Below are 72,089 nucleotides of genomic sequence, written 5' to 3'. Positions count from 1 at the left end.
TCAGGATATTTCCATCTTATCCTGGATCTACCGAGCCTCTTCACTGCTCCTATGGACTCGGGGTTACCATTGAGATGGCTGTGCAGGACGCCGCCTACTCTATGATGACCATTATGCGAGTCAGATCTGGTCTATTTCGGGACTCTGACTTCCGGTATATGCCAGGATCACTTCCGGGAGCACAAGGATATCTCCAAGCTATTTATGCTGACTCCACTCAGGAGGATTCACGGACTCGCACCACTGCTGAGATGCTCGAGGATAAGGACCGTGAAAATCGGGCCTTAAGGTTAGAGCTCTTCAATACCCGTGCTGACCACTGGGCCACTTTGACTCGGTTCGCACCGGCGGTGCAAGCTGGATATTCAGATATGCGCGATCTCTATCCTGTGAGATCGGCTCTGCCAGACGTGATGGTTTGGCGTGATGTAGGAGGCATCACCCCACCTCGCGGTCCCCGCAGGCCACCGTTTGTTGGTCCAAGGCCTCATCCTAGCCCCTATGGTCCACAAGCTCCGCGAGATCGTCTGTTTCCGGATGAACATGTTGAGCTTCCAGGCTATGGAGGTGACTTTTATGAGGACTACTATGGATCGGTCTGAGTTAGGGGGTAGCATCACTAGTTCGCACTAGCTGTGTCATCTATCGTCCCGCGTGACTCGTGGGTTATGACCTAGTTTGTACTCCTTCCGGAGGTGTAGAAAAATAATGTATAGGAGCTTGGAATGCCTCCGATGAGATGTAATCCTTTTCTCACCGTAATAGTACTTTGTTTGGTCTTGTACTAAACCTTGTATGGTGTGTATGACGATGGAATAAAGAAGCAGTTTCTGTATCTACCATGTCATACGGATGATCATCTTGCATTCCGAGTTATTTCTTACATTATGTATCCCATGTCGGAATTTCATCATTCTGACTAAATCATTGTCTTGTTTACCTAGGATGGTCAACATGCGCGCCAACCCTGCTTCCCAAGAGCAGGCCGAAGGCAGTGAAGCCAGGAATGAAAATCTGCCTCATCCTCCTTCACTAGCCGAGGTGATGATGGAAGCTGAGAGAAACAAGCGGGAGACAAACCGTTTGTTGGAGCGTATTGAACAGAATACAGCACACCATCAGAGGGCTAACGTGGTGTCACTCAGTGATTTTATCAAATTGCATCCACCCACGTTCCACCACTCCGTCGAGCCTCTCGACGCTGATGACTGGCTTCGCAGTATCTCTCACAAGCTGCGTTCCGCGCTGGTAGCGGAGGCTGACAAGGTCACCTTTGCCGCATATCATCTTGAAGGCCCCGCCAGTCTATGGTGGGAGAATTATGGAGCTATGCGCCCAGCAGGCCATGTCACAACTTGGGCTGAGTTCAGCGAGGCTTTCCGTGAACATCACATTCCGGAGGGTCTCATGGACCGTAAACGTGAAGAATTTTGCAATTTCACCCAAGGCCGACTTTCTGTGGACGTCTATAGCAGAGAGTTTGGTAATCTTGCACGATATGCAACCGAGGAAGTTTCTACTGACGCCAAGAAGCAAGCAAGGTTCCGTAAGGGCCTTAGTCCTGAGCTTCGCCGCGACCTCCATCTGCATGAGTGCACATCTTTTTCGAAACTTGTCAACAAAGCCATCAGTGCTGAAACTGGTCAGACTGACTATGACGCAACACGCAAGCATGGACGTGACATGGGTTCCTCATCCGGTGCTGGTCCTCAGAAGCGCCGCGTGTGGGTACCCAACACTGCCTTGCCACCCAGATTCACACCGAGGCCATCTTTCCAGGCACCTCGCCCCGTTCAACAGTCTGCCCCAGCCAAGCCCTATGGGGGTCCAACCAATAATGCTCCTCCACGTACTAGTTCCGTGACTTGTTTCAAGTGTGGGGAATCTGGTCACTATATGCGTGAGTGTCCCCAGACCAACCCCAATCAATCTGCTAAAGCTGTTGGCCGTGGCAAGCCGACAGGGAAAGTGTTTCATGCTAAACCGGTCACCGCTTCACGTGGCCATGTCAACTGTATCTCTGCCGAAGAAGCTCAAGAGGATCCCAACGTCGTTCTCGGTACGCTTCTTGTTAATTGCCACCCGGCATCTGTTCTTTTCGATACAGGAGCCTCTCATTCTTTTATATCTGAAAATTATGCTCGTTTGCATAACGTTGCATTCTGTGACTTGCCATCCACTATGGAAATCTCTACCCCTGGGTCTAGATGGCAGACCTCTAGGGTAAGTTATGGAAATGAAATCCAAGTCGACAGACTTGTTTTCCTCGCGTCCTTGATAGCCCTTAAATCTTCAGATATTAATATCATTTTGGGTATGGACTGGATGTCAGCTCATCAAGCCAAAATTGATTGCTTCTCTAGGACTGTTCAACTCACCCATCCTTCGGGGAAGATAGTCAATGTCTTGACCCGAATAGCCAAGCGACAAATATATTCTCTTAACGCCAGCCCTTTGCCAGACCTTGAGGACGTTCCGATAGTCCGTGACTTCCCGGATGTCTTTCCAGAGGAATTGCCAGGTGTTCCACCTGACAGGGATGTTGAGTTCGTAATAGACCTCATCCCTGGAACCGTTCCGATTGCTAGAAGACCCTATAAGATGGCACCACTAGAATTAGCCGAGCTTAAGAAACAACTCGATGAGTCCTTGAAAAAGGGTTTCATCCGACCTAGTTCATCTCCGTGGGCCTGCCCCGTCCTATTCGTCAAGAAGAAGGATGGTACGGACCGGATGGTTGTAGATTACCGACCTGTCAATTTGGTCACAATCAAGAACAAATACCCTCTTCCTAGGATCAACGACCTGTATGATCAGCTCGCTGGATCCTCAGTCTTCTCCAAGATGGATTTGAGGTTGGGCTACCATCAAATCAAAATCAGGAATGGGGACATTCCTAAAACGGCCTTTGTTACTCGTTATGGCCAATATGAGTACACCGTCATGTCCTTCGGTTTAACCAACGCTCCAGCCACCTTTTCTCGGTTAATGAACTCAATCTTCATGGAGTATTTGGATAAATTCGTCGTAGTTTATCTCGATGATATACTCATCTACTCCAAGAACGAGGAAGAACATGCCGAACATCTAAGGCTAGTGTTGCAGAAACTTCGAGAGCATCGCCTTTATGCCAAATTTTCAAAATGTGAATTCTGGTTGTCAGAAGTGACCTATCTGGGTCATGTAATATCGGGTAAAGGTATTGCTGTTAACCCTGAGCGAGTTCAAGCCATCCTTGATTGGACTCCACCCGAATCGGTCAAGCAAGTTCGGAGTTTTCTAGGCTTAGCGAGCTATTGTCGTCGCTTTGTCGAGAACTTCTCCAAAGTTGCTAAACCTCTAACCGAACTCCTCAAGAAAGATAAGAAGTTCGAATGGACTCCACAATGTGAGCACAGCTTTCAGGAACTGAAAAGACGCCTGACCTCTGCTCCCGTGCTAGTACCGCCAGACTTCTCCAAGGACTTTGTTATCTACTGCGACGCCTCGCGACAAGGACTAGGTTGCATTCTCATGCAAGATCGACACGTAATTGCTTACGCTTCACGGCAATTGCACCCACATGAGGAGAATTATCCTACTCATGATCTAGAGCTTGCAGCTGTAGTCTATGCACTTAAGACCTGGCGACATTACCTCCTCGGTAATCGTTGCGAAATATTCACTGATCACCAAAGCCTGAAGTACATCTTCACCCAACCAGATCTGAATCTCAGGCAAAGACGTTGGGTTGAATTGATCACAGACTTCGACTTAGGAATAACCTACACCCCAGGGAAAGCCAACGTCATGGCTGATGCGCTAAGTCGTAAATCTTATTGTAACAATCTGATGTTACAACAAAGTCAACCGCTTCTCCATGAGGAATTTCGGAAGCTTAACCTTCACATTGTTCCTCAAGGTTTTCTCTCCACCTTGGTGGCAAAACCTACCCTTACGGATCAAATTATCAAAGCACAGAAGGTAGATCCGGGAATCTCCCGCATCAAGAGGAACATTCAGAAAGGAATTGCGGATTGTTTCTCCATTAATGATCAAGGAGTCGTATACTTCGGGGATCGACTAGTAGTTCCCAAAGTGCGCAACCTAAGGCGATTAATCCTTAAGGAAGCCCATGAATCTCCTCTCACTATTCATCCCGGTAGTACTAAGATGTATCAGGACCTACGCCAGAGGTTCTGGTGGACTAGGATGAGGAGAGAAATTAATCAGTATATTGCTAATTGCGACGTCTGTCGTCGTGTAAAAGCAGAGCATCAACGGCCTGCTGGCACCCTTCAACCCTTAGCTATTCCTGAATGGAAATGGGATAAAATTAGTATGGATTTTATTACCGGTTTTCCCAGGACCAAGAGAGGGAATAATGCTATTTTCGTCGTGGTCGATCGTCTTTCCAAAGTAGCTCATTTCTTACCTGTTCGTGAGAGTATAACCGCTAGTCAGCTGGCAGACTTATACATCTCCCGAATAGTGTCCCTCCATGGTGTTCCTTTGGAAATCAATTCGGATCGAGGAAGTCTCTTCACCTCTCGATTTTGGGAAAGTTTCCAAAATGCTATGGGAACTCGTCTCTCCTTTAGCACCGCTTTCCACCCTCAATCAAGTGGTCAAGTGGAACGCGTCAACCAAATTCTAGAAGACATGCTTCGAGCCTCTGTTATCTCTTTCGGAATGGACTGGGAGAAGTGCCTTCCATTTGCCGAATTCGCTTACAACAACAGCTATCAATCTAGCTTGGGTAAAGCCCCTTTTGAAGTTCTCTATGGACGACGATGTCGAACACCCCTTAACTGGTCAGAGACCGGGGAAAGACAATTCTTTGGCCCGGATATGATTCAGGAAGCAGAAGAACAAGTTCGTATCGTTCGTGAAAAGTTGAAAACAGCCCAATCCCGTCAAAAGAGTCAATATGACCGAAAACATAAGGTTATGACTTTCGAGGTTGACGAGAAGGCTTATCTTCGGGTCACCCCTCTGAAGGGAACCCATCGTTTCGGTATCAAAGGCAAATTGGCTCCTCGTTACATTGGACCTTTTCGCATTCTTGCCAAACGAGGAGAAGTTGCCTACCAGTTGGAACTACCTCCGCATCTCTCCAGAGTTCACGATGTCTTCCACGTTTCTCAACTCAGGCGTTGCTTCTCGGATCCTATCCGTGAAGTGGACCACGAAACGCTTGATCTCCAAGATGATCTTACATATCGAGAGTACCCCACTCGTATCCTCGATCAAGCCGAACATACCACGCGACGTCATAACATCAAGTTTCTCAAAGTTCAATGGTCGCACCATTCTGAAGATGAAGCAACTTGGGAAAGGGAGGATCGTCTTCGACTCGAGTATCCCGCCTTCTTCCCGGAGGAACCCAAATCTCGGGACGAGATTCTTTTGAGTGGGGGTGAGTTGTCACACCCTAGCTAGTCATGCATTAGAGTGTTGCATCATGTTTACTCTTTCATCAGAAACTTGAAATGGGGATGACAGAACCCCCAGTCCCCTCTGAAACCAACTAGGGCTACTAAAATAATTTTTCAATGAACCTGAAATGCCCTTCTAAAATGCCCATCATTTTTGTCTTGGTTCAGAACCTCTGCCAAAAATGGTGCACATTTTCCTAGGCCATCCTAGGGTTTTTGAATTAAATCATAAATATTTGAATTTGGGCATTTAAAATAATATAAAATATTTAAATGCTCAAATATCTCCAAACTAAAATGTTTCATGTTGGAAATAATCCAACTATGGGCCAGGAATAGTTTGGTGATTTTTGAAGTTGCCTAGGTATTTTATTTAATTCAACAAAGTTACAGATATATTAAATAAAAACAGAAAACAGAAAAGAAAGGGGAAGACTTCCCTGTGCGGCCCAGCAAGCTGGCCGGCCCAGCCAGCAACCGACCCAGCCCAGCACTGTAGCTCCCCGTCGTCTTCCTCCCCTCGCCCCGAAGCTGCTGTGTGCTCGCGCGCGCGCGGCCGCGCGGCCACCTCCTGCTTGCCGACGCCCTCCTGGCCGCGTGGACGACGCCCGCAGCCCGTCCCGATCCCCCCTGCTCTCTCTCACTCTCCCCGGCTCTCTCCTTCCTCTCCCTCGCTCTCTCTCTCACACGGCCGAACACCACCGTCGCCACCGTTCGCCGTAGCAGTCGTCTCCGACCACCCCTCGCTCCCCCGACTAGCTCAGAAGCTCCGCCACAACTCCCTCTTCCTCCCCACCGTTCCACGGGTCCCCGGAAGCCCTGCATCGCCGCCACGTCGCCGTTCCCCTCTTCGGACTCCGACCACCGTCGCCGTCAAATTCGTCGTCTCCGGCGCGTCCCCGAGCCCGCTTCGACGCCCACTGCAACCGCGGTGAGCCCCCAGAGCGTTTCCCCCTTCTTCCCTGGTCTCTCCCGACCTCTAGGCCCTAGCTCCACCTCGACCGAGAGCTCCACGCCGCCGGCGATGTCGCCGTCGTGGCCACGGTCGCCGTAGTGCCCAACCGAGCACACCATCGTGCTCTACACATCACCAGGAGCACGTAGAACGCACCAACGCCTCCCCAAACCCCCTGCAACACTGATCCCGACCACACCCGAACTCCGGCCGCCGCAGCCGAGCTCGCCGCCGTCAACTCCGGCCACCCTGAGCCCAACCACCACCACCAATAGACGCGGCTCAACCTCAGCAACACGTAGATGCCTTCCGCCGTCCATTTGGTCGCCGGAATGGCAAAAAGCACTCTCGCCTCCGTCTCGGATCTCGCCGGCGTCATGTCGCCGGTGGGGTTTGACTTGACCGACCTGGGGTTTGACCCCCCCAGGGTCACTGACGCGTGGGCCCTGTCGGCCAGATGGTTAGGTTAGCGCTAACTACTGTTAGTCAACCCCCCCTGACACTGACAGTGGGCCCCAGCGCCACTAATTAGTAATTAGAATTAATTTAAATCTGTTTAACCCCCCCTGTCACTGACGTGTGGCCCCCACACGTCAGGTTTAACTTCAGCCAGCCGCAGTTGACCACTGACGTCATGCTGACGTCATGCTGGCGCAATAATTATATTTCTGGATTTAAATTAAATCAGGAAATTCCAGAATATTAATTAAACTTCCAAAATTCATAACTTTTATTCTGTAACTCCAAATTGGACAAATTATATATGAAAAATGATCAGAAAAATCCAATCTATCCATCTGTACTATTTTCATGCATGATCAAACAAGTTAAATTGATGATTCAAGCAGAACAAGGAAAAGCACTTTAAAAGGCCATATTTGAATTTGAAATTTGAATCTTTGATTCAAATTTGTTCAAACCCTTCTGGCTTTAGTTGCATTAGCCCAATACACTCATATTGCCATGTTTCATGCATGCATCATATTGTTGCACATTGTTTGGTGATGCTTGCGTATCGATGCCCTTTGCGACAGGTTCTGTCCCCGAGGAGTACCGTGATTACCCTAACGAAGAACCGTATCCGTGCATCGAACCATCAGGCAAGCAACCAACCATTTGATCATATCGATACAATCCCATGTTCTCGCTCCTGCTCTCTTTTACTGCATTAAGACAACGCGATTCAAACTGCTGTGTGCTACGGTAGTTGAACCCATTTCCTCTGCATGACCTGTCATTGCCACAGTAACTAGATGAAACCCACTAGCATGTGTAGGAGTTGATTGAGCCACATGTATGTGTTGTTCCTACCTTGCTATGCCTGCTATGCTTAGAGTCGTGTCAGGTCTGGTTCATCTGGGTGATGGGCTAGAGTGAAATGATTATGTCGGTAATGAGAGTGGTGTGGTGAACACGATTTGGTAAAGGTATCGATGAGAGGCCATGTAGGAGTACATGGTGGGTTGTTTCATTGAAGCCGACCTTAAGCACTGAGATATGTATGTGTGATTTAAGAATCAGCTACTACCATGCATTGGGCCCGAAACCAATGGACCCTCTCGACTTCTTATTCACCCTAGTTCTCCGTCCAGGAGTTGCAAGTAGTTTCTGGTGTTTGTAGCCTACTGGAGGCCGTGGACAGCGCTGACCGTAGGGGTGGGCTGTGATGCGGTAGGTACGTGGCCGGGTGTACCGAATACCCGTTAGGTATCTCGGGAACCCTGTTCACATCGTTCGGGGCCGTATGGGAAACCTCGGCCGGACTCCCTGCGGATGGAACCTGAATAGGCGATAAACCTGGACTGGAGGCTTAGGTGATTAGGTAGGTCGTGGCCGACACCCACGTTGGGCTTCCGCTTGAAGGTTGCCGAGTACATGTCGTGTAAACGACGGTAAGTGGTGAGAGCGTGTATGAAGAAGTACACCCTTGCAGGGTTAACATGATCTATTCGAATAGCCGCGTCCGCGGTAAAGGACTACTTGGTTGCCTATACAGTTCATAGACAAGTAAATGGAAACTGATAAAAGCCTCAAGATAAGTGTGAGTGCCGAGGATGGCTCTTCCGTAGGAAGACGGAGGTGGATCCCCGGTAGTGTATTGAAGTGGTGAATAGTGGACTCGTGTGCGCAAAACCATTTCAAGTTGGAGTATCGTAGGATAGCCTAGCCAAGAGTCAAAGCTGGCTTGCTGCAATAGCTCCACCAACCCTTCTTGATACTATGCATGTATGTAGGATCTGATGTAAGTCTTGCTGAGTACCTTTGTACTCATGTTGCTATAATCTACATTTTTACAGAAGACGCTGCAACCCCTTCTGATGGGTTCTATGTAGACGTTGACATCAATGAGTAGGCTAAAGACCCAGGTGGTAACCCTGAGCTTGTGAAGGACCACGTAGTATAGCTAGGCTTTCCAAGCCTCTTTTATTTTACTAGTTGTCTGTACCCAGACAAGTTATTTCCGCTGCTGGTTTGTATGACTGTATGACTTGTATGTGGGGTCGTGAGACCCGTACCTTTGTGTATGTTATGTATGGCTCCCTGAGCCTTAAATAAAGTACTTGTGTCATAGAGTCATGTTGTGATGCTTCGTTGTATTTGCACATATCGAGCATATTGTGTGTATGATTGAAATGCTTGGTATGTGTGGGATCTGACCATCTAGTTGTTTATCTTTAGTAGCCTCTCTTACCGGGAAATGTCTCCTAGTGTTACCGCTGAGCCATGGTAGCTTGCTACTGCTCTGGAACACTTAGGCTGGCCGGCATGTGTCCTTCTTCGTTCCTGTGTCTGTCCCTTCGGGGAAATGTCACGCTTTGAGTACCGGAGTCCTGTTAGCCCGCTACAGCCCGGTTTACCGGAGTCCTGCTAGCCCAGTGCTACAGCCCGGACCCACTTGCTGATGACCGACACGTTCGAAGCTGGGTCATGGATGCCTGTCCCTGTAAGTCTGTGCCACTTTGGGTTTACAACTAGTCATGTCAGCCTGGGCTCTTTATCATATGGATGCTAGCGACACTATCATATACGTGAGCCAAAAGGCGCAAACGGTCCCGGGCAAAGGTAAGGCGACACCCGTGGGAATACCGTGCGTGAGGCCGCAAAGTGATATGAAGTGTTACCGGCTAGATCGATGTGACATCGAGTCGGGGTCCTGACAGCGTTGAATTAAATCAGGAAATTCCAGAATATTAATTAAACTTCAAAAATTCATAACTTTTATTCTGTAACTCCAAATTGGACAAATTATATATGAAAAATGATCAGAAAAATCCAATCTATCCATCTGTACCATTTCCATGCATGATCAAACAAGTTAAGTTGATGTTTTAATCAGAACAAGAAAAGGCACTTTAAAAGGCCATATTTGAATTTGAAATTTGAATCCTTGATTCAAATTTGTTCAAACCCTTCTGGTTTTAGTTGCATTAGCCCAACACACTCATATTGCCATGTTTCATGCATGCATCATATTGTTGCATATTGTTTGGTGATGTTTGTGTATCGATGTCCTTTGCGACAGGATCTGTCCCCGAGGAGTACCGTGATTACCCTAACGAAGAACCGTATCCGTGCAACGAACCATCAGGCAAGCAACCAACCATCTGATCATATCGATACAATCCCATGTTCTCGCTCCTGCTCTCTTTTACTGCATTAAGACAACGCGATTCAAACTGCTGTGTGTTACGGTAGTTGAACCCATTTCCTCTGCATGACCTGTCATTGCCACAGTAACTAGATGAAACCCACTAGCATGTGTAGGAGTTGATTGAGCCATATGTATGTGTTGTTCCTACCTTCCTAAGCCTGCTATGCTTAGAGTCGTGTCAGGTCTGGTTCATCTGGGTGATGGGCTAGAGTGAAATGATTATGTCGGTAATGAGAGTGGTGTGGTGAACACGATTTGGTAAAGGTATCGATGAGAGGCCATGTAGGAGTACATGGTGGGTTGTTTCATTGAAGCCGACCTTAAGCACTGAGATCTGTATGTGTGATTTAAGAATCAGCTACTACCATGCATTGGGCCCGAAACCAATGGACCCTCTCGACTTCTTATTCACCCTAGTTCTCCGTCCAGGAGTTGCAAGTAGTTTCTGGTGTTTGTAGCCTACTGGAGGCCGTGGACAGCGCTGACCGTAGGGGTGGGCTGTGATGCGGTAGGTACGTGGCCGGGTGTACCGAATACCCGTTAGGTATCTCGGGAACCCTGTTCACATCGTTCGGGGCCGTATGGGAAACCTCGGCCGCACTCCCTGCGGATGGAACCTGAATAGGCGATAAACCTGGACTGGAGGCTTAGGTGATTAGGTAGGTCGTGGCCGACACCCACGTTGGGCTTCCGCTTGAAGGTTGCCGAGTACATGTCGTGTAAACGACGGTAAGTGGTGAGAGCGTGTATGAAGAAGTACCCCCTGCAGGGTTAACATGATCTATTCGAATAGCCGCGTCCGCGGTAAAGGACTACTTGGTTGCCTATACAGTTCATAGACAAGTAAATGGAAACTGTTAAAAGCCTCAAGATAAGCGTGAGTGCCGAGGATGGCCCTTCCGTAGGAAGACGGAGGTGGATCCTCGGTAGTGTATTGAAGTGGTGAGTAGTGGACTCGTGTGCGCAAAACATTTCAAGTTGGAGTATCGTAGGATAGTCTAGCCAAGAGTCAAAGCTAGCTTGCTGCAATAACTCCACCAACCCTTCTTGATACTATGCATGTATGTAGGATCTGATGTAAGTCTTGCTGAGTACTTTTGTACTCATGTTGCTATAATCTACACTTTTACAGAAGACGCTGCAACCCCTTCTGATGGGTTCTATGTAGACGTTGACATCAACGAGTAGGCTAAGGACCCAGGTGGTGACCCTGAGCTTGTGATGGACCACGTAGTATAGTTAGGCTTCCAAGCCTCTTTTATTTTACTAGTTGTCTGTACCCAGACAAAGTACTTCCGATGTTGGCTTGTATGACTGTATGACTTGTATGTTGGGTCGTGAGACCCGTACCTTTGTGTATGATATGTATGGTTCCCTGAGCCTTAAATAAAGTACTTGTGTCATAGAGTCATGTTGTGATGCTTCATTGTATTTGCACATATCGAGCATATTGTGTGTATGGTTGAAATGCTTGGTATGTGTGGGATCTGACTATCTAGTTGTTTATCTTTAGTAGCCTCTCTTACCGGGAAATGTCTCCTAGTGTTACCGCTGAGCCATGGTAGCTTGCTACTGCTCTGGAACACTTAGGCTGGCCGGCATGTGTCCTTCTTCGTTCCTGTGTCTGTCCCTTCGGGGAAATGTCACGCTTTGAGTACCGGAGTCCTGTTAGCCCGCTACAGCCCGGTTTACCGGAGTCCTGCTAGCCCAGTGCTACAGCCCGGACCCACTTGCTGATGACCGACACGTTCGAAGCTGGGTCATGGATGCCTGTCCCTGTAAGTCTGTGCCACTTTGGGTTTACGACTAGTCATGTCAGCCCGGGCTCTTTATCATATGGATGCTAGCGACACTATCATATACGTGAGCCAAAAGGCGCAAACGGTCCCGGGAAAAGGTAAGACGACACCCGTGGGGATACCGTGCGTGAGGCCACAAAGTGATATGAGGTGTTACCAGCTAGATCGATGTGACATCGAGTCGGGGTCCTGACACATCACTCGGGAGGTAGTCTTCAGATCACCAAACAATTACCGTACCGAAGAGTTAGTCTTCGACATCATCCTCTTTCACAGTGACTATCAGGCACTGCTCGGACGAATCGCATTCGCTCGATTCAACGCGGTGCAGCATTATGCCTACCATAAACTCAAGATGTCGATTCCGCGCAGTGTCATCACAGTTAATGGCAGGGCCGAACTTCCCCTCACTGCCCCAGAGTCTACCGTCACTTTAACACCAGAAGCAACGAATGGCACCTTTCAATCGAACCTCAAGTCGACGACCAAGCTCCCGGACACCACCAAGGAGTCCGAACTACTGCGCGGTAGGATAGCCCGGCTCGCCCGGAGCTCAATTAAAACACTCCGGCAAAAGTTAAGACAGGACACATTGTGCGGCTCAACCCTCTGTGGCACACAAACATTTTTTGCATTTTCTTTGCAGGTTCACCTTTGCGTAGGCCAGGACGGATGGGGTGGAAACAGTTCGAACGCATAAGGGAATCTCTAGATATTCCCCTAGATGACCATCCGACTACACTCCGGATCCGCATACAACTTCCTCCCGCCTGGTCTCGGCAGGTTCCGCGATCATATTTATTTTTATCGCATTACCTATACTCATACGCATCGACGTATTATTCAAATAAAACATGTGGATTTATATGATGCTTATCTGCTATTATTTCTTATCGAAACTCTTTTGTCAAAAGGCAGCTGCACATCGCGATACGCCTTAATATGCCAGGGGCTTCATTATACCCATAATACGGCAATAAAAGTCCGAACACCTTCACGGCAGTTCGGCACCCCGAACTTATAGCATTATATGCATCAGCTCTGAATCATGTCTTGGGTCAATAGTTGGGTTTGCCCGGCTCCCATGTTTTGGTACCTTACATTCCGCTATATCGGCTAAGGTAGCACAGGGAGAACTACTGTGATTGTATCCCAGTTCTTTCGGACGAGCACCACAGTAGAGAAAGCCGAAAATTGTCTGTCATGATACAGCGAGAGCTGGTCAGCTATTCGAGAAGTTGTAAAATCTTTAAGGATTTCTTCCGCATAATGCCATAACCAATGTAGCGTGCGATGGATCGGCTTTTCTTCCGATCAGGTGCTTATAGAGCCCCTCGTGCGGTCTTGCGAACACCAGGGGCTGCGCCTACCTTCCTTTTGTTAAACTCCTATGGCTAAGTGAGAGTGATAAAGCCCTATAGTCCGATTGCCTGGTTAATTGTGCTGAACACCTCCTTCAATGACCCAAAACTGGGATAAAGAGCGCTCAGGTTTATCCCGAACACCCCCGTACTTACTACATGGGGGCAGAAGCCAACGATTGGCCAACTCTCAGGATTAATATATAAAACGGCCGCACAGGAGGAAAAACTTACAAATGACAAGCAATAAATAATAGAAATGACCTTGTTCAACATTACAAAGGACAACATGACTATATTCATGGAAATATAATGTCCTTGGTGCATTGCTCTGCCGCAAGGCGGGCTCCTTTCAAGACACCATCATAATATAATTCGGGCTTGCGGTGCTCCTTCCGCTCTGGTGGTCCCTCGGTCATCAGCTTTTCCGCATCAATCTTCCCCCAGTGCACCTTTGCGTGGGCGAAGGCCATTCGCGCACCCTCCATACAGACCAACCGCTTGATGACTTCGAGTCGAGGGCAGGCACTCACATGCCCCTTAACGAGCGTGAAGTAACTGCTTGGAATCGGCTCGGCGGGCCATAGCCGGATAATCAAATCCTTCATGGCTAGCTTGACCGCCTTATGCAGTTCGATCAGCTGCTTCGATTGATCGGCAAAGGGTACCGGATAATTCGGTGCCAGATACTGCATCCAGAAGAGCTTCTCTGCAGTGTTACTTTCTTCGGCTTGGTAGAATTGGGCGGCATCAGATATGTTGCGTGGCAGCTCCGAAAATACCCCTGGAGAATTCAGAATTCAAATTATCAACTCAATTTTCTCCTCTCAAATACCTGCTTTGTATAGAAAAAGCCTTACCAGCCGCAATCTTCCTCGCCTCCTGGATTTCCTTCAGGGCACCTTGGGCTTCCCCCCGGGCATCACTTGTGGCTTGGTGAGCCTGGGAGAGTTCGGTTTCTTTCCCTGATAAACTATGCTCCAAGGTCTCGCATTTCTTCATGGCCTCCTGAAGCTCTTGCTCAGCTTCAATAACTCTGGCCTCGTGCTTTTCACGGAGATCCTGCTCTACGGCTGCCTTCTTCTCGGCTTTGGCCACAGCCTTCTTAAGAGCCCCAATTTCGGTCGTCGCCCCTACAGCACATCATAAAAATATTTTCATCATGCACACTTATTCATTTGTGCTAAATGAACAAGGTTTCCGCATACCTTGGTTATCCTCCAACTGCTTCTTTAATCGGCCAAGTTCTCCTTCGGCCCGCTCCAGACTACACCTCAGTCCGGATACTTCCGCGGTATGAGAGGCGGCAGTCGCTACAAACGCCTACTTATAAAAGAAGATAGATATATGTCATCAATTGAGTCTCCTGCGAACATAAATTTGATCCTCTGTCCAGTTCTTTCTCCTACTGAACAGTGTATCAGGGGCTACTATCTATACTATGACACTCTTCGAAACCTTATAAAACATACCTCAAAGCCTCTTATAAGGCTAATGTAGGCTTCATCCAGTCCACTCTCAGTAGAATGAATCTTCTCCATCACTGGGCCCATAAGGGCATGGTGTTCATCGATGATGGAGGCGCTTCTTAGTGCCACCGCTAATGTATCCGGAACATCTGGTTGGACAGAGGTTGCCGGTGGAACAAGCACATGCCCTCCAGTCGAGGGAGGCCGCCTGCGAGATTCTGGAGCCGTATCTGTCTTTGGGATCGCGTCCGGCTGGGGGCCGACTCCAAGATCGCCCCCGTCGTTGACGCCCATGGGAGCCTTCTCTCCCATGTGTCCGGCCCCGGAAGTTTGACCTTCTGGCACGCCTTTACGATTCTCTCCCCCCTCCTTGGGTTGGGTCCTCCTGGTACAAAACATCGGTGTCATTCACACGTTTGGGGGAAGGGGCCTTCGGGGGTGTCCCGCTCTCCATAGCATCCGAACCTAGCACATCCTTCGATGCGGATTGTTTGGCGCGGGACCTCACCGGACTGTAAAAAGCATTGCCCAGATTAAAATATTATGCCACGACAAGTCTGGATGCATAAGTGTGTTCAGATTTTATACTCACGAGTTCACCAGGGGCTGGGCCCTGGGATCCCACTCCGGGCTGCTATCAGCGGCGGCAGTGGACTCCTCTGGAAGAGGAGTTTTTCCCCTTTTAGGCGACTCAGCCTCCAAGGACGTGGAGGCCGTCCTTTTCTTTCTTCCCCCCACTGGGGACTCGTCGTCCTCCTCCTCCTCGTCCTCTTTGGAGGAAGAAATGGTATTGGAGTCTTCAGATTTTGTGTCCGAAGCGCCACGGCGATGGAGGTTGCCCCTGGTATTCTTGGCCTCCTTCTCGGCCTTCTTCTTCGGTGCCTTGTAAGGCGCCGGGACCAGCATCTTCGTCAGAAGTGGGCCGGCCGGTTCTTCTGGCAGTGGGACCGGACAGTAGATCCGCCCCGCCGTCTTCGCCCAGCCCTAGGAGAGTTGTGGGAAACACATTAAGCATTTTCCTAAGGATATGCGAATAAAACATATGAATTGTCAACATACAATGATTTACCGAACTTGCAGGGTAGGATAGTTGGTACCTGCGGTCCTCGGCGGAGTCCGGCCACAATTTGCTGGACTTGAAAAGCACCTTCCAGATGTCCTTGTGCGAGGAGCCAAAGAGCTCTAGCAGGGTCTGGTGCTTGGCCGGGTTGAACTCCCATAAATTGCAAGCCTGGTGTTGACAAGGTAGAATCCGGCGAACTAACATCACCTAGACTACATTGATGAGCTTGATGTTCTTGTCTTCCATATCCTGGACGCGCGTCTAGAGCACCCATAGTTCGTCGGACGAGGCCCAGTTCGGGCCCTTCTTGGGCCAGGACGTAAGTCGTAGGGGGGCTCTGGATCTGAATTCCGGAGCAGCGGCCCATTCCTTGCCGTGCGGCTCAGTGATGTAAAACCACTGCTGCTGCCACTCCTTGACGGAATCATTGAAAGTACCTGTTGGCCATGTAACGTTGGGCATCTTGCTCACCATGGTGCCTCCGCACTCAGCGTGCTCGCCGCTCACTACCTTGGGCTTCACATTAAAAACTTTCAGCCATAAGCCAAAGTGTGGCGGGAGGCGGAGAAAGGCCTCGCACACGACGATGAATGTCGAGATATTGAGGAAGGAATTGGGGGATAGATCATGAAAATCAATCCCGTAATAATACATGATGCCGCGAACGAATGGGAGGAGTGGAAACCCTAGCCCGCGGACAAAATGAGGGAGGAATACCACCCTCTCGTGGGGTTCCGGAGTGGGGACGATCTGTCCTGCCGTCGGAAGACGGTGGCCGATTCTCTTGGCCAAATACCCGGCCCCCCGAAGCTTTTTGATATCCTTCTCCCGGATGGTAGAGGCCATCTGCTTGCCTCCTGCTCCGGATATGGACATTTTAGGGAAACCTTTTTGGGTGGAGAAGACGAACACTTGGGCGCTAGGGCTCGAGCAAGGAGGAATGGATGAGCAGAGGAAGAAGAAGGCGTGGGTGAAAAAGGGAGTTCTTATCCCCTTATAAAGGCAGTAGAGATCCTGAGCCTCCCCACTTGCCCGGTAAACTCGCTTATTCCCCAAGCACCACGATTGATGGCACGGTTGGGTTACCCACACCCGTATTGATGAGAATCCCGTGGTAAGGGGACACGATCTCTGCTTCAACAAGACATGCCAATAAAATCGCCTCGCGATATGTGCGGAGGCAGGTTGGGAAAAACGGTTCGAATATTGACTGGGCCGCGACGTGATGTCACGCTATGAAAAGTTGTCAGCAAATTAGATTTGTGGGATATTGTGCACTCTAAGGTGGTATGTCGAATTTATTTTGCAGAGTCGGACACGATCCTCGTGTTCAAAATCTTCTATGGATTATTCGGAGAAGGAACCCGCCTTGCAATGCCGAAAACAATCTGCGCGCCGGACTCATCGTCATTGAAGCCTGGTTCAGGGGCTACTGAGGTAGTCCTGGATTAAGGGGTCCTCGGACAGCCGGACTATATACTTTGGCCGGACTGTTGGACTATGAAGATACAAGATTGAATACTTCGTCCCATGTCCGGGTGGGACTCTCCTTTGCATGGAAGGCAAGCTTGGCATTTCGGATATGTAGATCTCCTTCTCTGTAACCAACTCTGGGTAACCCTAGCCCCCTCCGGTGTCTATATAAACCGGATGGTTTAGTCCATAGGACAAAAACAATCATAATCATAGGCTAGCTTCTAGGGTTTAGCCTCTACGATCTCGTGGTAGATCAACTCTTGTAATACTTATATCATCAAGATCAATCAAGCAGGAAGTAGGGTATTACCTCCATCGAGAGGGGCCGAACCTGGGTAAACATCGTGTCCCCGCCTCCTGTTACCATTAGCCTTAGACGCACAGTTCGGGACCCCCTACCCGAGATCCGCCGGTTTTGACACCGACAGTGTGCGGCACCCCTGTATTTGGATGTTTCATGGCATGCTGTCAACGGTTGTTGTGTTCAGTGTTGATTCCGAGCTGCTATTCGATTAGTATGATTGTTTTGGTGGCTGTGATCCTGTGCCGAAGCACGCTTCCTAGATCCATAAATGGACCTGGCCATATCGGCTTTTTTTCTAGGTGCTCACGTAAATCGTGTGCTGACTTGTGTGCGACGTCATTAGCCGCCCTGTCGTGGCCACGGGGTGGTTGGTCCGGCAGACCGGCCATATTATTTTTTGGCCAAATGGGCTTTATAGCCTCGTCGTCGAATTCGGGCAGCATCTTGAGCTTTGGGTAGCTCTTTGTGTGGCGATCACCATCGTATTTTTCTTCAGTGTCGAGCACTTTGTTCCATCTATGGTTGAGCGTATCCTGCGCGGCCTTAAGCCTTTGCTTCTGCTTCTTCAAGTGCCTCGCGGTGGCGATAAGCCTTCTTTGGAGGTTCTCTTGTTGCAATTGCCTTTCCGGGATGATGAGTGCATCATCGTCCGGACTGTTCTCCTCTTCGGAGACATGTTTATGTGTTTTATATCCGCCATCGCTATGATCGGACAGCGGCCCCGGACTATGTTCGCCGTCCCTTGTCTCATCCTGCTCCATCGCTGGGTCCATGGGATCATCGTTGCCTTTGGAGTCAACAAGGGTGTTATTCTTTCCTGCGTTGTTATCGCTGTTTTTACTGTGGCGAGATTTAGAGCGGCACCGATGTCGTCGCTTTGGTCGCTTCTCAAGAGGGTTATCCTCAATTGCATCCCTTCGTTCCTCGCCGTTGTTTAGTTGGGGTGTGTCCACCATATATATATATCATATGATGAGGTGGTTGTCCAGCGCCGTGTTGGTGGTGGTTCCTGGTCTTCTCCTGCATTGTCGTCCATACCGTCAATGTCTTCGGAGTCTAAATCAAGCATGTCTGTTAAGTCGTCGATAGTGGCTATTAAGTGGGTGGTGGGTGGGGAACGAATTTCTTCGTTGTCCGCTTCCCACTCAAGCCGGGCATAGTTCAACCAAGAGCCTCCTGACAGGGAGAGAGACTTTAATGAATTTAGCACATTGCCCAAGGGCGAGTGCTGAAAAGATGTCCATGGAGGTAAACTACATGATCAGTGCCCAATTAGATTCGGTAGGGACGGATGCACGCGGTTCGGAGCCTATTGCTGGAGACGAGCCCGAGGGTCTGATGACACAGACCTCATTGGAGCCGAAGTCTTTGTTCTGCTCTAACACCGCTGAGTGCGCGGCCTCTGTGGCGGGGTCCATCCACCCGTCCTCGGATGGCACGATCTGCTCCGGATTAAGAGCCGAGGCAGCAGTAGGTGTGATCTTCTGAACACCGTCCGATGGCAGATCTAGGTCATGCTCCTCGTGACTATTTGGCACACCTGTCATGGGCTCGAATCCGTCGAAGACCAAGTCTCCGCGGATGTCGGCGGTGTAGTTCAGGCTTCCAAACCTGACCTGATGGCCAGGGGCATAGCTATCGATCTGCTCTAGATGGCCAAGCGAGTTGGCCCACAGTGCGAAGTCGCCGAATATGAATATCTATCCACGGACGAAAACCTCACCCTGGATCGCATCGTTGCTGGTGATTGAAGGAGCCATCAAGCCTTATCATGATGACACAGTGGAGCTCTCAATGAAAGCACCAATGTCGGTTTCAAAACCGGCGGATCTCGGGTAGGGGGTCCCGAACTGTGCATCTAAGGCTAATGGTAACAGGAGGCGGGGGACACAATGTTTACCCAGGTTCGGGCCCTCTCGATGGAGGTAATACCCTACTTCCTGCTTGATTGATATTGATGATATGAGTATTACAAGAGTTGATCTACCACGAGATCGTAGAGGCTAAACCCTAGAGGCTAGCCTATGATTATGATTGTTGTTGTCCTATGGACTAAACCCGCCGGTTTATATAGACATTGGAGGGGGCCAGGGTTACACAGAGTTGGTTACAGAGAAGGAGATCTACATATCTGAATTGCCAAGCTTGCCTTCCATGCAAAGGAGAGTCCCACCCAGACACGGGACAAAGTCTTCAATCTTATATCTTCATAGTCCAATAGTCCGGCCAAAGTATATAGTCCGGCTGTTCGAGGACCCCCTAATCCAGGACTCCCTCAATGGCCACACTGAGAGCACGTGTGTTAGCAGCCACATATAACAATAAGGGCTCCTTATCAATGGGAGCAGCAAGGACTGGTTGCTGAGCTAGCTGTCTCTTCAAATCTTCAAAGGCAGCATTAGCAGCATCACTCCAGACAAAATCGTCTATCTTCTTCATCATCTGATACAGCGGTATGGCCTCCTAACCTAATCGGCTTATGAACCGACTTAAAGCAGCAATACGACCCGCCAGACGCTGAACGTCATTGATACATGCCGGCTTAGCCAAAGAGGTGATTGCCTTGATCTTCTCTGGGTTAGGCTCAATGCCTCTGTTAGAAACCAGAAAACTTGAAAGCTTGCCTGCTGGCACACCAAAAACACACTTGGCTGGGTTAAGCATCATCTTGTAGACCCATAGATTATCAAAGGTTTCCTTCAGATCATCTATCAAGGTCTCCTTCTCTCTGGACTTCACCACAATGTCGTCCACATAAGCATGAACATTGCTCCCAATCTGATTGTGAAGACAGTTCTACACACATCACTGATAAGTCGCCTGGGCACTCTTAAGCCCAAAAGGCATAGACACATAGCAGAAGGCTCCAAACGAAGTAATAAAAGCCATCTTATCCTGGTCCTTAACTACCATCTTGATTTGATGATACCCATAATAAGCATCCAAAAAGCTCAAACGCTCACAACCCGCGGTAGCATCAATGATTTGATCAATACAAGGGAGAGCGAAGGGATCAGCCAGACAAGCTTTGTTTAAGTCCGTGTAATCCACACACATACGCTAGGTTCCATTCTTCTTAAGCACAAGCACCGGGTTAGCCAACCACTCTGGATGAAAAACTTCAATAATGAACCCGACCGCCAAGAGCCGGGCGAATTCCTCATCAATGGCCTTACGCCTCTCCTCATTGAACCACCGAAGAAACTGCTTGACCAGCTTAAATTTTGGATCAACATTGAGTGTGCTCAGCAAGTTCTCTTGGTACACCCGGCATGTTAGAAGGCTTCCATGCAAAGATGTCCCGATTCTCATGGATGAACTCGATGAGCGCGCTTTCCTATTTGGGATCCAGATTAGCACTGATACTGAACTTCTTAGATGAGTCGCCTGGAACAAAATCAACAAGCTTGGTGTCGTCGGCTGATTTAAACTTCATCACCGGCTCATGCTTCGTGGTTGGTTTCTTCAAAGATGTCATGTCCGCCAGGTCAACATTGTCCTTGTAAAACTTCAACTCCTCTGTTGTGCAAACAGACTCAGCATAAGCAGCATTGCCTTCCTCACATTCCAAGGGCTATCTTCCGACTCCCATGTACTGTGATGATACCCTTATGACCCGGCATCTTGAGCTGCAGATAAACATAACACGGTCGTGCCATGAATTTTGCATAAGCCGGCCGTCCAAACAGAGCGTGATATGGGCTTTTGATTTTGACCACCTCAAAAGTTAACTTCTAAGTCGTAGAATCATGCTCATCTCCAAAGGCCAATTCCAACTCAATCTTACCCACTGGGTATGCCGACTTACCAGGCACCACTCCATGGAAAACAGTGTTGGACGTCTTCAGATTTTTATCAACCCCATGCGACGGAAAGTCTCATAATATAGGATGTTGATGCTACTACCCCCATCCATGAGCACCTTAGTGAATTTATATCCACCAACCTGAGGTGCCACGACCAAGGCCAAGTGACCCGGATTGTCAACCCGAGGAGGGTGATCTTCCCTGCTCCATAGAATAGGCTGCTCAGACCATCTCAAACAACGAGGAACTGTCGGCTCAACAGTGTTCACAGCCCTCTTATGAAGCTTCTAGTCCTGCTTGCACAAACTGGTGGTAAACACATGATACTGTCCACTATTTAGCTGCTTTGGATTACTCTGATACCCAGATTGCTGTTGTTGCTGGCCCTGGCCAGATTGCTGATTATAACCACCTTGATTACCTTGTGAGCCTTGAAAATTGGAATTTGAACCGCCGCCCGGGCCATGAAAACCACCGCAACCTGAGCCGCCGCCCGGTCCATGATTGCCATCAAACATGTTAGTGTTTTTAAAAGCCTTCATGATCGTATAGTCCTTCCATAGGTGAGTGGCCGGTTTCTGCTGAGTACCATGCCTCGGACAGGGCTCATTCAGCAACTACTCAAGAGTAGACCTGACCCGCCGGACCGAGGAGGTGGTCTCCCCTTAAGCCATTTATTATTGCCTCCTTGATTCACCGGGTTATGTTGAGGACCCTTGGCATTGTCGTTCTTCTTTCCCTTCCTTGCCTTCTCATCGTCAGACTCGGGATCCTTGGTACTATCAGAGTCGGCATACTTGACTAGAGCCGCCATCAGCTGGCCCATCTCATTACAATCGCGATTGGGCCACCCTAGCTTCATCTTCAGAGGCGTAAAACGGCAATTTTTTGCCAACATTAAGACTGCAGAGCCGGCATCCATTTTATCAAATGAATATATTATGGCTTTGCCCCAGCGTACCCAATGGGTCATGGACTCACCCTCCTCCTTCTTGCAATTAGTGAAATCCACAATTAACATGGGCTCCTTGCATGTATCTATGAAGTTCTGAATAAAGCGGGCCTTTAACTCTGCCCATGAACCGATGGAATTAGGTGGCAGCCCCTTCAACCAGTGTGGGTCGTTCCATCCAACATCATGGTAAAGTACTTGGCCATTGCAGCGTCACTGACTTCCAGTAGCTCCATGGCCATCTCATAGCTTTCAATCTATGCCCCAGGTTGTGAGTCGCCCATGTAATTCGGCACCTTTCAAGGGTTAGAATAATGACCCGGTGTTGTTGGTACATAGTGAGGCGGGGTAGTATTCAGACGAGGAGGTTCCATCACCCGTGGCTGAACCGGCGTCCCAGCCCCGGGTGTTGCAACCCGGTTTACCTCCGGCGGGTTAATGGGCCCTGCACCGGGTGTACAGAAGAGGATTCAAGGATCATAAACTGAAAGGCAGACGGGATTGAGTATTCTGGTACCTTCTCCTCATGACCTCATTTGACGCATTCTGATCCATCGTGAGCTAAAAAGCCTGCGACTGAATTCACTGTGCTTGAGCGTCCAGAGCCGCCCGCTCTACGATCATCCTGACATCTTCCGCCGCCAGGTCTTCCTTAGCTTGCACTATATCCTACTTTAACTGCGCCACTTCTGCATCATGTTGAGCTTGATCCACCGGGTTGACCACGGCGGTTAATAGAGTTGTCATCTTATCCATCAAATCCATCGTCTAGGTACCAACCATACTTTCCAAAGACTACACATGAAGACTAAACCTAACTCAAAGTGGTATAACACCAACCGTCGATGAAGACTAACTATTAATGCTAACATGATCATACTACGTCTTCAGCAGCCGCGTCGGCCATGCCCGGCGTGACCTCCAGAGCCTTGCAGTCTAGACCGGTGAGCTTCGTGATCGCCCTGGTGCCGTTGCGCATCAGCGGCTCCTCAAAGCGCTTGCGTAGGGATGCCGCCGTCTGCGGGGTCATCTTATCCTTCGGGCTAGGTCCTCCTAGCTCCCGAATGAGACAGAGAGCAGCATGCTTGGCCACCGACACGACACAATCGGCCGCAACCTGACGTGCGCTCCAACTCAAGGGAGTGGAGGTGGTCCTCACTCTCGGTGGGGCAGAGGAGCGTAGACGCACAAGCGGAGCATCAAGGATGGCCTTGGGTGTGGGGTTGAAGAGCAGTTGCAACCCCTCGAGCAGCCACTTTCTTCAAATGCCAGCGGAGTGTTGAGCACCTCGAGCATGGCATTCTCGAACTCCAGCTGCATGATGTCGGTGCGTGGCGGAGGCAATAGAGCATGCCCCCAGGGAAGGAGAAGAACTGTGCCACCGGGTCCTGCTCGGTGGTGCTCTGACTAGGTGCTTCACGTGGCCGTAGCATGAGCAGCATGGTGGCCCGTAGAGGTGGGTCCGCGTGCGCCGTCTTGTCCTTGGTCCTACCCTTGTCCTGGTTGCCATGGTGGTGCCCAGCATGGGTCTTGTTGTGGTGTCTTGGTGTGGTCTTGACAATGTCCTTTGACATGCCCTTCGTGTGACATGAGTTGCCAAGGAATGCCTCCCTCTAGGAGCGTCGCTGTCCACCTTGCTTGTTGTCGTGGTCGTGCTCGTGCTCGCCTTCTGTCCGCGGTTTGCCCCCGAATCCTGAGGGTGACACCCTCGTGGCCCCCCACCGCCCCAAAGCCTAGCAATTCTCAATGCCACCAGTCTAGCTTCCTGGCTAGGTCCTTGGGAAGGGGCGGTCGTTGTCATCCAAGGAAGGGATCCCGCTCTGGCTTGTGTGCGAGGAACGCAGCGAGAGCGGCGTCCAGTCCTCCACCTGATCCACGTGGATCAGCATGTCTTAGCGGCGTACGCCCGGTGGAGGAGGGATGCGTCGGTCTAGGGGGAGTAGACGACAATCTCATCGACGTGGCCAGCCCCCCTCTTGAGCACCTAGAGCGCCCACTTGGTGGGGATGTTCATAATGTCCCACGTCCAGAGCCAGCTGGCGAAAGTCTTAGTGTGCCCGCGCTCCAGGGTCCGACTGTCGAGGAGGTCAATCTGGCCGAAATTGCTGAACGCCTCTTCCACCCCCTCCAGGGACCAGAATTGCATCGACAGATCCTCGACCACGGTGCGAACATGTAGTGAAAGCTTCATGATCGCTGCTTGGTCGTCCTCGAGCCAAGCTCTGATGAAGAAATTGGCGCCGTCCACCTTGAGGATGCCCCTCTGCACCGAATCGTCTCGGTGCGCATGCAACTCAAAGTGGACTTGGAATGTCTTCGGGTGGTGGGAGTTGACGCGGACCTGGAACGGTGGCATGCCCAGATGCTCTTCAATGAGCTTGTCGACTGCCACGGGGTTGGTGGCATGGGTCCTGTCAGCGGGGGAGAGGGTGACGATGTGTTGGTGTAGGATGAACTCCTCGCACTCGAGAGTAGGCGAAGCAACCACCACCTTGTTGTTGACCCGTGGCCGCCACGCGGAGTCGCAATGGAGAAAGGGATCCATAGCCAGGGGAGGCAGAGGAAGTGGGGTCGATGAAGGGAAGTACAGGTGCTCGTGCACCGGAGCTCTAGAAGGGGCCAGCTTTAGTCTTTCCCAAGCAGTCCCTCATGGACCACCATTTCTTGGGTTCTGCAAGCACTCCCAGCTGAAGTGGCCGAGGCGCTTGCAGATGATGCAGCAGAGAGGATCTCCGCAGTCTTTGTGATGGTGGAGCTTGCTGAGGCATCGGAAACACTTGCCCTTGAACTTGGTTAGGAAGGCGTCGCGGCCTGAATGAGCATTGAAGGCGTGATGGCGGTCTGACTGTTGTTCCCGAGGCTGCCGCGGAAGGGCCGCGGTGCCGGAACCAGCTCGCTTGCCCTTTCTGGATGTGTCCTCCATCCATCCATCATCGCCGCTCGAAGAGTAAGTGTTGACCGCGGAGGGAGGGGCAACCACGATGGATTTAAGGCGGCCTTGCCCAAAATGGGGGAACCCACCCAGATCTGTCGTGCATCGCAGATGCCCCAAGGAGGACGGCCCGCCCTGTTGCAGGATTTGCGGCATCGAGGCCAGATCTAAGCCTGCCAAGGTAGTGGCCGGTGATGGAGGCAACGCCCCCGATGGACCACCCAACGGTGAGGAACCGCGGGACCGAGGAGAGACGTAGCCTAGAGCCCTCGACGCGAGCCAGCCGAGTGGGGCCGGATGGGAGGTTCGCCATCGAAGCCAGATCTGTGGCTACCGCGGTTGGAGTGGCCAGTGGCGCAGGGGAGCAGGGGCGTGCATGGGAGCAGGGAGCAGGCCATGCCCGGGGGGGTCTCTTTTTTGGCCAGCCACTCCGGAAAGCACGACCGGGTATTGATTATGTGCCAGCTCAATTTTGATACCTTCAATGGAGTTTGTCAAAGTGAACCTTTGTAATAAGCACTTTGTTGCCTGTGAAGTCTATTACCTTAAATACTTTGCATTGCTGAATCAACAACATTCAACTTCAATACTCCTGTGCAACCTTGTGCTTATGAGTTATGATGTTATTGACTGTAACACTAATATTCATCAAAAGATGTAAGAAAATTCCAGTTCAATCTTATCGCCTGCTAAGATGTAAATCACTATTTGTTAACTGTTAGTGAATAAAAGATCATGTATAATTACTCTCTCATCATGGAAATGTTATTCAAGACATTACTCCTATAAAAATGCTAGAGTACCCACCTCTTGGGGCTCTTCAAGGGTGAGAGCGTCCTCTGTGTCGTCCGTTTCCACGTGTCGTGCCACGGGGGCCTCTTAGAGGCTCCTAATGCAGTTTGACTACTTGGGTGTGCCGCCTGGCCGGTCCATGATGGCTGGGTTGTGGGCGCGCCCGAGGTCAGTGTCAAGTCGGGGATTTGTTCAGACTTGCCCACGCGTGATGGGGAGGTTGGACCCACGTGTCGACATGGTCCGGTCGCATCAGTTGGGCCTTCCGTTGTATTCACAGCAACAACTCGCATGTGGGGCCCGATGATCAGTATCGTTTGCACTTCACTAGGGCTCTTCGAGCCATCTAATTTGTCTAGATGGCTTGGACCTACGCAGTCTACCTCAGGGTCTATGGTAGGTGGACCACGTGCGAGACACTGTGCGATTGTCATGTGGTGTCTTTCGGTGCCCACGTGCGCCCTTTCGTGCATTGCACTACGTGTTAGCTGGGTGCTGGGTCTCCTTGTCAACGGCTTTAGACCCTGTAGGGCTGGTTCGTTTATCATAGTGGGGGCGTCTGTCATGCTTGTGTGTGCTGGTTTGTGCGTGCGGCCTGACTGTTAGTACTGTTCACGTCGTGGCTAGCTGTTTCACTCGCGCTGGTGTTAGACTATTTCATTCGGCACAAATCGGGCATGCGTGGGTGCATAGTCAAAGGTTGTGTGTCGGATTCTTTCGTTGGGGTGGCCTAGGTGGGGCATTGAAGAATCCTATCGAAACAGCAAAGTTTATCTCTTGTTTAACTTCCTACAATGTAGCCCTCTTTCGCATAAACTCCTGATGAATCCTAGCGATCATCCCACAACTTGTAAGCCACAACATTGCCTCTATTAATATACACCGCGCGACTCTCATGGGTTAAACGCTTCCTGCAAACTTTATAGAAAAAGCCTAGCCTAGAAGTTCCTAGCAAAGCAATATCCCACAAAACAACCTTATTCATTAAGGACCTAGATAACTACTCAACGTTCATTCTGGGGAAGCCCTAGATTGAACGATTCGTTCACTAGTCGGGGCATCGAACGAACAAAATCTTTGGCACAAGAAGTGCCCTGGCACGAACAGTTTGGCCCCCTACGCAACAACTTACGTACAAGGCTTTCTACTATGACTAAATAAAATAAAAAAGCCTAGTTTGGCTCAGTTTTTATTGTGACTAAAAAACCCAGTTTTAAAGCCCAAAATTTTCCATCGTGATAAATGTAAATTTTCCATACGGAAAAATTAGTGTAAAAATCAGCATGATACATACAAAAACAAATTCCCATGGTAAAAACATTTGAACAAATTGTTGTGGCAAATATATATCAAAATTTGCTTTCCATCATTTTAACTAAAATTTACCGTGGCAGATGTATGTCAACATTTGTTGTGATATTTCAATTACAATTCCCATGCTTTAAACAAGAAATTTGGCATTTATGTGAAATAACAATAATTATGACAAAAATTACCATGCCAGATGTGTATTCAGTTTTTTCATAGTATTTTAACAAAATGATCATGCTTTTAAATAAGAATTTGCCATGTATGTGAAATATCACCCAAAATTGATCAAAATATTGCAATGACATTTGTAGTGCAGGGTGATGTGCGAAGAATCATGCATGAGACAGAGCATATCTGAAGATGTGTTCTAGGGGCACTTGAAGCTTTCTGTTGTGGGGGTTGGTCGTCAGTCATCTGGACGTAGCACGAAGCAGTTGTGGCGGATGTCCTGACAAGTGTCGGGCAGGACACAATTGCAACGCTTGCTCCAGATGTTGCACTTGTCGTTGCACTTCTCATTCCTCCAGTTGTTGGCCCACCGACCCAAAACACACCTTGGGACAGTCTATGAGCGAGATTCCCAAAGAGAAAAACCACAAGAAGAAGAAACATCATTTGACAGCAGATGTGTGACTATCTAAATGACTGAACCCACCATGGGTGTCTGAGGATCCTAGTTTCTTACCTAGTCTCAGAGGCTATTTATTGTTGCTGTTGGAGCAAGGACCTGTTGCCGACTCTCTTGTTGCCATGAGTCATCGTTTCCAACTGCCACCGATAAGCAAGGAGCTGAAACCTGAAGCTGGATTTGCATTTGCATTGCGTGCGAGTTGGGGAGTTGTAAGCTTTTCTTACCAGCGGTCAGCAACAGTAGCAGTAACTTCATCGTATGAAGCAAGGAGAAGCACTAGCAACAGAGGAAGGAGGAGGAGAAGAAGATGACTGATAAGCTTCTTGCTCGGTGCCATGGATGCTTAGCTGGAGCTTGAGCTTGGCAAGTGGTAGTATGTGTGTGTTTTGCAAGTGGCGGGATTTAACAAGGGTTCTAACTATAGGCTTAATTAAAATATTTCCATGGCAAATGCCTATCCAAATTTGCCATGGTATTTCTACTGAAATTGCCATATTTTGTGTAATAAAATTGCCTTGTATGTGATATAACAAAACAATGATCCAAATTGCCATGGCAAATCCATGTTCAATTTTGCCATGGTAGTTTTTACAAAAATTGCCATATTTTGCCTAATAAATTGCCACGTATGTGAAATAACACAAAATGATCAATGCATATTCAAATTTGCTCTGGTATTTTTATAAAAAAAATTCATGCTTTATAAAAATAAATTTCCCAGGTATGTGAAATAACACAAAATATTGATCAAATATGCCATGGCAAATGCATGTTCAATTTTCCAATGGTAGTTTCACGAAAATTGCCATCTTTTGTGTAACGAAAGTGCCATGTATGTGAACTGACAAAAAAAGATAAAAAATTGCCATGGTATTTTTTTATCAAAATAGCCATGATTTATAAAAATAAGTTTGCCATGTACATGAAATAACACAAAAAAGATTGATGAAAATTGCCATGGTAAATGCATGTTCAATTTTATCTTGGTATTTTTTATCAAAATTGCCATTCTTTGTGTAATAAAATTACCATGTATCTGACAAAAACAAAATATGATCAAAATTGCCATGGCAAATGCATATTCAAATTTTTCATGGTATTTTTATCAAAATTGCCATGCTTTATAAAAACAAAGTTTTTGTCAACTTATGGAAAAGCAATATACAAAATTAATTTTTTAAGAATATGCCATGTCAAAATAATGGAATTTGCCGTATGAACAAAAATGAATTATCATGTTATATATGAAGGCACGAGAAGAATAATTTACCTTTATACATGACAAGCCTGAATGAAATTCTATGCAAATGATGGAAAAACGTCATGAGTGGAAGAAACTAAGGTAGAGCACGGATTTGCAATGGGAAAAATCATAATTAGTTTATGTTGTGTCGTTACAGAAAAATTGCACATATTGACAAATGTTCTGTTTAGTATTTGTATTTTTTCATATATGAAATTCCATACGGCATAGCAAAAATTGCCATGCATGTAAAGTACTTTAGCCCTGACAAAAAATATTTAAAAATACCATGATTCATAAAAGTAAAATTGCCATGAGTGATAAAATGAAATTTGCCATATATGTTAAACTAAAATTGCCATGGCAACATAGATAAAAAAATTGCCATGACAATAAAAGGTAAATTTTTCATGGCCAAAATAAAAAAAGTATTTTTCCATGATGCATAAACTACATTTGTCATTCTCTATGTACTTAAATTGTCATGTTCCCAATAATGTATTTTTTTGCCATGTTGCAAGAGAACAAAATTTTCCATGATATGCAATGAAAAAGAGTTTGCCATGCCATTTTGAAGAAAAGAGTTATCCACGGTATGTTATAGCAACATGACAAATGTTTTGAGAGTAATGATCTATGGGTCATGGCAAATGCACAAAGAATGTGCTCTGGTTCATGGAAAAAATAGGGAAAAAGTACAAAAGAATCATATTTGCCATGGTGTAAATTTTTGCTAGCTAGAACATGGCAAATGTGGAAATTGTCTACTATACCCTGCTCAGATTGAGCGCTCAAACCGACTGTTATCCCCTCCACCTCCATGGATGAGATTTTCCTAACTAACAAGTTGTGATTGCTAAAACTTGCCATGCCATCTAGACAAAACAGTAATTCCCCCCTAGAAAAATGCTTGAAAATATGCATGTACACTGGCCATGGAAAAAAGGCCCATCTTAAGTTTCCATGTCAATACATCGCATAAAAACAACACATCTTAAAGTTTGCCATGGCAAACTAGATCTTAAGTTACCAATAGTAACACATCTTAAAAGAGATTCCATGGCAAAAAAAACATTATGGTCAAATTAAGTAATGGACAACCAACCCATGAAAAAAATATTGGACAACACATCCTTTATAGAAATTGTCACATCCCTAGAAAGTTAATCATAATTAATTGCATCAGCATCCATGCATAATGTTTGAATTCAAAGGAAATTCTAAATTGGGGACGTCCAAACCCTAGCATCAAATTAAATCACTAGGTTCAAATTTAAATCTTTACAATGAACCTAAAATGTTGTTTAGAGAAGTTCCTGATTTTTCATAAAGGTCAAAACCTCTGCGAAGAATGATGCACTTATTTCTTGACATTCTGGATTTTCTAATTAAACATTTAAGTATTTGAATCAGGGCATTTAATTGCTATAAATAATATTAAATGCTCCAACAATTCTAAAAATAGATAGGGGCCTCTAAAATAATCCAGTTACTACCCATAATTAATTTTAGGATTTATATAAGTGATTTGGTATTTTAATCAAATCAAAATAGCACCATAGAAAATAGAAAACAGGAAACAAGAAAAAGGAAAAAGCTTACCTAGTCGCTTACCTGGCCACTTACTCTAAGTTCATCAAGTGCCCCCTTAGTGGATTTGGATTATTGATTACAATTAGATTGAGGAACTAATGAGTTTGTGTCATGGTAATCTCATGTCAGATGCCAGGCGGTGGCTTATCATGGATGGGGCCAGAAGAACGTCGTCTGGTCCTGGAGGTGGGAGTGAGCACGAGGTCGATCGAACATGAGACTGTACCCAGGTTCAGGGCTCTCCGGGGAGATGAAACCCCTACTCCTGCTCTGCGGGGTCTCCGCATGATGACTATGATCGAAGTGAGTACAGGTTTTCTCCTAGAGCTTTGTTGCTAGAGAAGGAAGAAGGGCAAGGCTAGCTCTCTTCTCCTTAGCTATGGTGTGTGGGAATTGAGGTTCGATCCTTTTGCATGGGTGAGCCCTGGGGGGTTTTATAGGCCAACCCACCAGGGGTCCAATGGTAATACGGCTGAGTGTACACTACTATAGGATGCTGCTAACGCGACTCTATGATCAGAGACCCTTTGACGAAACTGTGTGCGATGCAATAATCGCAAATGATGGTGTAAAAAACCATCAAAAAGGGTGCAAAATGTTTGCGATAACGGATGCATAAAACACGGTTTAGATTTTGGTTGCATGTGCAGTGCAGGGCATGCGGTTCAGTTAAATTAACTATTTGCGATGAGGAGGAACAAAAGAAACGGGCTGCCAGATGAAGGTGTGTGCGATATACAACATACGCTTCACTCAGATGAACTGTTTGTGAATAGGCAACACAAAAGAAACAGTCAGCCAGATCAAGGTGTATGCGACATATGGCATGAGGTTCACTCGGATTAATTATTTGCATTGAGACAAGAGAACAGAAACGGTTCAATATAACAAGATGTGTGTGATACGTGGCAAACAGGTCTGTAATCAGAAATGTGTGTGAAGACCGATAAGACGTGTGTGATATGCTATATGTACACAACATCTATTGGCCATTGGGGGACGGGCGGTCATCCGGATATGCCATAAGGATGGGAAGAGGCATCCTATATGAGCAATGACTAGTTGTTCCACCAGTAGCTCATGTAAGAGAACTCTCAAGTTAAGTGTGCTCGGGTTGGAGCAGCCATTAGATGGGTGACTGGATGGCAAGTTGTGTTGATGTTAAATTATCTGATAGGACGGGTCATATATGTCAAATTAAATGACTGATATGACCCATCCCATGAGTTAATTTAACGTCAAGGTACTTGTTTTTATTTTTATTTTATGTTTTAACACATGTTAAAGAAGGTCTACATCATTACTTTTTGACAATGTGTATATGTGGCATAAAGTTGATCCATCCGACCTGTTTGTGATGGAATAAGCCGTGTGTGTTGTGGGCAAACGCTTGCTAGTGTACAACCGTTTGCGATTGATGAATTCATCACCGACGGGTTCTCTAGTGTGGTCCGTGTTCATCTCATCATCATCTACTTCTTGTGCTAGCTCGATGTTCCTTATATGCTAAGTTTCCATTAATTGATGGTGTTTTATGAACACGCCATTGTTTCCCGCCATTTCCTCACTTGTTTCCCGCCACCCAGCGATATTGCCAATAAATCTAGGCACGGCGCGACGCACGGAGGCAACAAGCACAACCTGTAGCACATCCACCTTTTCCAAGCATGCCAACCCACCAAAGCGCCGCCTCTGCCATCAACCTCATTGGCGAGGAATAGCAAAAGGCGCCCCAACCCGTCGAGGCCACAGTGCTCCCCGGCAACACAATGGACGACACCGTGATGCGCGTCATCGCCAGGGTTGAGCAGACCCTTGGCGCATGGTGCTTTAGCACCGCAGATCACGATAGGCATGTCAGTGCTGAGAGGCTGCAGCTCACTGCACAACATGATCGATGGCATGCCGCAGAGCAAGTTAGGCGCGTCCTCACTGATAGGCTGCGGCTCGCCGCACGGTGAGACCATTGGAACACCGCAGAGCGAGAGGCGCGGCACGCCGCACAGCAAGAGTGCATCCATCCGCACTTGCCTGCTGTCGACAGGGCATTGCACCTGGGTACATGTCCTATCAGTACCCCCATTCCTTGCCAGGAGTGGGCATATGCCCTCTACGCCGTACTTGCACCAAAGGCCGGTCACGTCGTACTTGCACTGGCGCCGGCCGCGCTGTTCGCATGGGTCGTCCCATTCGCCTTGTTCGCGGCCCGCTCGGTGCCAACACGATGGTCGATAGGCTCGACTGCCTCCTTGGCCCAGGTGTCCACCTGGGCGCATTAGAGGAACATGGCCGTCGCATCCTCGAGGTGGTGATATCCAATGAAATAGCCAACTTGGAGCTCGAGATAGCGCTCCAGATGTACCACAAGTGTGTCAACCGCTTGGACGAACACCTGCATGAGTTCAGGCAGAGCCAAGAGCTATCGTAGGCAAGGGCTGCTGATCATGATCTCATGGATGCATTTTTTTTGTTGAGTCATTTCGATGTGGATAGCTATGTATTCACAGCAATCATAGTATTGCTCTATTTATTGCTATGTTTCAATATGTGTACTCTGTTTTCCGTTCTTATATGTTCTGTTTCAATGTGTGTTTGTACATTTTCCATTCTGTTTATGTGGATAATAATAGATAGATTCAAATTAGTATACAAAAACAGATAGAAAATGGAATTCATAATATATATAGTATTAGTTGTTCATTAGTTCATCACAGAATATATATAATGTCATCACATATACGTGATGATACTTAACTACTAGGTACGATGCATAAAATTGAAAATGAACAATACTAAAACTAATAATCCCTCCGAGGGCCAGTATTCCGGCAGCCCCTCACCAACAGCTCCCTAGTGCGCGGTGTCTTCCCAGCGCGGGGGTAATAGTCTGCCTCCTCTGCCTCGCAGCGCTTGACGTACCGATCTGCCTCTTGCAGGCGGACGAGCGTGAATGATCTTGCCATTTTGTTGGGTGCCCACCAGAGCTCCTCATCAGTGGCACACTGGAGCTTATTGGCCCAACTCCATGCAGTGAAGAGGCGCCTCGCGCCTTTGGCCTTCCTCGCGAAGTACTCATCTTCGTACACCTCCTCCACACGACGACGCGCCTGCCACTAAAGCTCCACCGAGTCCTTTTTCCAGGCGGCATCACGGGCTTCACAGGCCTCCTGGTACCTGGCATCCTCCTCCTCCATCTCTTTCTTGAAAGCCACATGCCTGGCTTTCTCAGCCGGTGGCAGCGACTTCCAAAGACAAAGATCGTACTGGCCCCAAAACCAATTAAATGTTGGGTGGGGGGGGTCCGGTGCAACCTCGTCCGTCGGCATGTAGGGGTCCTCTTTGCTTCTCTTAGAGTGAGCGTCCTCGGGGGGCGGCGACTCCTCGTCAGCGCGTGGGCAGAGCGGTGGCGCCATGGCAGAGATTTGAGAGAGAGAGAGAGAGAGAGAGAGAGAGAGAGAGAGCAAGAGGAGGATGTAGATGAGAATGCGGGTGGGACGACGTGAGAAAGGTAGTATTTATTGGCGGCCGGAATCTATATCGACGGGAAAAGTACACATGCCAGTTGCCAGAATTTACGAGTACTATAGTTTGAATTACACACGCTTCCCGCAGCAAAGTCCGTTTGTGAACATAATAGCTGAAGGTTCCCAATGCAGAATCGTGTCTGATTAATAATGCACACCACTCACCTTCCAAACCTCGAGGCGCGAAATAGAGTGCCCATCATGTGGGGGCCGATTGTCTTGCCAGATTTTACATTTTCTTTTTTGAACACCAGATATTTACATCGTTTGATGATTTTTTAACTCACACACAAGTACATATATATGATTTTTCAAACCGTTATGGTTAGCCGTTGCATGTAGATGTAGTTCAAATTTGAATTACGGTAATTAAATGGATAGAAAATCACTTAAATTTCTTCAAAAGGTCAAATGACCCCTGAAATTTTCCAAATTTTCACATGATAGTTGTATTAGTTCATGTTACATGTAGAAAAAAAATTGAAGGTTGTAATAGGAAGCTATCTCCCGTTCGTCATCAAGCATGCATTGTTACCTCTCAGAACCACGAGCCTTCTAGTGAGTTGCTCTGGTTTGTGAGGGGTGTGTGTCCAAACTTTTGTCAAACAAGCCAATTTATTTACCACGTCATCTTGGTGGCATGACATTATATCAAGCAAGGTTTCATGTTTTTCTGATCATTTTTAAATTTTTTGGTATTAAATTGCCATGGCACTCCATGCATGTGTCCATGCCGTGAGACCAATATGTTTGAAAATTCCTTCTAATTTACTGCACATGGAATTAACTCACACACAAGTACACAAATATGATTTTTCAAACCATTATGGTTAGCCATTGCTTGTAGATGTAGTTCAAATTTGAATTAAGGTCATTAAATGGCTTGAAAATCACTTAAATGTCTTCAAAAGGTCAAACGACCCAAGAAATTTTCCAAATTTTCACATGACAGTGTTATTAGTGCATGTTACACATAGAAAAAACTGAAGGCTGTAACATGAAGCTATCTCCCGTTCGACATCAAACAAACATTGTTCCCTCTCGGAACCACAAGCCTTCTAGTGAGTTGCTCCGGTTTGTGAGGGGTGTGTGTCCAAACTTTCCTCAAATAGGCCAATTTTTTACCAGATCAACTTGGTGGCATGACATTACATCAAGCAAGGTTTCATGTTTTTCTGATCATTTTTTAATTTTCTAGAATTAAAACGCCATGGCACTCCATGCACGTGTCCATGCCGTGAGACCAATATGTTTGAAAATTCCTTCTAATTTACTGCAGATGGAATAAACACGCACACAAGTACACAAATATGATTTTTCAAACCGTTATGGTTAGCCGTTGCATGTACATGTAGTTCAAATTTGAATTACGGTCATTGAATGGCTAGAAAATCAGTTAAATGTATTCAAAAGGTCAAATGACCCCTAAAATTTTCCAAATTTTCGCATGACAATTGTATTAGGGCACATTACACGTAGAAACTTTTTGATGTCCCGTTCGTTATCAAACATGCATTGTTCCCTCTCGGAACCACGAGCCTTCTAGTGAGTTGCTCTGGTTTGTGAGGGGTGTGTATGTACAAACTTTTGTCAAACAGGCCAATTTTTCTACCTCATCATCTTGGTGGCATGACATTACATCAAGCAAGGTTTCATGTTTTTCTGATCATTTTTTAATTTTTATGCATAAAAATGCCATGGCACTCCATGAACGTGTCCATGCCGTGAGACCAATATATTTGAAAATTCCTTCTAATTTACTACACATGGAATTAACTCACACACAAGTACGCAAATATGATATTTCAAACCATTATGGTTAGCCGTTGCATGTAGATGTAGTTCTAATTTGAATTATGGTCATTAAATGGCGAGAAAATCAATTAAATGTCTTCAAAAGGTTAAATGACCCGTGAAATTTTCTAAATTTTCACATGACAGTTGTATTAGTGCATGTTACACGTAAAAAAATTGAAGGCCGTAAGAGGAAGCTATCTCTCGTTCATCATCAAACATCCATTGTTCTCTCTCGGAACCACGAGCCTTCTAGTGAGATGCTCCGGTTTGTGAGGGGTGTGTGTCCAAACTTTCGTCAAACAGGCCAATTTTTGTACCACATCAACTTGGTGGCATGACATTACATCAAGCAAAGTTTCATCTTTTTCTGATCATTTTTTAATTTTTTGGAATTAAAATGCCATGACACTACATCCATGCGTCCATGGCATGAGACTAATACGTTTGAAAATTTCTACTAATTAACTGTAGATGGAATTAACTCGCACACAATTACACAAATATGATCTTCAAACCGTTATGGTTAGTCGTTGCATGTAGATGTAGTTCAAATTTGAGTCACGGTCATTGAATGGCTAGAAAATCACTTAAATGTCTTCGAAAGGTCAAATAACTCCTGTAATTCTCCAAATTTGAAGGCCGTAAGAGGAGGCTATCTCCCGTTCGTCATCAAACATGCATTGTTCCCTCTCGGAACCACGAGCCTTCAAGTGAGTTGCTCCAGTTTGTGAGGGGTGTGTGTGTCCAAACTTTCATTAAACAGGCCAATTTTTCTACCACATCATCTTGGTGCCATGACATTACATCAAGCAAGGTTTCATGTTTTTCTGATCATTTTTTAATTTTTATGCATAAAAATGCCATGGCACTCCATGAACGTGTCCATGCCGTGAGACCAATATGTTTGAAAATTCTTGTTAATTTCCTACTCATGGAATTAAGTCGCACGCAAGTACACAAAAATGATTTTCCAAACCATTATGGTTAGCCGTCTTCAAAAGGTCAAATGACTCCTAAAATTTTCCAAATTTTCACATGACAGTTGTATTAGTCCATGTTACACGTAGAAAAAATTGAAGGTCGTAAGAGGAAGCTATCCCCCGTTCGTTATCAAACATGAAGTGTTCCCTGTCAGAACCACGAGCCTTCTAGTGAGTTGCTCCGGTTTGTGAGGGGTGTGTGTCCAAACTTTCGTCAAACAGGCTAATTTTTTTACCACATCAACTTGTGGCATGATATTACATCAAGCAAGGTTTCATGTTTTTCTGATCATTTTTTTATTTTTTGGAATTAAAACGCCATGGCACTCCATGCATGTGTCCATGCCTTGAGACCAATATGTTTTAAAATTCCTTCTAATTTACTGCAGATGTAATAAACTTGCACACAAGTACACAAAAATATGATATTTCAAACTGTTATGGTTAGCCGTTGCATATACATGTAGGACTAATTTGAATTATGGTCATTAAATGGCTAGAAAATCACTTAAATATCTTCAAAAGTTCAAATGACCCCTGAAATTTGCCAAATTTTCACATGACAGTTGTATTAGTGCATGTTACACGTAGAAAAAAAATTGAAGGCCGTAAGAGGAAGCTATCTCCCGTTTGTAATCAAGCATGCATTGTTCCCTCTCGGAACCATGTGCCTTGAAGTGAGTTGCTCCGGTATGTGAGGGGTGTCTGTGTCCAAACTTTCGTCAAACAGGCCAATTTTTATACCACATCATCTTGGTGGCATGGCATTGCATCAAGTAAGGTTTCATGTTTTTCTGATCATTTTTAAATTTTTATGAATTAAAATGCCATGGCACTCCATGAACGTGTCCATGCCGTGAGACCAATATGTTTGAAAATTCCTTCTAGTTTACTACACATGGAATTAACTCACACACAAGTACGCAAATATGATATTTCAAACCGTTGTGGTTAGCCGTTGCATGTAGATGTAGTTCAAATTTGAATTATGGTCATTAAATGGCGAGAAAATCAATTAAATGTCTTCAAAAGGTTAAATGACCCGTGAAATTTTCTAAATTTTCACATGACAGTTGTATTAGTGCATGTTACACGTAAAAAAATTGAAGGCCGTAAGAGGAAGCTATCTCTCGTTCATCATCAAACATCCATTGTTCTCTCTCGGAACAACGAGCCTTCTAGTGAGATGCTCCGGTTTGTGAGGGGTGTGTGTCCAAACTTTCGTCAAACAGGCCAATTTTTGTACCACATCAACTTGGTGGCATGACATTACATCAAGCAAGGTTTCATGTTTTTCTGATCATTTTTTAATTTTTTGGAATTAAAATGCCATGACACTACATCCATGCGTCCATGGCATGAGACTAATACGTTTGAAAATTTCTACTAATTAACTGTAGATGGAATTAACTCGCACACAATTACACAAATATGATCTTCAAACCGTTATGGTTAGTCGTTGCATGTAGATGTAGTTCAAATTTGAGTCACGGTCATTGAATGGCTAGAAAATCACTTAAATGTCTTCAAAAGGTCAAATAACCCCTGTAATTCTCCAAATTTGAAGGCCGTAAGAGGAGGCTATCTCCCGTTCGTCATCAAACATGCATTGTTCCCTCTCGGAACCACGAGCCTTCAAGTGAGTTGCTCCAGTTTGTGAGGGGTGTGTGTGTCCAAACTTTCGTTAAACAGGCCAATTTTTCTACCACATCATCTTGGTGCCATGACATTACATCAAGCAAGGTTTCATGTTTTTCTGATCATTTTTTAATTTTTATGCATAAAAATGCCATGGCACTCCATGAACGTGTCCATGCCGTGAGACCAATATGTTTGAAAATTCTTGTTAATTTCCTACTCATGGAATTAAGTCGCACGCAAGTACACAAAAATGATTTTCCAAACCATTATGGTTAGCCGTCTTCAAAAGGTCAAATGACTCCTAAAATTTTCCAAATTTTCACATGACAGTTGTATTAGTCCATGTTACACGTAGAAAAAATTGAAGGTCGTAAGAGGAAGCTATCCCCCGTTCGTTATCAAACATGCAGTGTTCCCTGTCAGAACCACGAGCCTTCTAGTGAGTTGCTCCGGTTTGTGAGGGGTGTGTGTCCAAACTTTCGTCAAACAGGCTAATTTTTTTACCACATCAACTTGTGGCATGATATTACATCAAGCAAGGTTTCATGTTTTTCTGATCATTTTTTTATTTTTTGGAATTAAAATGCCATGGCACTCCATGCATGTGTCCATGCCTTGAGACCAATATGTTTTAAAATTCCTTCTAATTTACTGCAGATGTAATAAACTTGCACACAAGTACACAAAAATATGATATTTCAAACTGTTATGGTTAGCCGTTGCATATACATGTAGGTCTAATTTGAATTATGGTCATTAAATGGCTAGAAAATCACTTAAATATCTTCAAAAGTTCAAATGACCCTTGAAATTTGCCAAATTTTCACATGACAGTTGTATTAGTGCATGTTACACGTAGAAAAAAAATTGAAGGCCGTAAGAGGAAGCTATCTCCCGTTTGTAATCAAGCATGCATTGTTCCCTCTCGGAACCATGTGCCTTGAAGTGAGTTGCTCCGGTATGTGAGGGGTGTCTGTGTCCAAACTTTCGTCAAACAGGCCAATTTTTATACCACATCATCTTGGTGGCATGGCATTGCATCAAGTAAGGTTTCATGTTTTTCTGATCATTTTTAAATTTTTATGAATTAAAATGCCATGGCACTCCATGAACGTGTCCATGCCGTGAGACCAATATGTTTGAAAATTCCTTCTAATTTACTACACATGGAATTAACTCGCTCAAAGTACACAAATATGATATTTCAAACCGTTGTGGTTAGCTGTTGCATGTCGATGAAGTTCAAATTTGAATTATGGTCATTGAATGGCTAGAAAATAACATAAATGTCTTCAAAAGGTTAAATGACCCCCGAAATTTTCCAAATTTTCACATGACAGTTGTATTAGTGCATGTTTCACGTAGTAAAACTTGAAGGCTGTAAGAGGAAGCTATCCCCCGTTCTTCATCAAACATGTAGTGTTACCTGTCAGAACCACGAGCCTTCCAGTGAGTTGCTCTAGTTTGTGAGGGGTGTGTGTCCAAACTTTCGTCAAACAGCCTAATTTTTTACCACATCAACTTGTGGCATGATATTACATCAAGCAAGGTTTCATGTTTTTGTGATCATTTTTTAATTTTTTGGAATTGAAACGCCATTGCACTCCATGCATGCGTCCATGCCGTGAGACCAATATGTTTGAAAATTCCTTTTAATTTACTTTAGATGGAATTAACCCGCACACAAGTACATAAATATGATTTTCAAACCGTTATGGTTAGCCGTTGCATGTACATGTAGTTCAAATTTGAATTACGGTCATTGAATGGCTAGAAAATCACTTAAATGTCTTCAAAAGGTGAAATGACCCCTGACATTTTCCAAATTTTTACATGACAGTTGTATTAGTGCATGTTACACGTAGAAAAAAATTGAAGGCCGTAAGAGGAAGCTATCTCCCGTTCGTCATCAAGCATGCATTGTTCCCTCTCGGAACCACGTGCCCTCAAGTGAGTTGCTCCGGTTTGTGAGGGGTGTGTGTGTCCAAAATTTCATCAAACATGCCAATTTTTCTACCACATCATCTAGGTGGCATGACATTGCATCTAGTAAGGTTTCATGTTTTTCTGATCATTTTCTAATTTTTATGAATTAAAATGCCATGGCACTCCATGAACGTGTCCATGCCGTGAGACCAATATGTTTGAAAATTCCTTCTAATTTACTACACATGGAATTAACTCGCTCACAAGTACACAAATATGATATTTCAAACCATTATGGTTAGCCGTTGCATGTAGATGTAGTTCAAATTTGAATTACGATCATTGAATGGCTAGAAAAACACTTAAATGTCTTCGAAAGGTCAAATGACCCCTGGAATTTTCCAAATTTTCACATAACAGTTGTGTTAGTGCATGTTACATGAAGAAACAATTTGAAGGCCGTAAGAGGAAGCTATCTCCCATTCCTCATCAAACATGCATTGTTCCCTCTTAGAACAACGAGCCTTCTAGTCAGTTGCTCCGGTTTTTGAGGGGTGTGTGTGTCCAAACTTTCGTCAAACAAGCCAATTTTTCTACCACGTCATTTTGGTGGCATGACATAACATCAAGCAAGGTTTCATGTTTTTCTCATCATTTTTTTATTTTTATGAATTAAAATGCCATGGCACTCCATGAACGTGTCCATGCCGTGAGGCCAATATGTTTGAAAATTCCTTCTAATTTACTGTAGATGGAATTAACTCGCACACAAGTACACAAATATGATTTTTCAAACCGTTATGGTTAGCAGTTGCATGTAGATGTAGTTCAAATTTGAATTACGGTCACTGAATGGCTAGAAAATCACTTAAATGTATTCAAAAGGTCAAATGACACCTAATATTTTCCAAATTTTCACATGACAGTTGTATTAGTGCACGTTACACGTAGAAAAAAATTGAAGGCCATAAGAGGAAGCTATCTCCCGTTCGTCATCAAACATCCATTGTTCCCTCTCGGAACCATGAGCCTTCTAGTGAGTCACTCCAGTTTGCGAGGGGTGTGTGTCCAAACTTTTGTCAAACAGGCCAATTTTGTACCACGTCAACTTGGTGGCATAACATTACATCAAGCAAGGTTTCATGTTTTTTGATAATTGTTTAATTTTTTGGAATGAAAATGCCATGGCACTCCATGCATGTGTCCATGCCGGGAGACCAATATGTTTGAAAATTCCTTCTAATTTACTGCAGATGGAATTAACTCGCACACAAGTACAGAAATATGATTTTCAAACCGTTATGGTTAGCCCTTGCACGTAGATGTAGTTCCAATATGAATTACGGTCATTAAATGGCTAGAAAATCACTTAAATGTCTTCAAAAGGTCAAATGACCCCTGAAATTTTCCAAATTTTCACTTGACAATTGTATTAGTGCACGTTACACGTAGAAATTTTTTGAAGGCCGTAAGAGGAAGCTATCTCCTGTTCATCATCAAACATGCATTGTTCCCTTACGGAACCACGAGCCTTCTACTGAGTTGCTCTGGTTTGTGAGGGGTGCGTGTTTTCAAACTTTCGTCAAACAGGACAATTTTTCTACCACATCATCTTGGTAGCATGACATAACATCAAGCAAGGCTTCATGTTTTTCTAATCATTTTTTAATTTATTGGAATTAAGATGCCATGGCACTCGATGCATGTTTCCATGCCGTGAGACCAATATGTTTGAAAATTCCTTCTAATTACCTACACATGGAATTAACACGCACACAAGTACTCAAAAGTGATTTTCGAAACCTTTATGGTTAGCCGTTGCATGTAGATGTAGTTCAAATTTAAATTACGGTCATTAATGGCAAGGAAATCACATAAATGTCTTCAAAAGGTCAAATGACCCCTGAAATTTTCCAAATTTTCACATGACAGTTTTATTAGTGCATGTTACACGTAAAAAAATGAAGGCCATAAGAGGAAGCTATCGCCCGTTCGTCATCAAACATGCATTGTTCCCTCTCGGAACCACGAGCCTTCTAGTGAGTTGCTTCGGTTTGTGAGGGGTGTGTGTCCAAACTTTGGTCAAACAGGCCAATTTTTTTACCACATCAACTTGGTGGCATGACATTACATCAAGTATGGTTTCATGTCTTTTTTGATCATATTTTAATTTTTTGTTATTAAAACACCGTGGCACTCCATGCATGTGTCCATGCCGTGAGACCAATATGTTTGAAAATTCCTTCTAATTTACTACAGATGGAATTAACTCACACACAAGTAGACAAATATGATTTTTCAAACCGTTATGGTTAGCCGTTGCATGTAGATGTAGGTCAAATTTGAATTACGGTCATTGAATGGCTAGAAAATCACTTAAATGTCTTCAAAAGGTTAAATGACCCCTGAAATTTTCCAAATTTTCACATGACAGTTGTATTAGTGCATGTTACACGTAGAAAAGTTTTGAAGGCCGTAAGAGCAAGCTATCTCCCGTTCGTCATCAAACATGCATTGTTCCCTCTTAGAACCACGAGCCTTCAAGTGAGTTGCTCCGGTTTGTGAGGGGTGTGTGTGCGTCCAAACATTCGTCAAAAAGGCCAATTTTTATACCACATCATCTTGGTGGCATGACATTACGTCAAGCAAGGTTTCATGTTTATCTGATCATTTTTTAATTTTTATGAATTAAAATGCCATGGCACTCCATGAAGGTGTCGATCCCGTGAGACCAATATGTTTGAAAATTCCTTCTAATTTCCTACACATGGAATTAACTCGCACACAAGTACACAAAAATGATTTTCCAAACCATTATGGTTAGCCGTTGCACGTAGATCGAGTTCGAATATGAATGACGGTCATTGAATGTCTAGAAAATCACTTAAATGTCTTCAAAATTTCAAATGACCCCGGAAATTTTCCAAATTTTCACATGATAGTTGTATTAGTGCATGTTACACGTAAAAAAATTAAAGGCTCTAAGAGGAAGCTATCTCCCGTTCCTCATCAAACATGCATTGTTCCCTCTCAGAACAACGAGCCTTCTAGTGAGTTGCTCCGGTTTGTGAGGGGTGTGGGTGCCCAAACTTTCGTCAAACAAGCCAATCTTTTTACCACATCAACTTGGTGGTTGACATTACATCAAGCAAGGTTTCATGTGTTTCTGGTCGTTTTTTAATTTTTTGGAATTAAAACGCCATGGCAGTCCAAGCATGTGTCCATGCCGTGAGACCAATATGTTTGAAAATTCCTTCTCCTTGCATGTGTCCATGTCGTGAGAACATCGTCATGTCCTGGAGGTGGGAGTGAGCACGAGCTCGATCCAACATGAGACTATACCTAGGTTCAGTGCTCTCCGGAGAGATGAAACCCCTACTCCTGCTCTGCGGGGTCTCCGCATGATGACTATGATCCAAGTGAGTACATGTTTTCTCCTAGAGCTTTGTTGCTAGAGAAGGAAGAAGTGCAAGGCTAGCTCTCTTCTCCTTAGCTATGGTGTGTGGGAATTAAGGTTCGATCCCTTTGCATGGGTGAGCCCTGGGGGGTTTTATAGGCCAACCCCCCAGGGGTCCAATGGTAATACGCCAGGGTGTACACTGCTGCAGGATGCTGCTAACGCGACACTACGATCAGAGACCCTTCGACGAAACTATGTAAGATGCAATAATCGCAAACGATGGTGTAAAAAACCATCAAAAAGGTGCAAAATGTTTGCGATGACGGATACATCAAACACGGTTTAGATTTTGGTTGCATGTGCAGTGCAGGGCATGCGGTTCAGTTAAATTAACTATTTGCGATGAGGACGAACAAAAGAAACGGGCTGCCAGATGAAGGTGTGTGCGATATACAACATACGCTTCACTCAGATGATTTGTTTGTGATTAGGCAACACAAAAGAAACAGTCAGCCAGATCAAGGTGTGTGCGATATATGGCATGAGGTTCACTCGGATTAATTCTTTGCATTGAGACAAGAGAACAGAAATGGTTCAATATAACAAGATGTGTGTGATACGTGGCAAACAGGTTTGTAATCAGAAATGTGTGCGAAGACCGATAAGACGTATATGATATGCTCTATGTACACAACATCTATTGGCCATTGGGGGACGGGCGGTCATCCGGATACGCCATAAGGATGCGAAGAGGCATCCTATATGAGCAAGGACTAGTTGTTCCACCAGTAGCTCATGTAAGAGAACTCTCAAGTTAAGTGTGCTCGGGTTGGAGCAGCCATTAGATGGGTGACTGGATGGGAAGTTGTGTTGATGTTAAATTAACTGATAGGATGGGTCATATATGTCAAATTAAATGACTGATATGAACCATCCCATGAGTTAATTTAATGTCAATTTTTCTACCACATCATCTAGGTGGCATGACATTGCATCTAGTAAGGTTTCATGTTTTTCTGATCATTTTTTAATTTTTATGCATAAAAATGCCATGGCACTCCATGAACGTGTCCATGCCGTGAGACCAATATATTTGAAAATTCCTTCTAATTTACTACAGATGGAATTAACTCGCACACAAGTACACAAATATGATATTTCAAACCGTTATGGTTAGCCGTTGCATGTAGATGTAGTTCGAATTTGAATTACGGTCATTAAATGGTTAGAAAATCACTTAAATGTCTTCAAAATGTCAAATGACCCGTGAAATTTTCTAAATTTTCACATGACAGTTGTATTAGTGCATGTTACATGTAGAAAGAAATTGAAGGTCGTAAGAGGAAGCTATCTCTCATTCGTCATCAAACATCCATTGTTCTCTCTCGGAACCACGAGCCTTCTAGTGAGTTGCTCCGGTTTGTGGGGGGTGTGTGTCCAAACTTTCGTCAGACAGGCCAATTTTTTTACCACATCAACTTGTTGGCATGACATTACATCAAGCAAGGTTTCATGTTTTTCTGATCATTTTTAAATTTTTTGGAATTAAAATGCCATGGCACTCCATGCATGCGTCCATGGCGTGAGACCAATATGTTTGAAAATTTCTACTAATTTACTGTAGATGGAATTAACTTGCACACAGTTACACAAATATGATCTTCAAACCGTTATGGTTAGCAGTTGCATGTAGATGTAGTTCAAATTTGAGTTACGGACATTGAATGGCTAGAAAATCACTTAAATGTCTTCAAAAGGTCAAATGACCCCTGTAATTGTCCAAATTTGAAGGCCGTAAGAGGAGGCTATCTCCCGTTCGTCATGAAACATGCATTATTCCCTCTCAGAACCACGAGCCTTCAAGTGAGTTGCTCTGGTTTGTGAGGGGTGTGTGTGTCCAAACGTTCGTCAAACAGGCCAATTTTTCTACCACATCATCTTGGTGGCATGACATTGATACGTCCCCAACGTATCTATAATTTATGAAGCATTCATGCTATATTATTATCTGTTTTGAATGTTTATTGGATTTATTATTCACTTTTATTTTACTTTTGGGACTAATGTATTAACCGAAGGTCCAACCCATATTGCTGGTTTTATTGCCTGTTTCAGTATTTCATGGAAAAGGAATATCAAACGGAGTCCAAACGGAATGAAACCTTCGGCAGCGTGATTTTTTGGAAGAATATGATCCTGGAGACTTGGAGTTCACGTCAGAAGATCCTCGAGGCAGCCACGAGATAGGAGGGCGCCCCCCTATAGGGCACGCCCCCCTGTCCCGTGGGCCCCTCGAGCACCTCCCGACTGACTTCTTTCGCCTATATAAGCCTACGTTCCCTAAAACCATCGAGTATCAAGATAGATCAGGATTTCCACCGCCGCAAGCCTCTGTAGCCACCAAAAACCTCTTGGGAGTCTGTTCCGGCACCCTGCCGGAGGGGGAACCCATCACCGGTGGCCATCTTCATCATCTCGGTGCTCTCCATGACGAGGAGGGAGTAGTTCACCCTCGGGGCTGAGGGTATGTACCAGTAGCTATGTGTTTGATCTCTCTCTCTCTCTCGTGTTCTCTCTATGGCACGATCTTGATGTATCGCGAGCTTTGCGATTACAGTTGGATCTTATGATGTTTCTCCCGCTCTACTCTCTTGTGATGAATTGAGTTTCCCTCTTGAAGTTATCTTATTGGATTGAGTCTTTATTTGAGAACACTTGATGTTTGTCTTGCCGTGTTTATCTGTGGTGACAATGGGATATCACGTGCCACTTGATGTATGTTTTGGTGACCAACTTGCGGCTTCCGCCCATGAACCTATGCATAGGGGTTGGCACACGTTTTCTTGACTCTCCGGTAGAAACTTTGGGGCACTCTTTGAAGTACTTTTATGTTGGTTGGATGAATCTGAGATTGTGTGATGCATATCGTATAATCATGCCCACGAATACTTGAGGTGACAATGGAGTATCTAGGTGACATTAGGGCTTTGGTTGATTTGTGTCTTAAGGTGTTATTCTAGTACGAACTCTTTTATAGATCGATCCGAAAGAATAACTTTGAGGTGGTTTCGTACCCTACCATAATCTCTTTATTTGTACTCCGCTATTAGTGGCTTTGGAGTGACTATTTATTGCATGTTGAGGGATTGTTATATCATCTATCTATGTTATTATTGTTGAGAGAACTTGCACTAGTGAAAGTATGAACCCTATGCCTTGTTTCCTATCATTACAATACCGTTTACGCTCACTTTTATCATTAGTTACCTTGCTGTTTTTATATTTTCAGATTACAAATAACTATATCTACTATCCATATTGCACTTGTATCACCATCTCTTCGCCGAACTAGTGCACATATACAATTTGCCATTGTATTGGGTGTGTTGGGGACACAAGAGACTCTTTGTCATTTGGTTGCAGGGTTGTTTGAGAGAGACCATCTTCATCCTACGCCTCCCAAGGATTGATAAACCTTAGGTCATCCACTTGAGGGAAATTTGCTACTGTCCTACAAACCTGTGCACTTGCAGGCCCAACAACGTCTACAAAAAGAAGGTTGTGTAGTAGACATCAGACATTACATCAAGCAAGGTTTCATGTTTTTTTGATCATTTTTTAATTTTTATGCATTAAAATGCCATGGCACTCAATGAATGTGTCCATGCCGTGAGACCAATATGTTTGAAAATTCCTGTTAATTTCCTACACATGGAATTAAGTCGCACACAAGTACACAAAAATGATTTTCCAAACCATTATGGTTAGCCGTTGCATGTAGATCTAGTTAAAATTTGAATTACGGTCATTGAATGGCTAGAAAATCACTTAAAGGTCTTCAAAAGGTCAAATGACTCCTAAAATTTTACAAATTTTCACATGACAGTTGTATTAGTGCGTGTTACACGTAGAAAAAATTGAAGGCCGTAAGAGGAAGCTATCCCCCGTTCGTCATCAAACATGCAGTGTTCCCTGTCAGAACCACGAGCCATCCAGTGGTTGCTCCGGTTTGTGAGGTGTGCGTGTCCAAACTTTCGTCAAACAGGCTAATTTTTTTACCACATCAACTTGTGGCATGACATTACATCAAGCAAGGTTTCATGTTTTTCTGATCATTTTCTAATTTTTTGGAATTAAAATGCCATGGCACTCCATGCATGCGTCCATGGCGTGAGACCAATATGTTTGTAAATTTCTACTAATTTACAGTAGATGGAATTAACTCGCACACAATTACACAAATATGATCTTCAAACCATTATGGTTAGCCGTTGCATGTAGATGTAGTTCAAATTTGAGTTATGATCATTGAATGGCTAGAAAATCACTTAAATGTCTTCAAAAGGTCAAATGACCCCTGTAATTGTCCAAATTTGAAGGCCGTAAGAGGAGGCTATCTCCCATTCGTCATCAAACATGCATTGTTCCCTCTCGGAACCACGAGCTTTCAAGTGAGTTGCTTCGGTTTGTGAGGGGTGTGTGTCTGTCCAAACTTTTGTCAAACAGGCCAATTTTTCTACCACATCATCTTGGTGGCATGACATTACATCAAGCAAGGTTTCAAGTTTTTCTAAACATTTTTTAATTTTTATGCATAAAAATGCCATGGCACTCCATGAACGTGTCCATGCCGTGAGACCAGTATGTTTGAAAATTCCTGTTAATTTCCTACACATGGAATTAAGTCGCACACAAGTACACAAAAATGATTTTCCAAACCATTATGGTTAGCCGTTGCATGTAGATCTAGTTCAAATTTGAATTATCGTCATTAAATGGCTAGAAAATCACTTAAAGGTCTTCAAAAGGTCAAATGACTCCTAAAATTTTCCAAATTTTCACATGACAGTTGTATTAGTGCATGTTACATGTAGAAAAAATTGAAGGCCGTAAGAGGAAGCTATCCCCCGTTCGTCATCAAACATGCAGTGTTCCCTGTCAGAACCACGAGCCTTCCAGTGAGTTGCTCCGGATTGTGAGGGGTGTGTGTCCAAACTTTCGTCAAACAGGCTAATGTTTTTACCACATCAACTTGTGGCATGATATTACATCAAGCAAGGTTTCATGTTTTTCTGATCATTTTTTAATTTTTTGGAATTAAAATGCCATGGCACTCCATGCATGTGTCCATGCCTTGAGACCAATATGTTTTAAAATTCCTTCTATTTTACTGTAGATGGAATAAACTCGCATACAAGTACACAAATATGATATTTCAAACCGTTCTGGTTAGCCGTTGCATGTACATGTAGGTCTAATTTGAATTACGGTCATTAAATGGCTAGAAAATCACTTAAATATCTTCAAAAGGTCAAATGACCCCTGAAATTTACCAAATTTTCACATGACAGTTGTATTAGTGCATGTTATACGTAGAAAAAAATTGAAGGCCGTAAGAGCAAGCTATCTCCCGTTCCTCATCAAGCATGCATTGTTCCCTCTCAGAACCACGTGCCTTCAAGGGAGTTGTTGCGGTTTGTGATGGGTGTCTGTGTCCAAACTTTCGTCAAACAGACCAATTTTTATACCACATCATCTTGGTGGCATGACATTGCATCAAGTAAGGTTTCATGTTTTTCTGATCATTTTTTAATTTTTATGAATTAAAATTCCATGGCACTCCATGAACGTGTCCATGCCGTGAGACCAATATGTTTGAAAATTCCTTCTAACTTACTACAGATGGAATTAACTCGCACACAAGTACACAAATATGATTTTTCAAACCGTTATGGTTAGCCGTTGCATGTACATGTAGTTCAAATTTGAATTACGGTCATTGAATGGCTAGAAAATCACTTAAATGTCTTCAAAAGGTTAAATGACCCCTGAAATTTTCCAAATTTTTACATGATAGTTGTATTAGTGCACATTACACGTAGAAAAGTTTTGAAGGCCTTAAGAGCAAGCTATCTCCCGTTCATCATCAAAGAAGCATTATTCCCTCTCAGAACCACGAGCCTTCAAGTGAGTTGCTCCGGTTTGTGAGGGGTGTGTGCGCGTCCAAACTTTCGTCAAACAGGCCAAGTTTTATACCACATCATCTTGGTGGCATGACATTACGTGAAGCAAGGTTCCATGTTTATCTGATCATTTTTTAATTTTTATGAATTAAAATGCCATGGCACTCCATGAACGTGTCGATCCCGTGAGACCAAAATGTTTGAAAATTCCTTCTAATTTCCTACACATGGAATTAACTCGCACACAAGTACACAAAAATGATTTTCCAAACCATTATGATTAGCCCTTGCATGTAGATGTAGTTCAAATTTCAATGACGGTCATTGAATGGCTAGAAAATTGCATAAATGTCTTCAAAAGGTCAAATGACCCCTGAAATTTTCCAAATTTTTACATGATAGTTGTATTAGTGCACGTTACACGGAAAAACAATTGAAGGCCCTATGAGGAAGCTATCTCCCATTCGTCATCAAACATGCATTGTTCTCTCTCAGAACAACGAGCCTTCTAGTTAGTTGCTCCGATTTGTGAAGGGTGTGGGTGCCCAAACTTTCGTCAAACAGGACAATTTTTCTACCACATCATCTTGGTGACATGACATTACATCAAGCAAGGTTTCATGTTTTTCTGATCATTTTTTAATTTTTATGAATTAAAATGTGATGGCACTCCATGCATGTGTCCATGCCGTGAGACCAATATGTTTGAAAAATCCTTCTAATTTACTGCACATAGAATTAACTCGCAAACAAGTACACAAATATGATATTTCAAACCGTTATGGTTAGCCGTTGCATGTAGATGTAGTTCAAATTTGAATACGGTCATTTAATGGCTAGAAAATCACTTAAATGTCTTCAAAATGTCAAATGACCCCTGAAATTTGCCAAATTTTCACATGACTATTGTATTAGTGCATGTTACACGTAGAAAAAAAATTGAAGGCCGCAAGAGAAAGCTATGTCCCATTCGTCATCAAACATGCAGTGTTCCCTGTCAGAACCACGAGCCTTCCAGTGAGTTGCTCAAGTTTGTGAGGGGTGTGTGTCCAATCTTTCGTCAAACATGCCAATCTTTTTACCACATCAACTTCGTGGCTGACATTACATCAAGCAAGGTTTCATGTTTTCTGATCGTTTTTTAATTTTTTTGGAATTAAAATGCCATGGCACTCGATGCATGTTTCCATGCCGTGAGACCAATATGTTTGAAAATTCCTTCTAATTTACTACAGATGGAATAAACTCACACACAAGTACACAAAAATGATTTTTCAAACTTTTATGGTTAGCTGTTGCATGTAGATGTAGTTCAAATTTGAATTACGGTCATTGGTTGGCTAGAAAATCATTTAAATGTCTTCAAAAGGTTAAATGACCCCTGAAAGTTTCCAAATTCTCACATAACAGTTGTATTAGTGCATGTTACACGTAGAAAAAAGTTGAAGGCCGTAAGAGGAAGCTACCTCCCGTTCGTCATCAGACATGCATTGTTTCCTCTCGGAACCACGAGCCTTCTAGTGAGTTGCTCCGGTTTGTGAGGTGTGTGTGTCCAAACTTTCTTCAAACAGGCTAATTTTTTTGCCACATCAACTTGGTGGCATGACATTATATCAAGCAAGGTTTCATGTTTTTTCTGATCATTTTTTAATATTAGGAATTAAAATACCATGGCACTCCATGCATGTGACCATGCCGTGAGACCAATATGTTTGAAAATTCCTTCTAATTTACTGCACATGGAATTAACTCGCACAAAAGTACATAAATATGATTTTTCAAACCATTATGGTTAGCCATTGCATGTATATGTAGTTCAAATTTGAATTGCGGTCATTAAATGACTTGAAAATCACTTAAATGTCTTCAAAAGGTCAAATGGCCCATAAATTTTTTCAAATTTTCACATGACAGTTGTATTAGTGCACATCATACACAGAAAAAAATTTAAAGGCCGAAAGAGGAAGTTATCTCCCGTTCATCATTAGACATGCATTGTTCCCTCTCGGAACCGCGAGCCTTCTAGTGAGTTGCTCTGGTATGTGAGGGGTATGTGTCCAAACTTTCATCAAACAGGAAAGTTTTTTTACCATATCAACTTGGTGGCATGACATTACATCAAGCAAGGTTTCATGTTTTTCTGATCATTTTTTATTTTTTAGTAATTAAAATACCATGGCACTCCATGCATGTTACCATGCCGTGAGATCAATATGTTTGAAAATTCCTTCTAATTTACTGCACATGGAATTAACTCGCACACAAGTACATAAATATGATTTTTCAAACTGTTATGGTTAGCCATTGCATGTAGATGTAGTTCAAATTTGAATTACGGTCATTAAATGGCTTGAAAATCACTTAAATGTCTTCAAAAGGTCAAATGGCCCGTAAATTTTTCCAAATTTTCACATGACTGTTGTATTAGTGCACGTTATACATAGAAATTAAAGGCCGGAAGAGGAAGCTATCTCTCGTTCGTCATCAAACATGCATTGTTCCCTCTCAGAACCATGAGCCTTCTAGTGAGTTGCTCCGGTTTGTGAGGGGTGTGTGTCCAAACTTTCGTCAAACAGGAAAATTTTTTTACCACATCAAGTTGGTGCCATGACATTACATCAAGCAAGGTTTCATTTTTTTTGATCATTTTTTCATTTTTTGGAATTAAAATGCCGTGGCACCCCATGCATGTGTCCATGCCGTGAGACCAATTTGTTTGCAAATTCCTTCTAATTTAATGTAGATGGAATTAACTCGCACACAAGTACACAAATATGATTTTTCAAACCGTTGCATGTTGATGTAGTTCAAATTCGAATTACGGTAACTTAATGGCTAGAAAATCACAGAAATGTCTTCAAAAGGTCAATTGACATCTGAAATTTTCCATATTTTCACATGATAGTTGTATTTGTGCATGTTACACGTAGAAACATTTTGAAGGCCGTAAGAGCAAGCTATCTCCCATTCCTTATCAAACATGCATTCTTCCCTCGGAACCACGAGCCTTCTAGTGAGTTGCTCTGGTTTTTGAGGTGTGTGTGCGTCCAAACTTTTGTCAAACAGGCAAATTTTTCTACCATATCATCTTGGTGGCATGACATAACATGAAACAAGGTTTCATGCTTTTTTGATCATTTTTTAATATTTATGAATTAAAAGGCCATGGCACTCCATGAACGTATCCAGGCCATGAGACCAATATGTTTGAAAATTCCTTCTAATTTACTGCAGATGGAATTAACTCGCACACAAGTACACAAATATGATTTTTCAAACTGTTATGGTTAGCCGTTGCATGTAGATGTAGTTCAAATTTGAATTACGATCACTAAATGGCTTGAAAAACACTTAAATGTCTTCAAAAGGTCAAATGACCCCTGAAATTTTGCAAATTTTCACATGACAGTTGTATTAGTGCACATTACACGTAGAAAAAAATTGAAGGCCGTAAGAGGAAGCTATCTCCCGTTCATCATCAAACATCCATTGTTCCCTCTCGGAACCACGAGCCTTCTAGTGAGTTGCTCCAGTTTGCGAGGGGTGTGTGTCCAAACTTTTGTCAAACAGACCAATTTTTTACCACATCAACTTGGTGGCATGACATTACATCAAGCTAGGTTTCATGTTTTTCTGATCATTTTTTAAATTTTTTGGAATTAAAATGCAATGGCACTCCATGCATGTGTCGATCCCGGGAGACCAATATGTTTAAAAAATTCCTTCTAATTTACTGCCGATGGAATTAACTCGCACACAAGTACACAAATACGATTTTTCAAACCATTATGGTTACCCGTTGCATGTAGATGTAGTTCAAATTTGAATTACGGCCATTGAATGGCTAGAAAATCACTTAAATGTCTTCAAAAGGTCAAATGACCCTTGAAATTTTCCAAATTTTCACATGACAGTTGTATTAGTGCACGTTATACGTAGAAATTATTTGATGGCCGTAAGAGGAAGCTATCTCCCGTTCGTCATCAAACATGCATTGTTCCCTCACGCAACCATGAGCCTTCTAGCGAGTTGCTCTGGTTTGTGAGGGGTGTGTGTGTCCAAAATTTCGTCAAAGAGGCCAATTTTTTTACCACATCATCTTTGTGGCATGACATTACATCAAGCAAGGTTTCATATTTTTCTGATCATTTTTAAATTTTTATGAATTAAAATGCCATGGCACTCTATGAATGTGTCGATGCCGCGAGACCAATATGTTTGAAAATTCCTTCTAATTTCATACACATGGAATTAACTCGCACACAAGTACACAAAAATGATTTTTGAAACCGTTATGGTTTGTCGTTGCATGCAGATGTAGTTCAAATTTAATTACGGTCATTAAATGGCTAGAAAACCACTTAAATGTCTTCAAAATGTCAAATGACCCGTGCAATTTTCCAAACTTTCACGTGACAGTTGTATTAGTGCAAGTTACACATAGAAAAACATTGAAGGCCGTACGACGAAGCTATCTCCAGTTCATCATCAAACATGCATTGTTCCCTCTCGGAACCACGAGCCTTCTAGTGAGTTGCACCGGTTTATGAGGGGTGTGTGTCCAAACTTTTCTCAAACAGGCAATTTTTTTACCACATCAACTTGTTGGCATGACATTACATCAAGCAAGGTTTCAGGTTTTTTTGATCATTTTTCAATTTTTTGGAAATTAAAACGTCGTGGCACTCCTTGCATGCGTCCATGCCGTGAGACCAATATGTTTGAAAATTCCTTCTAATTTACTGAAGACGGAATTAACTTGCACACAAGTACACAAATATGATTTTTCAAACCGTTATGGTTAGCAGTTGCATGTAGATGTAGTTTAAATTTGAATTACGGTCATTGAATGGCTAGAAAATCACTTAAATGTCTCCAAAAGGTTAAATGACCCCTGAAATTTTCCAAATTTTCACACGAAAGTTAGTGCACGTTACACGTAGAAAAGTTTTGAAGGCCGTAAGACAAAGCTATCTCCCATTCGTCATCAAACATGCATTGTTCCCTCCCGGAACCACGAGCCTTCTAGTGAGTTGCTCCGGCTTGTGAGGGGTTTGTGTGTCCAAACTTTCGTCAAACACGCCAATTTTTCTACCACATGCTCTTGGTGGCATGACATTACATCAACCAAGATTTCATGTTTTGCTGATCATTTTCTTAATTTTTATGAATTAAAATTCCATGGCACTCCATGAACATGTCCATGCCGTGAGATTAACATGTTTCAAAATTCCTTCTAATTTACTACACATGGAATTAACGCGTACATAAGAACACAAATATGATTTTTCAAACCATTATGATTAGCCGTTGCATGTAGATGTAGTTCAAATTTAAATTATGGTCATTAAATTGCTAGAAAATCACTTAAATGTCTTCAAAAGATCAAATGACCCCAGGAAGTTTCCAAATTTTATCATGACAGTTGTATCAGTGCACATTACACGTCGAAAAAATTGAAGGTCGTAAGAGGAAGCTATCTCCCGTTCGTCATCAAACATGCATTGTTCCCTCTCGAAACCAGGAGCCTTCTATTGAGTTGCTCCGTTTTGTGAGGGATGTGTGTCCAAACTTTCGTTTATACTCCAGCATGTGGTGTAGGACAGAGAATCCATCATTAAGAGAATCACTCGGTTGCTGGATGCAGCAGAAGTCGGTCTTATGGCCGAAGGAGAGCGCCACCCCTTCTCTTATTGTCCTTGACCTCTCCACCCCGTGCTTGGTAGTAAAACATAGCACTGTCAAGAACATCCTTGATGTGGGTGTAATCCTTTCTGTGAATGTTCTTCGACGAGTCCAAGTAAAGAGCACGGGAGTATCGGGGGTAGAGGATGATGAGGACGGCGCGCCCGCCGCTGCGCAAAATAAGTACACCTCAAATTAATTAGCCTCCACCGTGCAAATGAATGATTGATCGAAGGAAGGATATCCACGCGGATGACTTACATGGGATGATAAGGCACGAGAATCGCCACCTTGTCCTTATTGGCGAGCATGAAACTGACGATGTATTCCCTCGCATATTCACGGTGCTTTGCGCAGACTCCCAAGAAGCCCTCGTGCATGTAGTACGGGTCAACGACATAGATATAAGGTATCTGCTCAACCCCGATGATGTAGTTCATGTGCAAGGCATAAAGGCGGACAAACATAAAATCCAGCTTCTTCACGTGAAGCATGTTGAATATGTAATTGAATCAAAGGAAGAACTTATCCGCGGGGAAGCAGTTGACGTACGACAATTGCCGCGGAACATTAACCACGTAGAGTAGGTATCCTGGATATTTCGAGGCGATGAGGCCTTTCTTTATCCATAGCACATCATCATGAAGTCTCCTTAGATCACTGAATCTGGCCCCTAGCGCTCTTGCAGGTAGGATTGGTTGACCGGGGATATGCCATTTATCCGCATCGGGGATATCTATACGGTCCTGAAGTCGAGGCTGCTGAGGCGGCTGGATCATAGAATCAGCTTTTTTTGCCTTTCCTCGCTCTCTTCCTAGACTTCTTTACTACCGGAAGGTCGTCCATAATACGTTCAGCCTCCGGAGACGGCAATTCAGCCACCGAATCATGACACTCAAACCCTGAGTAGGCGCCAGTATAGACATACTGTTGAGTGCCATCATCCTCCTCATCTTCATCCAAGGCGACGTCATTAGCGACTAATGGAGCCTCTTCCTTACCCCATCCGCTATCACCCAACCCGACACCCGACGATAATTGGGTAGGTGGGGTGTTGATGTTCATACCTTGTTGAGGCTGCGTGCTCGTGGGTGTGCTCCCGGCCGCCTCCAGATGAAGCAGACTCTTTGGCCACAACAGGACCCACCCGTTGCAACAATCACCAAGCCGCCGCGGGGTCTTGTCGTCATCCCCCACTAGTATCTGAGGAGGCAAATTCTCGTGGCCCGGTTCGACACTGGCCACAGAAACCTTGAAGACGTTCGGGGGGATCGGCCGGCTATGGGACAATGGTTCCTTCGGCTCTATTATCGTCGCCTTCCCCACGTCCACCCTCTGGTCGCCGATGGGGTACAATATGGTGCACGGGGTTTCGTCGGCCTGCAAAGAAAAGTTTGCGACGTGAGACATCCTAAAGGCAATGAAAATGGGAGATTATACATTTATTGAAGGGGGTCGGTGTGACAGATACCATGAGGGCGTCGAGCTCAGCCAAACACGAAGCACCGCCGAGCACGTCCGGTGTGGGAGCAGGTGCGGGAGCAGGTGTTGGTGCAATGCTAGTCGAGCTTCCCCCCAAGAAGTCAGCAAGGGGAAAGTCCGCTGCATTTTTTTTCTAGATTTTGCCTGGTCCAATTGAAAATGGCCGGAACCAAGGAAGTAGACATATCTACAACCACCTGTATTGCGGCAGCTATCGCTGTTGCGACTTTCTGAGATGATTTCTTCTCAACTGCAATCTCAACCTTCTTGTTGATGTTTTCTTCAGGTAACCTCCATCTTTCCTTTCTCTCCTCCGTGGTCTCACGGTAGTACTTCTTCCACGTGGCGCCATCTCCGACACCATGCACGCATCCATAAGACGGTCGAGTCTCCACCGAGAGTCGTTTCAATATGTTCAACGCCCGGTTTAATGGAGTGTCCCACTTGGGCCTCGCCTATGCCTCAGACGGCGAGTTGCTTTCGGACGCAATCCTGTGCTGCTCTCTCTGCAAAAGGCACAAGGATCGTTTACAAATATGACTACCGTGTGCAGTCGAATTGATCAGAAACTAAAATTACCAGCACTCTAATGAACTCCGTCGTGACCGAGTTTGTCTTGTAAACCTTCTTCACTGGGTCCCAATGGTGTCGGGCCCTGAGGATGTCATGCTCCTACGGGACGGTGAACTCCGCCAAGGGGTCTGGGATGCCCAGACTCGCGGCTTTCGCGTCCTCCTTGGCCCATTTGGACCTCTTCCCACCGTAACCATGGCTTCCGAGGTGGTGGCTCCCAAAGTTCCTCTCTTTAAGCCCCTTCATGTACTTAGACTTTTTTTGCAGCTTCGGCCTCGCAAGCCGCCTTGAATATTTGAAACTGCTCTTCCGTGATTGTTGGTTTATCATTTACAATCTTGGAGTAGGGTTCCTTCTTGTCGATGATCCTTGCTTTCACCCTTGTTTTCCAGGCGGCCAATGCATCGCTAAACGTGGTCATGGCATGTTTGTTTATCTTCTTCATTGCTGGGTCCTTATCTGGATCTTCATAATCCTTTTCATTCCGGCCCGGGAACAAGAATATCTGGTGAAACTTCTTTAGGAGGGAGGGCCTCATATTATCTATCTTTTGTAGTTTCTCATCATTGATGGTGGCGGTTGTCGTACGATGCAGCCTATTTGAATGTCGTAGCACGCACGCGCTTCCTCGGGTGCGTTTGGTTCAAAATTGTTGTCGTCCACCTTTGTGACCACCAGTCTAGTAGTCCTGAGTTTGTTAGGAAGCCGTTGCCTCTTTGCTTTTGGTTCTACACCAGCTCCGCTCCCCGAGGCAGCGCCGGTATCAGTCTCAGCGCCGGTCTCGATGCCGGTCTGAGTCTCAGCGCCGGTCTCAGTCTCAGCACCGGTCTGCGTGTTGATCTCAGTCCCCGATGCCACCGGTGGGCCCAGGAACAACATCGGTTGATCGTCAGCAAGGCTCAAAAATTCGTCTGCCGGCCAGTAGACATCGTCGCAATCACCAGAACCCTGTCCTTCATCGCTGCTAGCCATGTTTCCTATGATTAAATCTAGTCCATTAATTCTAGACCTAATAAAATGAATAATGACATAAAAAGGCCTATTGTTTTGTAGGAACGTTGACTCCTTCCCCCTACGGCAAATCCCGGTCACTCGATATGTCCTAGTTTGTAGCACAAGTCATGCCGAAATTCATGAAAAATTTCGGCATGACCTTTGCTAAAAAGTGGACAAATAGAGAACCTGAAATTTGCCAGAACGGAAATGAATCAACATTCTGGCAAAACATAGGCCACTCGGCTTCATTCCCTGGAAACAAGAAAAGGCCACTTGGGCACAACCGAAACATGCATGTGCAAACACAATTGAGGAATTTGCATATATCCTGACCACTTCAAATTTGCATGTCCTAGCGTTTGACACTACAAGAAAATCTACACAAATCTCATGCTCTCTGAAACTCAATTCAAAAACCAAATATAGATTATATTTAGTTAACTACTGAACTAAATTACTTTACTCTAAACTAAACCCTACCGCCCTAATTAACATCTAGTTAAACAAACTCAATTCAAAAACTAAACCCTACTGAACTAATTAACATCAACATTATCTACTACTTAACATCTATTATTACCCTACCTAAAAAACATCTAGGATTAGCCATACTTCCCTAGTTAACTAGTACCATAACTACTACTAATTAACATCTACTACTACTACTAAAAATCATTATGTATGAACCCTAGTACTAATTAACATCTACTACTACTGCTAATTAACATGGCAGAGGAAGAAAAAGCTGAGAGAGGAGGTGGGGGGCTTACAGAGAGGGGAGATACGGTGGCGGGGAGGTGCTCGATGATGGAGGTAGGGGTGGCGAGAGTGGGCTCAAGATTGAGAGGCGGCGCTCCTGGGCGGGCTCGGGGGCGGTGAGGTCGAGTGCGGCGCCGGAGAGGTCGACGGCGGCGACGGTGAGGTCGACGGCGGCCTGAGAGGCGGTGGCGGTGAGGCTGGGCGGCCTCGGGCGGCGGCAGAGAGGATGAGTGCGGCGTCGACACCGGCAGGAGAAGGCGGTGAAGTGGGGGTGACGGCGAAGTGGGGGAGACGGCGGTGAAGAGTGGGGCGAGGGATTTGGGGGAGAAGTGGTGGCCGGGAGGAAACCTTTTTTGGGTTAAGTCAAAAATAACGGTAGCGCATTAGGGAAAACGCGCTATAGCTAAGTTAGCTATAGCGCATTTTCGCAAACGTGCTACTGCTATTCCTTCATCCTTTTTTCCCTTTTTCGTTTATTTTTCTTTACATTTTATATTTTTCCTTTCTCCTTTTTCTATTTCTTTCATTTTCATTTACTTTTCTATTTGTTTTTCATTTTATTTTATTTTCGTTAGCAGTAGCGCTTCACGCGTAAACGCGATGCTATAAGAATATTAGCAGTAGCTTGGTTTCTGAAAGATCGCTACTACTATGTGTAGCCCATCGACTTAGTGGTTGAAATTTTACTAGTAGCGAGTTTTCAGCGAGATGCGCTACTGCTATATATGCATCCGCAGCGCGCTTATTTGGCACGCACTACCGCTGTCTAGTAGTAGCAAGCTTTTTTAACAAGCGCTACTACTAAAGTTCTGTGTATAACGTTTTCCCTAGTAGTGTGTGTCCATGCTGTGAGACCAACATGTTTGAAAATTCCTTCTGATTTACTACACATGGAATTAACTCGCACACAAGTACACAAATATGATTTTTCAAACCGTTATGGTTAGCCATTGCATGTACATGTAATTGAAATTTGAATTACAGTCATTAAATGGCTAGTAAACCACTTAAATGTCTTCAAAAGGTCAAATGACCCATGAAATTTTCCAAAGTTTCACATCAAAGTTGTATTAGTGCATGTTACACACGGAAAAAAATTGAAGGCCATAAGAGTAAGCTATCTCCCATTTATCATAAAACATGCATTGTTCCCTCTCAGAACCACGAGCCTTCTAGGGAGTTTCTTCGGTTTGTGAGGGGTGTGTGTCCAAAATTTCGTCAAACATGCCAATTTTTTTACCACATCAACTTGGTGGCATGACATTACATGAAGCAAGGTTTCATGTTTTTTATCATTTTTTAATTTTTTGGATTTAAAACGACATGGCACTCCATGCATGTGTCCATGCCATGAGACCAATATGTTTGAAAATTCCTTCTAATTTACTGCAGATGGAATTAACTCCCAGACATGTACACAAATAATATTTTTCAAACCGTTATGGTTAGTGGTTGCATGTAGATGTAGTTCAAATTTCAATTACGGTCATTGAGTGGCTAGAAAATCACTTAAATGTCTTCAAAATGTCAATTGACCCCTGAAATTTTCCAAAATTTCATATGACAGTTGTATTAGTGCACGTTACACATATAAAAAATTTGAAGACCGTAAGAGCAAGCTATCTCCCGTTTGTCATCAAACATGCATTGTTCCCTCTCGGAACCACGAGCCTTCTAGTGAGTTGTTCCGGTTTGTGAGGGGTGTGTGTGTCCAAATTTCATCAAACAGGCCAATTTTTCTACCACATCATCTTGGTGACATGACATTACATCAAGCAAGATTTCATGTTTTTCTCATCATTTTTTAATTTTTATGAATTAAAATGCCATGGCACTCCATGAACGTGTCCATGCCGTGAGACCAATATGTTTGAAAATTCCTTCTAATTTATTACACATGGAATTAACTCGCACACAAGTACATAGATATGATTTTTCAAACCATTATGGTTAGCGGTTGCATGTAGATGTAGTTCAAATCTGAATTATGTTCACTAAAATTGAAGGCCGTAAGAGGAAGCTATCTCCCGTTCGTCATCAAACATCCATTGTTCCCTCTCGGAACCATGAGCCTTCTAGTGAGTTACTCCAGTTTGCGAGGGGTGTGTGTCCAAACTTTTGTCAAACAAGCCAATTTTTTACCACGTCAACTTGGTGGCATAACATTACATCAAGCAAGGTTTCATGTTTTTTGATAATTGTTTAATTTTTTTGAATGAAAATGCCATGGCACTCCATGCATGTGTCCATGCCGGGAGACCAATATGTTTGAAAATTCCTTCTAATTTACTGCAGATGGAATTAACTCGCACACAAGTACACAAATATGATTTTCAAACCGTTATGGTTAGCCCTTGCACGTAGATGCAGTTCCAATATGAATTACGGTCATTAAATGGCTATAAAATCACTTAAATGTCTTCAAAAGGTCAAATGACCCATGAAATTTTCCAAATTTTCTCATGACAATTGTATTAGTGCATGTTACACGTAGAAAACAAATGAAGGCTGTAAGAGGAAGTTATGTCCCATTCGTCATCAAACATGGATTGTTCCCTCTCGGAACCACGAGCCTTCTAGTGAGTTGCTCCGATTTGTGAGGGGTGTGTGTCCAAAGTTTCGTCAAACAGGCCAATTTTTTTACCCCATCAACTTGGTGGCATAACATTGCATCAAGCAAGGTTTCATGTTTTTCTGATCATTTATTAATTTTTTGGAATTAAAATGCTATGGGACTCCATGCATGTGTCCATGCCGTGAGACCAATATGTTTGAAAATTCCTTCTAAGTTACTACAGATGGAATTAACCCGCAGACACATACACAAATATGATTTTTCAAACCGTTTTGGTTAGCCGTTGGATGTAGATGTAGTTTAAATTTGAATTACGGTCATTGAATGGCTAGAATCACTTAAATGTCTTCAAAAGGTCGAATGATCCCTAATATTTTCCAAATTTTCACATGACAGTTGTATTAGTGCACGTTACACGTAGAAAAAAATTGAAGGCCGTAAGAGGAAGTTATCTCCCGTTCGTCATCAAACATGCATTCTAGTGAGTTGCTCCGGTTTGTGAGGGGTGTGTGTGTCCAAACTTTCGTCAAACAAGCCAATTTGTCTACCACATCATCTTGGTTTCATGACATCACATCAAGCAAGGTTTCATTTTCTAATCATTTTTTTAATTTTTATGAATTAAAATGCCATGGCACTCCATGAATGTGTCCATGTCATGAGACTAATATGTTTCAAATTCCTTATGATTTCCCATACATGGAATTAACTCGCACGCAAGTACACAAAAATGTTTTCGAAACTGTTATGGTTAGCCGTTGCATGTAGATGTAGTTCAAATTTGAATTATGGTGATGAACTGGCTAGAAAATCACTTAAATGTCTTCAAAAGGTCAAATGACCCATGAAATTTTCCAAAGTTTCACATGAAAGTTGTATTAGTGCATGTTACACACGGAAAAAAATTGAAGGCCATAAGAGTAAGCTATCTCCCATTTATCATAAAACATGCATTGTTCCCTCTCAGAACCACGAGCCTTCTAGGGAGTTTCTTCGGTTTGTGAGGGGTGTGTGTCCAAAATTTCGTCAAACATGCCAATTTTTTTACCACATCAACTTGGTGGCATGACATTACATGAAGCAAGGTTTCATGTTTTTTATCATTTTTTAATTTTTTGGATTTAAAACGACATGGCACTCCATGCATGTGTCCATGCCATGAGACTAATATGTTTGAAAATTCCTTCTAATTTACTGCAGATGGAATTAACTCCCACACATGTACACAAATAATATTTTTCAAACCGTTATGGTTAGCGGTTGCATGTAGATGTAGTTCAAATTTCAATTACGGTCATTGAGTGGCTAGAAAATCACTTAAATGTCTTCAAAATGTCAATTGACCCCTGAAATTTTCCAAAATTTCATATGACAGTTGTATTAGTGCACGTTACACATATAAAAAATTTGAAGACCGTAAGAGCAAGCTATCTCCCGTTTGTCATCAAACATGCATTGTTCCCTCTCGGAACCACGAGCCTTCTAGTGAGTTGTTCCGGTTTGTGAGGGGTGTGTGTGTCCAAATTTCATCAAACAGGCCAATTTTTCTACCACATCATCTTGGTGACATGACATTACATCAAGCAAGATTTCATGTTTTTCTCATCATTTTTTAATTTTTATGAATTAAAATGCCATGGCACTCCATGAACGTGTCCATGCCGTGAGACCAATATGTTTGAAAATTCCTTCTAATTTATTACACATGGAATTAACTCGCACACAAGTACATAGATATGATTTTTCAAACCATTATGGTTAGCGGTTGCATGTAGATGTAGTTCAAATCTGAATTACGTTCACTAAAATTGAAGGCCGTAAGAGGAAGCTATCTCCCGTTCGTCGTCAAACATCCATTGTTCCCTCTCGGAACCATGAGCCTTCTAGTGAGTTACTCCAGTTTGCGAGGGGTGTGTGTCCAAACTTTTGTCAAACAAGCCAATTTTTTACCACGTCAACTTGGTGGCATAACATTACATCAAGCAAGGTTTCATGTTTTTTGATAATTGTTTAATTTTTTTGAATGAAAATGCCATGGCACTCCATGCATGTGTCCATGCCGGGAGACCAATATGTTTGAAAATTCCTTCTAATTTACTGCAGATGGAATTAACTCGCACACAAGTACACAAATATGATTTTCAAACCGTTATGGTTAGCCCTTGCACGTAGATGCAGTTCCAATATGAATTACGGTCATTAAATGGCTATAAAATCACTTAAATGTCTTCAAAAGGTCAAATGACCCATGAAATTTTCCAAATTTTCTCATGACAATTGTATTAGTGCATGTTACACATAGAAAACAAATGAAGGCTGTAAGAGGAAGTTATGTCCCATTCGTCATCAAACATGGATTGTTCCCTCTCGGAACCACGAGCCTTCTAGTGAGTTGCTCCGATTTGTGAGGGGTGTGTGTCCAAAGTTTCGTCAAACAGGCCAATTTTTTTACCCCATCAACTTGGTGGCATAACATTGCATCAAGCAAGGTTTCATGTTTTTCTGATCATTTATTAATTTTTTGGAATTAAAATGCTATGGGACTCCATGCATGTGTCCATGCCGTGAGACCAATATGTTTGAAAATTCCTTCTAAGTTACTACAGATGGAATTAACCCGCAGACACATACACAAATATGATTTTTCAAACCGTTTTGGTTAGCCGTTGGATGTAGATGTAGTTTAAAATTGAATTACGGTCATTGAATGGCTAGAATCACTTAAATGTCTTCAAAAGGTCGAATGATCCCTAATATTTTCCAAATTTTCACATGACAGTTGTATTAGTGCACGTTACACGTAGAAAAAAATTGAAGGCCGTAAGAGGAAGTTATCTCCCGTTCGTCATCAAACATGCATTCTAGTGAGTTGCTCCGGTTTGTGAGGGGTGTGTGTGTCCAAACTTTCGTCAAACAAGCCAATTTGTCTACCACATCATCTTGGTGGCATGACATCACATCAAGAAAGGTTTCATTTTCTAATCATTTTTTTAATTTTTATGAATTAAAATGCCATGGCACTCCATGAATGTGTCCATGTCATGAGACTAATATGTTTCAAATTCCTTATGATTTCCCATACATGGAATTAACTCGCACGCAAGTACACAAAAATGTTTTCGAAACTGTTATGGTTAGCCGTTGCATGTAGATGTAGTTCAAATTTGAATTATGGTGATGAACTGGCTAGAAAATCACTTAAATGTCTTCAAAAGGTCAAACGACCCCTGATATTTTCCAAATTTTCACATGACAGTTGTATTAGTGCATGTTACACGAACAAAAAAAATTGAAGGCCGTAAGAGGAAGCTATCTCCCGATCGTCATCAAACATGCATTGTTCCCTCTCGGAACCATGAGCCTTCTAGTGAGTTGCTCCAGTTTGTGCGGGGTGTGTGTCCAAAGTATCGTCAAACAGGACAATTTTTTACCACATCATCTTGGTGGCATGACATTTCATCAAGCAAGGCTTCTTGTTTTTCTAATCACTTTTTAATTTATTGGAATTAAGATGCCATGGCACTCCATGCTTGTGTCCATGTCGTGGGACCAATATGTTTGAGAATTCCTTCTAATTTACTACACATAGAATTAACTCGCATACAAGTACACAAATATGATTTTTCAAACCGTTATGGTTAGTCATTGAATGTCAATGTAGTTCAAATTTGAATTATGGTCATTAAATGTCTAGAAAGTCACTTAAATGTCTTCAAAAGGTCAAATGACCACTGCAATTTTCCAAATTTTCACATGACAGTTGTATTAGTGCATGTTACACGTTGAAAAAAAAATTAAGGCCGTAAGAGGAAGTTATCTCCCATTCATCATCAAACATGCATTGTTCCCTCTCGGAACCACGAGCCTTCTAGTGAGTTGCTCCGGTTTGTGCGGTTTGTGTGTTGATGTCTACTATGCAACCTTCTTCTTGTAGACGTTGTTGGTCCTCCAAGTGCAGAGGTTTGTAGGACAATAGCAAATTTCCCTCAAGTGGATGACCTAAGGTTTATCAATCCGTGGGAGGCATAGGATGAAGATGGTCTTCTCAAGCGACCCTGCAACCAAATAACAAAGAGTCTCTTGTGTCCCCAACAAACCCAATACAATCGTAAATTGTATAGGTGCACTAGTTCGGCGAAGAGATGGTGATACAAGTGCAATATGGATGGTAGATATAGGTTTTTGTAATCTGAAAATATAAAAACAGCAAGGTAACTAATGATAAAAGTGAGCGTAAATGGTATTGCAATGCAAGGAAACAAGGCCTAGGGATCATACTCTCACTAGTGCAAGTTCTCTCAACAATAATAACATATTTGGATCATATAATTGTCCCTCAACATGCAACAAAGAGTCACTCCAAAGCCACTAATAGCGGAGAACAAATGATGAGATTATGGTAGGGTACGAAACCACCTCAAAGTTATCCTTTCTGTTCTATCTATTCAAGAGTCCGTAGTAAAATAACATGATGCTATTCTTTCCATTCAATCTATCATAAGTTCATACTAGAATAACACCTTAAGACACAAATCAACTAAAACCCTAATGTCACCTAGTTACTCCATTGTCACCTCAAGTATCCGTGGGCATGATTATACGATATGCATCACACAATCTCAGATTCATCTATTCAACCAACACAAAGTACTTCAAAGAGTGCCCCAAAGTTAATACCGGAGAGTCAAGACGAAAACGTGTGCCAACCCCTATGCATAGGTTCATGGGCGGAACCCGCAAGTTGATCACCAAAACATACATCAAGTGGATCATGTGAATATCCCATTGTCACCACTGATAAGCACGGCAAGACATACATCAAGTGTTCTCAAATCCTTAAAGACTCAATCCGATAAATAACTTCAAAGGGAAAACTCAATCCATTACAAGAGAGTAGAGGGGGAGAAACATCATAAGATCCAACTATAATAGCAAATCTCGCGATACATCAAGATCGTGCCATAGAGAGAACACGAGAGAGAGAGAGAGAGATATCAGACACATAGCTACTGGTACATACCCTCAGCCCCAAGGGTGAACTACTCCCTCCTCATCATGGAAAGCATCGGGATGATGAAGATGCCCACCGGTAAGGGATTCCCCCTCCGGCAGGGTGCCGAAATGGGTGAGGGAGTCCTGGATTAGGGGGTATCCGGACAGCTGGACTATATACTTTGGCCGGACTGTTGGACCGTGAAGATACAAGACTCAAGACTTCGTCCTGTGTCCGTATGGACTCTCCTTTGCGTGGAATACAATCTTGGCGACCCGGATATTAGATTTCGTTCTTTTTAACCGACTCTGTGTAAACCCTAGCCCCCTCCGGTGTCTATATAAACCAGAGGGTTTAGTCCATAGAATGGCAATCATAATCATCATAGGCTAGCTTCTAGGGTTTAGCCTCTACGATCTCGTGGTAGATCAACTCTTGTAATACTCATATCATCAAGATCAATCAAGAATGAAGTAGGGTTTTATGTCCATCGAGAGGGCCCGAACCTGGGTAAAACATCGTGTCCCTTGCCTCCTGTTACCATTAGCCTCAAACGCACAGATCGGGACCCCCTACCCGAGATCCACCGGTTTTGACACCGACATTGGTGCTTTCATTGAGAGTTCCTCTGTGTCATCGCTGCAAGGCCCGATGGCTCCTTCAATCATCAACAACAACGCGGTCCAGGGTGAGACTTTTCTCCCTGGACAGATCTTCGTCTTCGGCAGCTTCGCACTGCGGGCCAATTCGCTTGGCCGTCTGGAGCAGATTGACAGCTACGCCACTGGCCATCAGCTCAGGTTCGGAAACTTGAACACTACAAAAAAATACACTTCCATGATGATACGTGTTTGTCGCAGTAGGTCGCGTTTTTTGTCATGCATGTACATCCATGACAAATTTATGACAGAATCAAGATAGTCATACATGTGCTGTCGTAGAAGTGTTCCATGACATTACCAAAATTATCATCACGGAAGTGTCCACTTCCATGACGATAAATCGCGCGTCACAGAAGTGCTTTCATCAAGGGTGACCGACACGTGGCATCCACCATAACGGAACACTGTTAAGCTATCTGGTCAGGTTTTGGATCCGATAACCCATTAATAGCCCCGACCAATGGGGATTTTCCACGTGTAAAATCATCATTGGCTGGAGGAAACACGTGTCGCCTCACCGTTGGGACAGACGGCATCCGCTCATTGGACCGAAGTCGCCTATGATACGGCGACATGTGGCACGGCCCAACAGAGGCCCATTCCTGTGAAAAGGCCGGCCCATTTGACTTTGTCAAAAGGTGGCGGCCCGGCCCACGGAAAGCCTATCAACGACATGTTTGCATATAGCCCATTTACAGCCCGCTAACCCAGGGCCCGTTACGCCCTATCCGAATTAGGCCCAGTAGCGTCATCTAGGCCGTCCAATATGATTCAGCCTATTTTAACTTCCGGCCCATGTGTGTCCCATGACTTCTTTCGGCCCATATGAGGACCTTTGTAATTCTTGGCCCATTAACGGCCCGTGGTGAAAGTGGCCCGTAATGAACAGTGTATCACTTTATACCCATTAACGGCCCGTTATTCCATTGGGCCGTTTCCAGCCCAAGTTATCTTTCGGCCTTCTTAGGGCCCATTGATTCTTAGGCTCATTTGCAGCATTGGGTTACGTACGGCCCGTTATTGTCATTTTCTGCTTGTGGGCCAAATTCAGCCCGTCGTTACAGTCGGCCCATTTGCGGACCGTTAATACGTTGGGCCGTCTTCATGTCAAAAAAACCCGTTGGGCTATTTTCATAGAGTTATCAAATACGGCCTATTAACGACCCGTTATGGTCCACGAATAGTACGGCCCATGATTGGCGAAATGATGATACGCCCCGTATGAGGCCCATGGATAGTACGACCCATAGAAGGCCCATGGATCGTACGACCAGTAGAAGGCCCATGGACCCTAAGGCCCGTATAGAAGGCCGATGGATCCTACGGCCCGTATAGAAGGCCAATGGATCCTACGGCCGGACGAAGGCCCATGGATCATACGGCCTGCAGGAGGCCCATGGTTACAACAGTCCGTGTGTTGCCATGATTATTTTGGCCTAGTTACCAAAAATAGGCTATTGTGGCCACTAGAAAAACACAGAAAAAGAACTGCAGTGACTACAAGCAAACAACTAAACAAGACAATAAGGAAATATATAAGCAAGCAATTAACTCTAGCCTATTACCGCTATTACACATATTACATCCACTGGGCATCAAAGTTCGCCACCAGTGCAAATATAGGGAACAAAGCAACATATTACATACACTGGTCGTCAAAATTGGCCACCAGTGCAAATAAACACGGCAGCAAAACAAGAGCATAACTGAAACAACTTCAGAAGAGCTCAAGAAATGTTATCCTAGGTATCCACCATGCTGGCAATAAGCTTAGCAAGCTTATTAGCTTTGTCCTGTTTGGCGCTAAAATCCTCCAACGCTTGCTGTTGCACCGGAAAGTATGCATCTGAATGCTCCAGGGACTTAAGCAGTCCTTCCACTTCTTGTCGCAGCACAGCTGATCAATGTCTTTCACCTTGTAGTTGAGAATCAAGAAACCGAACTGATTCAGACAGTGAGTTTGAATAGCTTGTGCAAGCGGTAGTGGCCAGTAACTTGAAAACTAAACCAAGACAGGACTTTGGGGTTGTCTCGCTATCTTCAAGATAGTCTTCCTTAGCTGTTTTATCAGCTTTGTTGGAGACTAACAAGGATGTGTCACTATCCTGAACCTTATCTGCATTACTTCCTTTACCATTGCTTAATAAGGCACTCTTCCCCAATATTCTGTCAGCATTCTAAAAGAATAAACAAGCAGACACATAACAAGTTTAGCATGTACTAGTATATGAAACTCATTTCGGTGAACCAATTCATTAGTAAGGTGGACAGGATTAAACTACCAAGTCTTCTATTGCCAAGTACTAGTACATAATAAAAGCATCAAACAAACATAGATCTATGTCCTATGGTCATTGCATTGTCTTGCCAAATCAAAATAGAGACACGGTTCAAATCATATCAGTTCAAGACAAAGCAGCAGTGAAAGAATACAAAGCGTGCGAAACTACATGGCACAACAAGATTTCAGATGTGTACCACGGGTCTACATGTACAGCAACACTATTGGCTCTGTTGTGATGCTAGTAATGTGCATTATATGAAAGTCAACTATATACACAATTGAAATAGAAATCAACAGAGCTATTGATAAGAGCAAACCTGTTAAATAAACATGCGTGAACATACCTGCTGTGCCATTGGAGTTTCGATTGGATTCTTCAATTTAAAATAAGTTTGTATGAATAAATACAGTGATACAAGAGCAAAGCAATTATAGTTAAAAAAAGGCACGCATAAGTGAGCACTTAAGTGCGCCTAGGCTCTAGGCGTTGGCAAAATGCATTGCGCATGACTACGCATAATCTGTGCATAACTACACATAAGCATGCGCTTTGGTCAGTAAAGCGCAAGGTGGTGGCAAAATGCACAATTAACGCCTAGCGCTTTTTGGAACTATGATAGCAATGGAAGCTTAAATTAGAACATTTGTTCTTCAGGTTTAGGCACTTGTTCTACATGAACAGAGTACAGTAAGACGCAAGAATATAATACTTAAAAATAGAAAATGAGCTCATAGACCTTACCACATTCTTGGTTTGGGACCCGTACAGAACAAGGCGTTCCCAGTCATCATCCAGTAAATGTGTCTCTGGAGAACGTAAGGGAATTTGATGAGTTTCTTTGCCGGTGAAGTACGTTTTCTTCAGGTAATTCTGATACTGCCACCAATCATTCTTGAAGATAGCAGAGGTATTAGCACAGGTTACCTCATCATAAGTTTCCAAATCGGTCCTTCTCTATAGAGAAAAATGGGAAAATTTGATGTATTATAACCATCATGGAGGTAGGATGTATGGGACGAAGCAAAGTAATTGCCATGAATAACATTACTTACACATAACTCCTGGACAAACACCTGCAACTGGCATTTTCCTTCATCTTCAGTATAATATTTTCAAGATGGGAAGATACGCACATACGATTTAACAACATCAAATGCGATAGAATCTAAACTATGACTAGCTGGTTGTGCTTCCTCCACAGGAATAGGCGTACTAACTGGTGGAGTTGGGGTTCTCCGTGATAGTACTGGCCCTTTGGGCACTGGAGCTGCCTTACTAACTGCTCTTGTTTGGGAGCTCTGTGGTGGAGATGGTGTTGTGTCAACAGGAACTAGGTTACTATCGGCTGGGGTTGGGGGTTAGATTGGGTGAAGTTGGTTCTCTGTCCATTGCAATAGGGGTACAATCTGTGAGAGTTTGGGTTATGTGTGGTAGGGCTGATTCTTGTGCATGTACAACCGGGGTGCTATCTCCACCAAGAGGTAGCACTGTTTTATTTGAAGACCGTGTTTTTATTCTGCTAGATACTGGCATCACCTGCTCCAATTCAAATGGCTGATAAACAGGAAACATAGTTGAATGTACAGACATTGTATGAGAGACAGATGCAATAGATAGTGTGGAAAAAAGAGGGCATGAAATAGTTGACATGTATATTGTTTAACTAAAACGGATAGCATCACATAATTTCACATATATGATGTCTATCTAAACTGGATAGCATAGCATAACATAATTCAAAGATATGATGAATAACTAAACAGGATCGCATGACATAATTCACCTACATGTTATCTAAGTAATTAGGATCGCATCATTTAATTCACATATGTGATTTATATGCTAAACAGAGGGCATTCGATATGATGTCTGAACTAAGAACATGGTGTTGAATATTGTGTATATGATGTCTAAACTATGCAGCAAGACACCGTATGCATGATATGAGCAGTATAATCGTGCCAAGTTAGAGCATACACCTCAGTGGGGGAATAGGACTGGTCATCTGTCTCTGAATCCATCTCTGAGGAGCTATCAGGACCCAACAAGAGATCTGCTTCAACAGGTAGCACTGTCTGCTCTGAAGGCCTTG

Source organism: Triticum aestivum, chromosome 6B (genome assembly GCF_018294505.1).
Source record: "Triticum aestivum cultivar Chinese Spring chromosome 6B, IWGSC CS RefSeq v2.1, whole genome shotgun sequence".
NCBI lineage: Eukaryota > Viridiplantae > Streptophyta > Magnoliopsida > Poales > Poaceae > Triticum > Triticum aestivum.
This window is presented reverse-complemented; position numbering follows the sequence as displayed.